The following is a 60,948-nucleotide window of genomic DNA, read 5'->3' as shown; positions in this document are numbered from 1 at the left end:
TTGTTGAGAAAAAGATTAGAAATTAATTAGAATTAATCTGAGATTTAAGTCATGCCAATTTAATTGATTTTAATGTCTTTGAACTTTGATTTTTGGGAGCAAAGATTGCAATTATACTGCTTGATCAAGAGGCATTTATTGAACATCTACTATTTGCCAGGTATTGTTCCAGGCTCCCACAAAAAGCTTAAAGGAGAATGATCCACAAATCTTAACGCCTATTAAAACATCCATGTGTTAGTTGACAAAGGAGTAATAGAAACAAAGGTGGTTTTCAGGTATGAGAACAATGAGTGCTCAGACATGAAATTTTCAAAGTAAAAAAGGAGAGTTGTGAGATTTAGAATGACCTCTAAAGAGAGTTGTTGAAAGAAGTGACAAAGGAAAAAGAATCAAAGGAGGGAATAGGGCAGCTCTTCTGTGGAAGAAGACGTCTTTCTACCATGTTCTAATTTGAATGCGTTGCAGGATGACAGTGAAGGTGTTTTCTAACCATTAAAGAAAAAAAAACTCACCATAAAATACTGTTGGGCCAATAATATAGTATGAGATATAGTATGAGAAATATAAGTATCTTTCTATGGAATGATGCAGAAAGAAACTCACATTAGCACATAATCTCTACACAGCACTGTATCTGTGTTCTCTTAGAACGAAAAAAGTTGACAATGTGGGCAAGTCCACGGGTGGTAGTTTCACTTGGAGGAGGAGCTTCCAAGTTGAGAATGGCAAACTGAACTGAGATTTACCACGTTGGTGCTCATAATGCCAACGGTAACGTCGCCCGAGGTGAAAGGGGTGTGCTGATGTTCTTCGGATACCAGTGCACAGTAGAACTTTATTAAAGAATAGGCATGGTCCCTCTGTTGCTATGAAAGACAGAGTCTGATATTACTTACTTTAATTATTGGCCCTAACACCTTTGCTATTCATATAAACATTCCATATTTATTAATACAAATAGTTTACAGGTAGACCCTCGATTGGCTAAAATAGCTTTTCATATCTAGAAGAGTAAACACTAAAAACAATCTGAAGCCTTAATTCAGAAGATGAGACGAGCAGAGGATAACCGAGGAGCAGGCAGAATTCTGGGAAGAGCCTCCTGAGGTAGCAGAAAGGCAAAGAGAAAAGGAGGAAATGAGGAAGGCGGGGAAGAAAAGGGATGTGGAGAGAGATGTAATTTCTCCTATTCATGAAGCTGTGTTGACAGCTCTTCCTAATCCCCTGCTCTCTTACAAGGCATTGCGTGTGAATGCAGAGTCCAGCAGAGATTTGGGGTTGCCAGGCTGCTCCAGCCGCTGTGGTCTCATCCTCTCCTCCACCTCCACAGTGGCACCCCACCCAGATTCCTTTCTTGTCAAACTTGTTTGCAGTCACCCAAGCCCTCTAGTCGATGACCTCTTGGTCAAACTGTCTGTTACCCAGGACACAAACAGATTGAGGGTGTCAGATAACATGGTAATTTGGTTGGGAGAAGAAAGTTTGAGCAAGCGCTGCAGGACCCTTTATAATACCACTTACCACAATCACCCATACTTTTCAAAGTAAATGCCCTTTCCTCACCTATGTTTCTCTGTGTCTAAGTCACTGGAGGTCAACTGAGTATGATTCATACCTCTTTTTAATTCATTTGCTTTGATGTATTAATTTCTCTCAGGAGGTAACTGGTAGGACATTTGAGTCAACTCTATTTTTCGTGGAGAAGTAGGGTAACACAAAGCTGAATGATTACCAACGTGGGCTGTATTGCTCTACGGGAATGACACTGAATATTGTGTGCACCGATGTCAGAGCAGTGACACCACATGAAGAGATGAACATGCTAGAACCATATCTTAAACTCAAAGCCATTTCTCCTGGAAATGATTAATGTCCAACCAAAACACATACACAGTACTCACCACAGGCTTGATGCCTGCTGAGTCTCAGAAAAACCTGGTTCCCAGCATGCTTCTGAGGCAACCCTCTTAACCCTGCCAGAAATTCTCATGATCACTATCTAGGCTGTGAAGGAGAAGCAATGGGCTCTGAAGAAGCTAAGATATGACTGTGAGAGTAACGGAATGATGCAGAGTTCATACCAGCCACCTACTCACACACCTAAATACAAAGATTTGGGTGAATGCTCTTACTAAACATTATGCTGCTTCAATGAACAGGTTATAGATAGAGTCCAAGTGGTGTTGGGTGGAGGGGTGTTATCTGTTTAAAATATATTTACTGAGGTTATTATGAGTCAGGCACTGTCTTTTGAGTAAAGCAGCCATTTTGCATAGAAATAAACCAATCTTCTTAAGAGGTACAAGAACTGTTCCGCTCCTTGTTTGGAAATTCCTGATGTAACATCACATCTTTCTCTGGTTTGCATCTACTTTGTCTTTTTTCTTGAATAGGGGAGAGAGGAAGGGAGGGTCAGACAGGGAGAAAGACAGAGATAGAGAAACAGATTCACCTTCCTATTCCGGGATTTGCTGAGCACCACGAGTTGCTGTTTCCTGATGAGGGCACGAGAACGCAGGGGGTGCACTGTCTCAAATCCTTTCTCCAGCTGTTACCTTTCTTAGGTTCTGTATACTTGCCTGGGCACCTGGGTCTAGCACATAAATCAGTGCTGAAGTATGATTTATAAACTTTCTGTTACTTATGCTTAAGGAATCAGGTCCGGGTGGAACGAAGCGGGACCCAGGATAACAGGGTGGGGTGCGACTGGGGCCAGGGCTTGCGCGCGGTCTCAGACCTGGGCTTGGCCAGGCCCAGCGCGCGTTGCACCTTCCACCGCGCGCCTCCCCTCCGGCTCCACTCCCTATGGACCCCACCCTAGCCCTGCCACCCGGGGCCCAGCCCGAGAGCCCACGCTAGCGGCGAATCCCGGGAGGCGACCGCTCAGCCTGGATTCTCGACCCTTCGGGCAGCGTCTCCCCCTAGAACTGCAGCTGTTCCCGCCAAGCTTTGTGAGAGACAAAGCTGTTCAGACCTTTCTGTGTACCTAAAAGGTGAAAGGAAAGGAGATTCACTCGCGTTAGAAGGCCTCGACCTCAGGCTACTTGAGGAGAAAGGCTGGTTCGATGACCACCATCCTTCCTGCCCCACCCGACCTAAGCAGCAGGCGGCCCAATGGTCCCTAGAAGTGGCTGCATTGGGTTTGGGAAATGGCCCGGACTGCTCTGGGTACAGAGCTCGTTATAGGGCCTCCTCCCCACCCCCCATTCCCCCCAAGCGGATAATGATTCATTTTTATATGTAACGTTTTACCCCGCTCTATAGCTCCGGCTAGTTAATGTTCAACCCCAGGGCTTCGCGAGGCAGCTCGCGGGAAGCAGGCAAGGATGACCCATTCAAGGTATATGGCCGCTCGGGAGTGAAGGCGCAGGAGGTCGACCGAGGGGAAGGGGCACCTGCGGTGGACTCCTCCGCCGAGGCCTCCCGAGGCGCACTCTGAGAGCGCCCGGAATCGGGCGGGACCGCGACCGGGGCCCAGCACGCGTCCCTGCAGGCTCAGCCTGGAGGCCGCGCCCCGCCGGACCCGACCGCCCACGAAGACACCGCCCAGGCCGAGCGCGGCGCGTGCGGGGGCGACGGGAGGGCGCGCGGGGGCGGTGCTTCGCCCCAGCCGGGCCCGAGGGCTTTCCCGGCGGCCCCAGCGACCGGGCTTGCGTGCTCGCCCGGGCTGCAGGCTGGGGCGCGGGCGGGAGGTGGGCGCGCGGCGACAGCTGCAGATTAGGTTCCGGTTTGGTTGTCCGGGGAACATGCCCACACCAGTGTTGACACCCGAGAGGGGTCTCCGGAGGTGCGTGGGTGGCCTCTGGGCCGCCGCTTCTCCAGGTGCCTCTGGAAATACGGTCAGGACAGTGTGAGGCCGCAGATCTTGCCACCACCCATCTCCCCAGGTCGCCGGCCAAAAGATGAACATTAAGATAAAGCAGCTGTTCTAGTCAACAGACTGCGACAGGACACGGCTGTGCCTGAGCCACGGTTCAGGCGGTCAGCGAGGCCCAAGGCGAAGGCGCCCTGCGGCACGTTTACGTAGAGCAGCGACACCTCGAGTCCTTCTAAGAGCTGGGCCAGGTGGCTCCGCGGAATCTACGGGTCCCAAAGAGCCTGGCCAGCTGTCCAGGCTGCCATCCCCCAGGGCTGGGCCGTTGACAGGCTGGCGAGTGCACCAGGAAACAAGGCTCCGAGCTGGGGAGGGCAGCTTCGCGCCAGGAGCTGCAGCCCAGCATTTGCAGGCGGATTTTTTTTTTTTTTCCCTCTCTCTCTCAGAGAAACAGACAAGACCCCGCCTCATCAGATAAGAGTGGCTCCTACTATGTCACAGATTTTAAACTGGGGTTGGAGGCGCTGAGGTCAGTAGATCCCTGTGAGTGAATATCACCCGCATCCCAGCACTCGCAGAAGGGCTGTATTTTATTTTATTTTGTTTGATATTATTTTCTAACAAAGTGACCTCGGGCTCTGGCAGGCAAAGCCCCTTCCTTGGCACAGGAGAATACCTTCAGGGTCTCCACCTATGTGCTCATCAGCCCCCCGGCCCCCAGGCCCGTACACAGCGAGGTGAATCAGAGAAACTAAATTAAACGCAGGCAGCCATGTGACGTGACACCGAAGGCCCTGCCAGTCCATCTGGGAGGACGGAGCCAATGCCATCAAGCTTCAGCTGGGTGCAGCAATCTTACCCCGATACCCGCCCACAGAAGTAGAGTTGGGGCTGTTGACACAAGCAGTACAGGGGAAAGCGTCCAAGAACTGGGTTGCCACTAGTCTGGGTTCCAATTCACATTCGATATGCTGCCTCATCGCCTTCTCGGAGAGAGCAGAGATGGTTCTAGGTCTCCTCTTCCTAGGGTGACGAGGGTAAAGGTTCTGCCCAGGACAGTGTGCGAGGGGGTCCCGCGATGCTGCAAACCGTCGGCACAGCAGAAAGGCTTTGCCACGTGTGAACGTAAGAGCATTGGTAGAAGGCATCAGGGGTACGTCAGGTTCCAGCAGCAGTGAGCCATTTACTAAGTCGATAGAAGTGGGTGGGGCAACTTTGGTGTGGATAAAGAAACCGGGCAGGGAGAAGATATGGGGAGAAAGAGACAGAGAGAGCTGGGGGAAGGACACCAGCATTTTTACAGGAAGAAGAGGAGATCTAGGTCTGGAAAGATCCATCAAAGTCAGGGACTGTAGACACACACCCTGCTCAGGAAGGGCCCAATGAGTCTGACCTTCTCTTAGCCTTTCTAGAAGAACAAAGAAATGCACCCCCCCCCAATCTTTATCATATATTCATTAAAAATTTTTCAAATGTTACAAAAAATGAATTTAGATGATTCTTTAAGCCATTCCTTGGCTGAGTAACTTAAGCCTCAAATTATCTCCTGTTTTCCACAACTGCCATTGAACTGTTAATGCATTGTTGTTACAAGAGGAATAGCAATGATTTTTTTAAAAAGATAATTAAGTAGAATTAAATATATCTTCAACGGGTTATTTTATTTCTCACAGGCCTTCTCTCATCCTCAAACAAAATCTAAAATCAACATTTATGTAAAATGCATAAAATACTCTGCACTGAAGTGAATGAAGTTATGCATCCCAAACAATAAATTCTGGTTTCTGTCTTTTCAGGTAAAAAGTCACCAATGATAAAGCCTTTCTTCTTGTGACGGTGGGCAAGGGTGATAAATAAACTTTTTAAGATTAGAGTAAAATTTCCCCGCTTTCCTCTGCTAAAATCTGAAAAGGTAAATTAGTTATGTGTTTACAATCAGGTTTCTACATAACCCATTGTTTTATTTTAAATCTCGTCCTCAATTATTTTCTCAAGCTCAGTTAAAATGCAATTGTCAGATTAATGAGCCTGCGGAGAAACGATAGTTAAATTTTTTTCTTTCTGAAAATCTGCTACAAGAACTTTTTTCTGTTTACTTGGAGACCTGTCTTCCTTCAGTCGGCCACGTTTCTTCTTTCCCCTGCGCTTAGATCAACTGCAGCCTGCCGGGTTTTATAAGTCAATCAATAGGGACTCTATATTTATAAAGCCCTCTGATCTGATTACACCAGCTCCCCACCCCCCGCGCCCCTTCTCTGTCTCTCTCTCTCTCTCTCAAAAAAAAAAAAAAAATTTTTAAATTGGGAGCCTGGGAGCCGGGGACTCCCTGCGTGGACTGTGGGCTGCGGGAGGCTGGGGAGCCCAGCGGCGGCGGCGAGGGCGCCCGTGGATTAGGATGTGGATTGCAGGACAGACCTTTGTTTGGACACATTCGCGACAGGGATTGGGAGGGAGGGAGGGGGAGGGTCATCCTCCGTCGAGATCGCGCCAGGTTTTTATAGACTCGTCTTAAAAGAGCTCGCCGCTCTTTACAGGGTTAATTTATGGGGCTTTCGAGGAATATCAGGACTTTTAAGATGCTTTTTATTTTTTCCCATTAAGTTTTTGTTGTTACACTCCTGCAAGGACTCCCGGGTTTCAGCACCTCGCAGGAAGAGGGTGGGAGTGGGGGGAAAAAAGTAAGGCCGGGAGGCGAAAGGAAGGATTTGCCTGCTAATCGAGCCGTCGCACTGCCTGGGCTGCCCAATATTTTTTTAAAATTAAATTTCTAATCAAGCTATGGACAGTAAAACTCAGATTTAGGAACTGAGAGGGAATTGGGGCAAACGTGGGCTCTATGCACCTTCCCCCAGGCCTTCACCAATGTGAAATCAGTAACAGAAGGACGAGTTGGGGGGCCTTAGAAATTTTGAAGAGGTTAAAAATCGAGGACAGCATGGAGAAAGGGTTAGAGGCACAGGTGGTGGTGGCGACGGGAGGAAAGCTCCTAACCACGACTAGTCTCGTGGGTTCCTGCCCAGGCCCCAGCCTCTGGACGCTCAGAGATGGCAGCGGAGGGCGGAGGCCAGCCGGGCCTGGGCTGCGGGCCGACCTCACGCTCGCCATCTTCGATCCCAAGCGGAGGAGTTTGGTGTTCATGCTATAGATTACCTACAGGTTCCTTTAAGCACTTTAATACACAACTAGCTCAGAAATCATTAAGAGACCTAGAGAAGGAGAAAAATTACCCTCACACTCACCGGTAATAAGTGTTGACATGCAGCAAAAATCGATTGAGTGGAACCGAGATGGTGGCAGTAGCGATGGCTGGAGGGGGAAAGTCGTGGGAGCGGGAGGGGCGAGGGGACCGACTCCACTGGCTTGGGAACTAGGCTTTCTCATTCGAAGAGAGAAGAAGGTGCAGAAAGAGGCGAGCGGGGGTGGCGTAAGGAGAAGGGAGGTGAAGAGGGTAATTCTTCCCTCTGGAAGTCCAGGGAAAGGAGCTGAGGTGCGAGAAAGGGCCTCTCAATCGTTCCGAGTCTCCGCCCCCTGCCCGCACCGAAGAGTGACAACTCTTCCCAGACCTCGAATTTTTATTTCCTGCAGATTGATTATTCCCCTGAGGTAGAGTTCTACTTCAGAAAGTACACTAGGCCGAGATCCACCTCCGGTACCCAGTGCTCCCGTCAGTCTAGAACCAGCAGGGAACCCAAATCCTTCCAGTGGGTCTCATTAGCGCTTCAGCCCCCGTCCCCAATCCCCTCTCCCAGTCCCCGCCGTCCCTCCCCCGCCGCCCCTCCCCCACACGAGGTGGAGGCTTGGGGCCGCCGGGACCGCTGGGCCCCGCGTCTCCAGAAGCCAAAGTCCGCCCTTGGGGACCGTTTTCCTCTCCAGTGCTCTCAAGTGAACAACAAGGACGGAGGTGACCCTCGTCCAAAGGGCTTTTATCTGCCCCTCACTGACGCGTGATCTCTCCTCGGAGCTTAAAAAGAGTTTCGAGGCAGAGCTTTAAAAGGAAAGAAAAGTTAATGTGCTTTGAGCACTCATCTTAAATCGAGGACATTATCTGCGATCTCTTTAAATGGCAGCAGCAGAACAAAAACAGTGTCTGAACTCCAAAAGCGTCTAGGTAAAGTTTCAGTCAGATAAAAGAAACCTAAGCGCAAAAACCACAGGTTTTCTCTGTTCCAGAAAACCGGCGGCGACTTTTCGCTCCAGGTTCTGCAGGGTGGTGTTTGTCCTCGCCCACTTGGGGAGTAGGGGGCGGCTATGGCTAGGACAGCAAGACCCCAGAACTCTATTCTCCCCCACCAACGCCACGCCCCCTCCAGCGCCACAGTGATTAATTCTTTGGGACTAAGTAGTATTTGCTACTATTTGTTACGAAATCAAGTTCCACATTTAAAAAAAAAAAAAAGCCGAAAACCATCGACAATGGAAGAGCGAGTGTTTAAAGATCTTTTAAACACTCACACCGACCTCATTCCGCATTTAGATGTCAAAGGATGGGAGGAAGGGCCAGTGCTGTAATTCATCTTGATTTGCTTCATTGTCCCGTAGTTTGCAAACTATAATCCTGTATAATTTCAGGAACAAGCAGGTTTAGAATTAATGGGTCAATATTATTTAAAACAAAACACGGGGAGCATGACCTTTGCTTCAACTACATATTGCTCGACAAGACTCAGGAAACTCCACTCTAACCTCTCAACCCCTGGGCTCTTTGAGCAACTAAAGGGCTGTAGTTATTAGAAACTGTCTTTGTTTCTTTTAATGTCTCAAAAGGATTTGGAAATAGTAATGCAATATAACATGAAGAATCTCTCTACTTAAGCATGAAAGATAAACGTGGAGGCCTAAATATTTTGAACTGGAGGTGTTTCCTTATAAACTTATTATACATTCCTCTTGAGAAAATGAATATAAACTCTACATGCATGCATACACACATACTTCTTCAGAACAATTTACTGGAGGTGCAGGTTCCCCTCCCCGCCCCCCCTCCCAGAAGTAAATGAGTGTGGATCCAAGCTGGCAAACTTTCTAAAGTTCTTTCTCCTTTCTTCTGTCTCTCTTATATTATTTGCTACCGATAATGGAATCCTCTGGGTTTAAGCCAAAGGAAAATCTGGGAGACAAGACCAGGCTTTGCAGCCCTTTTTTTTTTTTTTTTCTGGGAGTGCCTTTTATTTTTCCTTTTCTGTTTCTTATGACTATAATTTTTTTCAACCAAATTTGACTAAGTACTGCTGCCTCGTATCCTCGTATCTTTAACTAGTCAGGCACAGCGAACTGCTTTGTTTAGGAGGCAGTGACTGAGAAACCCTGGCTAGGCGACAGAGGAGGGCAGAAAGAATCCAGACCAATTTGTATGCAGTATATTTTACTCCCATGAAATAAAACACATTTTTTTTCATATTTGCTGAAAAGTAAAACAATATTGTACGAAATGTTATACACAGGGTAGGTTGTACATAGCAGTTTCAGAAACATCATTGCATCCACCAGAGAAACTATTCTAAAACTGATATTCACACTTTTTTTAATAATAATAATATGTTAGAAACATACAGTGTGGTATTTAGTATATACATTCCTTTGCTCGCAAGCGAAAAATCCTAATCGCTTCTGTATAACATGCTTTATTTTAAAGCCTAACCTTTAAAAACACTGTTGTGATATTACTAACAACTGCTTTTTATAAAATTAATTTGACATTTCGATATATATACATCCTTTCAGTCATTTTAATGTTAACAATGCTAAACTTAAAAAATAACAAGCTTATAGTAATGTTAAAATGTCATTATCCAGTCAAACATTTGTGTGTGTCCTTGCAACTGTTGGAAATACTTTCAGTGAAAGATGTCAGACATTGAGGAAATTCCTTTGAAATCAAAGGAGCTCCCTTTTCAATTCAGTGGTTTCCTTTTCTCTATTTCTTCTTTCTCTCCCTTTCTTTAGTGCCCACGACCTTCCATCGTAATTCCCAGTCTTTCAAGGGCAGAGTTGCCCCGTTCGGCACGGTCCTAGAATCCCCGCGCTCTGGGCGCGGCTCACACCGGCCGGTCCACGGCGTACTGGCAAGCACTCAGGTTGGACGCCGGGTTCTGCACGCTGGCGTAGCCGAAGCTGGAGTGCTGCTTTGCTTTCAGTCTCAGGCTGGCCAGGCTCGAGTTACACGTGTCCCTATAAACGTATGGAGGAGTTGGCGGCGCGTAAGGACAGGCGGGCGTCGGCACCGCGGAATTCAGCGACGGGCTGCTCAGGTTGTTCAAGTTATTCAGGCTGTTGAGGCTGGAGCCCGGGACACCGGTCACTGCTGAGGGCACCATGCTGGACGACATGCTCATGGACGAGATGGAGTTGGGTGGGGAGAACATGCTTTGGGATGACAGGGGGTTGACGTTCATAGAGTTGAAGAAAGGGAAGCTCTTGGTGGACAGGGAGGCCGATGTGAGGCCCTTGGCGGCCCAGTTGTTGTACGAATAGCCCGGGTACATGTCATCGTAGGGCTGCATGAGCCCGTTGAACTGCGGCCCAAAGCCGTTCTTGCACAGCTCGGCCTGTTGGTTGCGCTCCCGCTTTCTCCATTTGGCCCGGCGATTCTTGAACCAAACCTGGGGGTGGAGGGCAGGGAGCAAACAGATGCCACAGATCGGATAAGTAAAACCTCGATCCCAGAGAGCACAAGCGGCCGCCTTCTCTTTGACACACCCCCTCGCCGCCGTTTTCCCCAGCTCCGCACCTCTGAACGCCCTAAGCCGGAGCCGGAGCCCACACGCAGTCACTAGCCCGGAGTCCAGACCGAACGAGGGAGGCCCGGAGGCTCCAGCCTGCAAGCTAAGTCTCTGAACCGCGCCACAAAGCCCAGTTCAACGTCTGGCGTCTGGCGTCCAGTGGCGGCTTTTCCCCTAAACTAGGCCTTCCTCAGGGTCCAAAAAACACTTATTGCAAAAACACAAAACAAACAAAAAAACGCAGGCTTCCGCCCCAACCCTTCTTCGGCCACCTTGCAAACTTGCTTCCATTCCAAAGCCACAGACTCAGTGTAGAGGCCTAGGGGCTGAGAGGGCACCAGAGCCGGCTCTCTATCCCACACAGCCCCTCCCTCCCCCCTCGGATCTCCACGGCCGCCTCTCACTCAGGAGAACACGCGCCCCCCTTTAACAAACGCCGGGCCGAGACCCCCTTCTTCGCCTAACAAAATAACCAAGTCAAAAACAAAAGGCCACCTCACCGACAGCTCATTAAACTCCACGAGGTGGGCGCGTAAATCTCCGGGAACCCCAAACAGGTCGCTCTGCAGCCTCCCCCTCCCTTCGCTTCCCGTCTTCTCACCCTCCGCCCATCCCAGACCAGGCTCGCGCGCCCCGCACTGCTCCCGCTGGGCCCAGGCCGGTTTTGCTGGCGGCCACCCAGCCTGGCCAGCCCCCACCCGCGTCCGGTGGCCCCGTCGCAACCTCGCTCTCAATCCACATTGGGCTCGCCCGTCGCTCCAGACGGCGGCTTTTGTGTATTGGAGCGAGGCCTGGCCCGAGATTTCCGAGCTGACACCGGTGATGTTTCACATTACACATCTCAGCCCGGCCCAGCCGCCTAATCCGCTTTTTCCCCCTTTTCCTTTTCATTCTTGATTTCCTTTTTAGCCCCTTTCCTCTCTGCACCCGACTGCTATATAAAGCACGTCTCACTCCCACTTGACTGGACCAGCCGCGGGCCTGGAGGAGGCAGCAGGAGGGAGTGAGAGCGCCCAGCGCGGCGGCAGCAGGGGACTTGGGGGAAGGGAGGACCGAAGAGAAGCCAGAGGGGTGGGGGTGGGGGTGCTTTTCCAAGGGATTCCACAGAACCCACAGACAGTGTTTTTATTTTAACTACTTGCCATTTCTACCCTAGGCCGTCTAAACTTTGCCCAGGCGAGAGCAGTACGTGCGAGGCCCGTTCCCCTGTCGCGCTGGAGAACTAATGGAAGACTGACCTTGCGCAAAACCACGTCGGCCGGCCGGAGCGTTAGCTCCGCGCAGTTAAACTCAAACCATTTCCGACATCATCCTGGCCCTTCTCCCATCAGCATACCTTAATGCCACCCAGGGTGCCTTCGTTTCTTCTGCTCTGGGAGTGCATTTTGGTCTTATTCTTTTCATCATTATTGTTATACAATGTTTTCTTCTGCTTTCTCTGCTGAGGCTCTATTTTTCTATCCAGAGCATTTTGTTTTGTGTTGTTTTTTACAGCAAAGCCTCTGAATCCTGCCATGTGTATTTTCTGCTTCCAGAAGCTAACAATTTTGGAGTTTTCCACCAACCAGCATAAACCAGGATGTTGCTACTGGGTAGATGTTAAGTTCATTTTTGCTAATCCATAAAGTACAGATCTGCTACAAAGGTAAGCCTTTTCTTTGATAAAACTATTATAACTGGGAGGACGGGTGTAACAATCTGAGAAAAGATAAATAAACAAACCCGAAAAGTCTTTTTGTTTGTACTAGCAGAATAGTAGTTGTATATTAAAATGACTTCCGAAGACCGCAAAACCAGGGGATAGGGTGCGGGAGAGACCTGAATGGCCGAAGAACGACAAAAGACCTTGCAAGGAGGGTGAGACGAGAAAAGGCCGCGGCCAGGCCGGGCGCGAAAGTTTCCTAGGGTGGGACACCCCTTGCGTGTTTCTGGCCGATTTTCCTCGTTAAAGGCCTACAGGTTAGAGTCTGTTTTCGGTTCATGGCCTGAAAGGGATTTTACTAGCGCTCGGTTGGCGACTGCAAGCCGGGAACACAATGCCTTGTGCAGGGGAATGCCGCGCGGCCCAGTTTGGGAGGGCACTGGGTGGCGGGGTTGTGAGCCGGTGCCGCTCCAGGTCCCTGCGCCCGTCTGCGGCCGGCCTCGGAAGGGGGAGCTGTAACCTCGCGATTGGCGGCGCCGTGAGGCCTTCTGCCTTTGCAAAGGCACCCCACCCGCGCCCTCAGGGGCGGCGCTGCCTTTCGCCCTCCCTCCCCGTCTACACTGCCTGCAACTCTACAACGCGCTCCCGCCTAGCCCTCTTAGGCTCCGCGCAGGCTCCTACCCGGACTCGGGCCTCCGTGAGGTTGGTCCACACGGCGATTTCTTCGCGCGTGGACATGTCCGGGTAGCGGTTCCTCTGGAAAGTGGCCTCTAGTTCCTGCAGCTGCTGGCTGGTGAAGTGAGTCCGCTGCCGCCGCTGCCGCTTCTTCTTGGACGGGTCGTCGGCACCCACGTCCTCATTCTTTCCCTGCTGGCTCTTATCTTTCTCTGAAAACGAAACACACAAAGGTTCCCATCAGTATATCCACTGGCAACGCGGGAATTCCGACTGGACCCGGCGACACTAGCTGGAAAGAGCTGGGTGGCCGGCGGGGAGGAGTGTGTGAGCGGCGACTAGCACGGCGCGGAGCGCTGCGTCTGGGGGGGTGCAGACGTGGGTGTGGGTGTGCGCGCCCCATCTCCTCCCCTCCCCTGGCGCCGCACGTTTTATTTACATGTTTATCTCCCTGGGACGGCGGCGCATTCATTTTTATAGCCTGTGCTTTCAAGCGCAGTCAAACGCCTCTGCAGACACACCAAATCTCCCGGGACACCCACCCGTGCACATTGTACAGACCCCTCTCGAAGAAAGTTGAGCTTTCGATGCGGTTTCGGAAGGCTAGGAAAGTAGACTTTGGGATTCGGTCAGGCACCCAAGTTCCTCCGCCCTTTAGAAAGACCTCTTTTTTTCTTCTGAGACATAGTTTCAGAAATACTTTTCTAACAAGCGGAGCTTCTTGGGAGCCGAAAGCCGAGAGGAGAATAGGACCCGGGTGGGAGATGAGGAGCGGCCTCTGAACATTCTCGGACGGAGATGCTGGGATTTTTGTGACCCAATAAACAGAAGGGAGGCCGGGATCCGAATAGGGAGGCGGCGGGACGGCCCGCGCCGTTCGCGCCACTCCAGCCGGGCGGTGGAGGTAGAGCGAAAGGGACGGAAGTTCTTCGAGAAGCAGGCTGAACGACCACTCCCACCACGCCTCCCCAAGCCGGCTCTGACTTCCTTACGGGCGAGAAGGGTCCAGCGATGCGGGGCGGCTGGGCGGGGGGTACCACGGGGCCGCGCAGCGCCTTACCTGCGGCCTCGGGGCTGGAGGTGTCAGAGATGGTGTGCACCTCCAGCCTGTGCTTGGAGGAGTCCAGAGCGCGGGTCTGACCTGGAGCTAAGACCGAAGCCATAGCCAGCGGCTGGGGATGGTGACAGGAGGAGGACGAGGAGGCGGCCACCAGCTTGGTCCCTGCTGCTCCGTGCTCTAAGTGCAGCGGGCCTTTCATGCAGTTCATGGACGAAGGAGCGCGCCGCCCTACGAGTCCTGGGCCGCCGCCGCGTTGCGCTCTAGGCGCGGAGGTTCTCCGTGGTGGCAGCTGCGGGCAGAGCCAGGGAACACAACCACCCCCGCCGAGTCCTCCAGCCGAGCCGCCCCGTCTCCTTCGGAAGGCTCAAGTGAAAGGGTCCGGCAGCCGAAAATCAACGGGCAAATGCAGCCATTCAGATGCGGGCAGGAGGGCACAGCTCTGAGCGTCTTTGGGGAGCAGGCTTGAAAACTCCAAAGCGAAACGAGAGTGGGCAAAGACCCCTTTCTTCCCGTTCTCCCTCCCCCAAGTACCCCTCCAATAAGGAACGCTAACGCCGAGCGCGCTCTGCCCGCCCCCCGCGCGCAGCCCTGACAGCGGAGTGTCAAGAGTGACAGGGACAGGTAGCTGATATTGGATCCCCGTCACGGCGTCGGCGGCGGCGCGGGCCCCGGGTCGCACCCTCCGCAGCGCTCACACGCACACCGCCCAGGGGTTGTCGAGCTCGAGCCCGGCCTCGCCGCAACTCAGCTCCCGGCAACCGGGCCAGCGACGGACCGGCTCCGCGGCTCCGCGCTTCTCTGTTGGCCTAACATCTTAAAACCAGAGGCGGGCTTCCTGGTGCCGAGACGTCACTTGGCCAAGGCCCTCCCCAACTCTCCCGCCTCTGCCTCCTCCCAGACGCCTCGCAGGGCCGGAGTGACGTGGCTCCTCACCAATCAGGAGGCCCAGGGCCGCGGCGGAGGGACAGTACCGCCAGCACCTATCAGCTGTGCGGGGCCGAGCCAATACTTCGCTGAGCCCACTGAGTCTACACCCGCAGGCTCCAGCCGGGCCAAAGACTATCGGTTTTTTGTTTGGGCGGGGAGGTGGAAAGGATGAAGCTGGGAATAAAAGGCTTCGGTGAAAGAGCAGAAAGGTCGAGGGCTGGAAGGTATATGGATCAACAAGGCACCCCCCCCCCCCATCTTTTTGTGCCTCACTACATCCATTTCCAATCCAGAGGTGTTTTTCTCCCCCTGTATTGAAAGGAGACATGCTACTTAAAACCAGAAACATTAAAAACACCAACAAATCACCTCTCCAATTTTCCAAACAGCCTGTCAGGTGAATGCTGCGCTAATCTGAAGAAGCGTTATTTTAATTGCAAGAAAAGACAGAGCCCTGAGAAGCCAGGCTAATAAATTAGAAATCGAGAAGCAAATGGACCCGTCAAAAGAAAATTACCTTGACTTTAAACGAACAACTGTTTGGTGGTTCACTCTGGATTTATACAAGAATAAAAAGTCGCCTCAGATCACGTTCTCCGTAATGCTTATTAGTCCCCAGACAGAAAACACACAATAGAATAGAAACCCTAGCCCAGCATTTTCAAAATGCTGAAAGCTTATCCATTCTACTTAACGTTGATTAAGACACATATCCTAGATCTTTCAAATTCCTTGTACACTGTATTAAGCTCGTCCTAACCGAAGAGAGGCTAGCTTTAAATTCGACTCTCTTGTTTACTTTATTATCAATCAGGTTGAAATCCATAAAGCTTGTAGAATCAACAGCCTTGAGCTAATTATATATAAAATATGCTTTAATGAGTTTCCATACAATTAAGAATGTTGCCAAATAACTGATTTCAAGGATAATTTTAAAGTCATTTTCTTTTCCTAGGAAGCTCAAGGCTGTCTTAAATTGTTAAAATCCAAGCAGGCAGAGTCAGTAGGCTATGAACTAAGGGCAAAAGCTTAGGAGAACATTCAGCTGGGAAAAGCAAAGCCTTATTCATTTATACAAAACAAAGCGGGGGAGGGGGAACACCTTTGGGGACATTTAACTCTTTACAGCACTATTCCCAAAGAAGTTTAATTTCCAAAGAAAATGAAAAAAGAAATCTAAACATATTTAAAATAATTTTTGAAAGCCCTTTGTCCTCCAGCTTAGGTCAGCTGGAGAGCACAAACTAATCTCCCCTGGGTTCTGCACTGGCGATTGCTTTATTGTGGAGTTAGTGTTATCATCTCTGACTGTGTATTTGTTTGACATTACAGTCAATGATTTGCAACAAGAGTATGAGGTATCTTCAGAAAACTCCCCCCTTGTCCTTGTTCACAAGATTGTGAAACTTATTCAGTCTGGGACAGAGTGGATGAAACAGACTACAAAAATGTTTGCAACCTATGTGTCTCTCCTTTACCCTGCCCACCACGCCCCTCCAACTCTATCTGCAACTCCTCTCCCATTTTAAACGTGCTTGAGAGCAGTCGGAGTAACCAGAAGAGAGTTATTCTTTAGTTTCTCCTCACAAGTATCAACCCTCTTTAAGAAGAATTTAGCTACGACGGGAAACTTTCTTCATAGTAAACTTTAAATCAGCATTTCTGGTTTTAACCTTTTATCCTAGTTCACCCCATTCCAGGCATACACACACCTGCTCAGAGAACACATTCCCATGTGACATGTCTTCATTAGTGGAGGCTCATACATCCAGCTATATTAGGTCCTGCAATCTTATCGCTAAATTATACGTATTACACCAGCAGTCTGTTGGTAAAGAAGGTTAAATTAATTTACATTCTGTTCATTATCTGGTGCTTAAATGACGCATTTTATCCCTGAGATTTGGAAGAGAATCTCCTCAGACCCCACAGCGTTTCACCGAAGACAATGCTCTTACATTTGTAGTGGTTTTTAATCTGATAAGACTCTAATTTGCTTAAGTCTTTTAAATAAGGGTTTTAGATGTTTCCAGCCATTTTCTTATTGAATTTCCTCTAATTCCCCCAAGATCATAAAGTATATGTGTCAAGTAAATATTTCCTCCCATTGTACTGCCAGCCGATGACCTATAAGTCAATATGAATCTGGCTCTTTTCTACCCAGCGTGTTTACTAATCATATTCCAGTTTTGTCTTTTAAACCTCAGCAGAGCTGCAATCTCCACAGTACCACACCCCAAAGCCTCATTTCATGAAGGAGCGCTAACACATTAAAGGATGATTCTCCATCATAGCAAACATGCAGTTTTTTGGTCAAAGCTCAGAATGTTCTTCAAAACTCCTTACTTGAGAGAGCTGAGGAGCTCCATGGAACCATATGGATTTTTTGCCCATCTCTTATTAAACACGCAAAATTTTGGTCTGAGCTTGGGTGGCACTGCTTGACTAATAGACTTTTCATCAGGACAAATACATATTATGAAGGACCTAAACCAACCTCCAAAGTGACTGAAAAACCCAAGGCAAGTGACAGCTTCTCATAGTGCCAATACGTGGGAGATACTGAAAGTGCCAGTGATCTTCAGACTGCCTAAAAGCCTTAGGAGACAAGGAATCCAAAATTGTGTCAACTCATTCATTGCGAAGTCACGTGGAGAATAGCGACCATTATCTGGAGCACTCTGGTTAGAGTAAAAACACAATCATATATATGTATACCTATCGATCTATAGATATACACATATGTGCTATCGCGCCCCGCCCCCCACCTCAGCTCTCTAAACTACTGAACCAGTGTTTCTTTCCATTTTTCAGCCAGAGTTTCAACTCTCTCCTAATCAACGAATCACTTCATAAACTCTTGAATTTGGATAACACATTTCCCAGGCCCACTGAAGTTTACTCCATGGGTGGTAGGAGTAAACCGACAAGAAAAGTCTAGGTGAGGGGAAAGCAAGTGTATAGTCGGGAACCACTACATTTCAATGAAAATCGTGATTGTGGAGGGCAATCTTGGGGGATTTAGTTTACAAAAACTGTGTGAGTACACAGGTACAGGCAATATAGATAAGGAAGAAGTTGGAAGGGAAAAAAATCTTGTGTATTTTGGTTCAGCACTTCTCTCTCTCTCATACACACACACACACACACACACACACACACACACACACACACACCCCTTCTTTGACTGGTTCTAGAAATTTTCAATCCCATGAAACTCAGTGGGTAGCGGGAGATGCTGCACAGCATGTGCAGGGCGAGCACAGGAAGCCCAGTGCAGGTTAGGGTTTTCAAGTCCGAAGACACAAGGTATCATCTCAATTGGGTTTTCTTGCTTATTCTTTCAAAGGACGCTTGAGGAAGGAAATGTGTGACTTGGGGCTAGCTGATATTTGCCACCGATTACCAGTCTTAAGGTCTTATTTAATTTCACACTCTTTGGTGTTAGTTGCGCAAAGCCCCTCTGGCCATCGCGGTGAGACTGGTTGGGCTGCGCCGCCCTACTCTCAGTCGCGGAGGTCGGGGTAAGGACTGGCGTCCTATCAAGTGATCCACAGCTTTTGGGGAAAAAATGTGTCCTCAAAGCTCACCTGGAAGATGGCTCAATTAGAGGACTCCCTGTGTTGTCGGGCTATAGAGGAGTGGGAGCCTTGCCTGGTTCAGGCCAGCTCAAAGACGAGGCCCGCCCGGATTCCGCTCAGAGCCACGTGACAGGCTGAGTGTGCACACGGTGGTGTAAGGCGCAGAGGTCAGATGGAGACCTTGCACTCGGCCCAAGAAGTGGCCTTTCCTCCCCTCCTTCCTCTTCCTGACTTTTCTCTGCACACAAATGAAGCTGGAAAGTGTCCCCTCTCTACTTCCACCCTCAGCCCTGGCCAAAACCTAGAAATTAAAGGCTTTACTGTGGCTTTTTTTTTTCTCCTGAAACCTCATTCCTTAAATGGAATAAAAAGTGCTAGTTTGTTAAAAAAAAAAAAAAAAGTAGCTTCTTTTTGCATCAGAACTCTGTGGACGCACTGTGCAAATGGTCCCTATTTCTGTCCCCACATATTCAACAACTTGAGGTTTGGTATGACTAGATAAGAGAGTTCGGGTGGCAGGGGGAAAGGTACCCCCACACCCACCAGGGAAAAGGGGATCAAGGGATTAGAGAAGCCGGGAGCAGGGGGCTGCTGAAATTACTAAACTCAAATGCTATAAAAGCCTTTTTGCGTTAATGTTAGTGCTACAGGTTTATTTGGCGCTCATTTTATCTTGCAACACAACTAGTCATGGAAAAGTAAAATGAAGAGAATGGTACACATGTTTGTTGGGGGGAGAGAGCGATGGGAATAAGATAAATATCAGTATATCAATATCCAGGTCCAGAGAGGTGGCAGGGAACTAACTGAAGTCACTTAAAAAAACAAAACAACAATTGGATTAAAGCGCTCCTCACTCCTCTCTCCTTCTCCTTTCTTTATTTCTTCCTCTCCATATCGCGTTCGTCATCTCCCTTTTCTATTTCTCTTGCTCTCCCTTCTTTCTGTCTTCCCTCTCCCAGACATGCTGGTAGCTAACATTCAGCATTAGTTGTCATGGTGACCATAAATCACATAAATCCAAAAATACCCACCTATAATCTGAGATGAAGCTTTTATTTCCCTAGCGAAATAATATTTTAAAAGCTGTCAGCTGACAAAAAAAGGAACCTAGCTCATTGTAGTAACCCAAGTAATATATTACTTCTAAAGGTTTAAATTAAAATGTCAGCCTGTTAAAAACATGCCGGGAGAATCTTGGGCACCCTTTATGTCAGATCCTCACAATGAAGTTGACTCCATCACTCCTGATCACTCTTTAACACATAAACACAATTTTTCCTGCGCTCTCTCCTTCTATTAATTTATTCCCTCCCCTCCCAACTACCTTAGTCCTCACAGACTCTCTGCCTTGGGCTGTAAAAAAAAGGAGTCCCCAGTAGGACCAGGAAGGCTTTGTCTGAGCCTTTTGAGGAACTTGTATGTTGGTCTTGCTATCAGTCACTTCCTAAAATGAAAGATAAAAACTTTGAGGGAAAAGGGTGCAGTTCAGGACCACAATGAAGGTGACTTTCTAGGGGAGTTGAGAAGAAAGAAACGCAGAGAGCAGGACTGGTTGCGGGAAAGACGGAACAGTGGAGAGACTGAGCTGGGCAGGCCAGGCTTTGTGGTGAAGTCTAGCCCAGGAAAGGTATGGTATAGTCTTCCACTCCTGCCTTTTTCTTCTCAGAGGAAACTTTCCCATTCGGGGACTCTGGTGGTGGTGGGGCGCGGCGGTGGTGGGTGGCGGCCACAGTTGGGCCTTTTGTCTTCTACCTTGGGCTTGTTGTCTTTTGCCTATCTTTGGATTACAGGGTATTCGCATAGATGAAGAGCCATTAATTACCCATTCAGTCAATATTAGGAAGACCACAAAGCTTTTTACATAGGATTAAGAAGACATCAGATTGTTCCATTAGTATATTCCTGCTCACGAATAAGCTTTCGTTATACATTTCCTTTTCCCCCGAGCCGCTCTAACAACTGCTGCATATATTAACAGCGGGCGGTGCGGAGGAACAGCCCCACCAGCCTCACCAAACTTTGAGCGCGCACCCAGTCAGTAGCGAGGAACGCGACCTGTAAAGCCTGCCTCTGCCGGGCGGGGATCCGCAGGGATTGACTATCCTGGGACAACTGTTCCAAGTCCCCTGGTGAGGGTTGAGACACCAAAACCCCGCAAAACGGAGAGGCAGTTTCCGCCAATAAACTGATTTGGCGGGGTAATTGAAAAGAAAACAGAAATCTCCCCTCCCTACCCCGCTCCCCTTTCTCGTTGCTTCTTGTTTCACACCTCACGTGCCTTGGCAGGCCCCCGTCCCTGTCCCCGCGCCGCACTGCGAGTCCCCTACCCATCCACACACCCCTCTCTTTCTGACAGCGCTCAGGCCCCGAGCGCCGCCCCGCGCACCACGGTTCTGCGTTTTGCTGCCAAAGGTCTGGGCTGCTGTCGCTGGTGTCCTTGTTAGCATTAAAGTAGCTTCATAACGGCGGAGGGAACCAGGATTGTTTGTTTTCAGGGGGTACTTAGGGACCCACGTACTATGTGCTTGGCAAACATTTGCCGATTGAATGAACGAGGGGTCCGCTGCCACCGAAGCGGTGGGGTTATCCCGGGTCCTCTGAAGGAGACGGACGCCGAGCTGCTGCCCTGTGAGAGGGTGTGTGTCACGGCTAGGGCTCCGCACAGGGCCTTGGAGTCCTTTTCTCAAGGGAACGAAATTTTCGCACACTGAGACCTACCTGGGCGGAACACTTTCAGCCTAGTCATTTTGCCAAAGCTATTTAAAAATTTATGGCGTCGCTAAGGGAGGCCGGGCAAAGGTATCCGCACGGGGTCTGGTCGCGAGGCCAGGGGCCAGGACCAAGGGGCGGCAGCTCCGATTGATTTCAGCCCGGAATACAGAGCCACTGCCTCCAAACTTTAAGGTTACTGACACGGGAAGATCAGCTCATTTCCTTCTTGAAGGTCAAGCTCACCTTTCGAGTTCACGAGGAGGCTCCTTTAGAGACACTTAAAACAAGGAAAACCCAAGGACTTCTGCTGTAGGAAGACGTTCTCAGGGATCTCCGTTCCTTACTTCTTGGGGGTGGGGGGAGTACTGATCAACTTGCCAACTCTAACCGGTCCACCTGTCATGCCTAGCCACTCCGCTCGCCACCTCCTCTCTTAAAGCCCAGCCTTAGGGTCTCCAGCTGACCTCATGCTCCCTACTTTTTTGCAGTTCTAGCCAGGCTGTGTGCCACTCGGAGGAGTACCAAGGGGACCCGGGCTCGAAGGGAAGGAATGCAGGGCCAGGGCCTCCCAGAAGTTCACCCAGCTTATTCAGAACACGTTTTCAGTCTTCCATGAGGACATGGGGTTGTGGTGGGGAGCCGAGGGGAGTGCCGATAATAGAATACCCTGGCCCTTTTTGGAAATCACGGGTCATTGTAAACATTTATTTTTTTCTTTTCAAAAGCAAAGAACTTTTACAATGGAGAAAATCTGTTTCTTTTTTCTTTCTTTTTTTTTCAAAAGCAGGCTATGGCCAGGAGTTTGCTTATTACATAAGTTAAATTTACTTATATTCGGTAAAGTGAACGCTGGCAACCTTCCTGAAGAGGGTGTTATAACTTTTCTCATTCATTTTGTGTGTGTGTGTGTGTGTGTGTGTGTGTGTGTGTGTGTGGCATTTTGATCTACCAGAGTTCTAAAAGCCAATAAAAATCAAGATTTTCAGCATTTCTTCCTATCATATGCCTCTCCTTAATGGCATTAAACATGTTTGGGCAGCAATTTTCTTCTTTGACCCAAAAGGTAGAAAAGAGATCATTGGCAGTGTAGAGGAAGAGCCCTTTCATGTGCAGTAAAATAATCTGGGCCCGAAAGTAATGTTTTTTTTTTTCCTAGTTCTTTATTTATTATCGAAAGCGGACGAATGTCCAGGAGCACCTGCCAGCACTGTGACAAAAGCCCACAGGGCTCACCGGCTCGCGGGCTTCTTCCCCACCTCGGAGGCCCCCATCACACCCCAGGCCCTGTCTCCTTAGCTCACATGGAGGCCACCTGTCCTCAGAAACCATTCCTGGTGTCAAAAGAACCCTGGGTGAGGGTGGGGATAGGAGGAGAAATTTTGTGTCTCTCCAGTTCATATCCCAGCGAAATGTGTTAGCCTCGGCTGGGCGGCAGCCAGTCCACCCAGTGCGAAGTCAGACTGTGGAGAGCACCCCTAGTCTGGCTGGAGCCAGGGCTGAACCCACACAAAGCATTTTCCCCGGGAGTCTTCGCTGCTCTTGATTTTTAACCATATCCCAAACATACCCCGGTCTAATAATTTATTTTTACGACCGATTATCAAACAGAAGAAGAATTTAACACAATCTTAATGACAGAAATCACCCAACGTTATCTCTGCATGGCCCCATTTAACCCCATGGGGTTAATCCCGGACAAGTGAGCATTTAACTGGCCCAGCAGGAGGACTCCCGATATTGTGCAATGTCGAGGCCAGTCTACTCCGGACCACTTTAGACGTTTTATTTCAACAAGTGATGTTTTTCTCTCAGATTCACTGAGAAGCCCGAGTGCAGGGCTTTTGTTTTCTTCTTAGTAATATAGTTTGTTTATTTGGCGAGGGTGCCAATTCGCCCCCCTCCGGCACCCATTACATTTGTATCCTTACTCTTTAATCCGGAAAGAGGTGGTTAGAGGCCGGGGGCCGAGGGTCCGTGGGGGGTGAAGGTGCTTTATCGTCTCACATTATCAAAGGTCAACAACCTCCTAAGGCTAGGCACTTATTTATTAAGGAGCCTGGAAAACCCGGAGAATAGAGGAACAGTAAGTTTGAATTTTTCATGGATTCCAAGGGAAAGCTTGACTCCTCATCCGACACACACACACACACACACACACACACACACACACACACACACCCCTAAAGAACAAGTTTCAATTCAACAAAGACTTGTGCAACGGGTTGGAGACGTTTTAACTTTTACACAAGCCTGCAGACTATGAGCAGCAATGTCCCTTGACTCATCCAGAGTGAAACCAACCAAACAAAGACACCACCAAAACCCGAGGCCCTGCAACCAGCACAACAGGTAGGTTCGCGTCCACTGGGGCACACACTCCATTCCATCCTTGGCTACTGCGCACAAGTCGCTGCCCTCTGGCTCTACGGGCTATTGTCAGCCCCTCCATCACCCCGGCCACGCGAATCTTCGCCAACACAACCCTCGAGTGCTCGCCTCCCGCGGTAAACTCTGCACCCACAAACCTGGGCGGGGCACGGCTGAGAGCTGCCGGGGACGTGGTGGGCCCTTAGTGGTGCTGCACGCAGTGGGACGTGGCGAGCAACAGAGGTCGCTGTTGGACCACTTTTCCATGCCAGCTAGAGGCACCGAGGTGGGTTGGGGTGTGAGTAGATTAGGCTACTTGGAAAGAGCGAGAAAAAGCCAGTAGGAGAGGTGTGGGGTCTCAGGAGTGCAGTATGATCTGGGGAAAGGAATTAACGTCCCTGGGACGGCTGCTTCCCATCCCACCCAGAGGCCAAGTGTTTAAGTTCAAAGAGCAGGACTGCCCGTCTGGCGAGCTCGCCTGCGTGCGCCTCACGAGGCCCAGAGGCCCAGAGGCGGGTGCCCAGCGCACGGCCTGCACTTCGCTCCCGGCCTTACCATTGGCGCCAGGATGCTGCCGCGGGAAGAGCTTGCTGCTGGCCGCCTCTTTCCGGCTCTCGGGAGAGTCCGTGAACTCGACCTTTTTGATTTCGGAGTCTTTGGAGAAGAGGCATTCAACGGCCGCCGGCTGCACGCCTGGGCGGCGCGCACCCGCCCCACGTGCGGGGAGAGAGAGGCCCCCGGCCGCGGCGGAAAGCAGCGGGCATGGGAGGGGGCGGGGAGAGATGAGGGAAGACGGAGGAGAAAGAGGGACAAAGAGCAAAGATCCAGTTAGAAGGAAAAGCGGAGGGCACTCCGTCTCGCCTATTTTCTGGCCACCCGGCGCAGGGTGCGTCCTCTCTCCGCGCCACCCCGGCTGTCAGCGGCTCCGGAAAGGGAAGAGCAGGCCGGGGGCTTCGGGACGCGGCGAGCGTCTCCCTCCTTATCCACAACCCTACCATAGGAGAGGCTGCTGGCCCGCGGGCCCTTATTTCCTTCCTGCCCTGGCCAGCCCCTCGAAGAAGCGCCCCATGCCACGGTCTCACTGCGGGGCCGATGCCCCTTCGCCGCCCTCGCGTGGCGCAATCTCCCGTCGGGGGACCGGGAAGGACAAGCAATCTTACCTAATTGCACACACGCCGACACTAGTTTGCGGCAGTTGGTCTCCATTCCCCGTTGTCTGCAAAACAGAAGAGAAGAACGGCTGTGAGAAGCGGCGGTCCGCGGGCGCGCAGGGCTCAAAGGAGGCTCCCTGGGGGTCCCGCAACTTCGACATTCGCTAGTAAGCGTCTGCTCTGTGCTAGATTCTCGGACCTGACAACCACTGGCTGCCTGACTTCATCCCCACCCTGCCCCCGCCCGGGTGTGTGTCGGGGGATCTCTCTTCAGAGTCGCAGCGAATGGGCCCAAGGGTTTTTGGCCTGTAAAGCTACCGCGTTCTGGGCACCTGGGCTGTGTGAATCTACTCACAAGGTGTCTGTCAGGGGTTAAGAGCCCGTCTGAACACCAGGGCAACCTTAACAGAAATAATTTGGGTGGCGGGTGGAGAGGCCTTTTCTATTGGAAAGCTGTGTGCGAAGGCCACCATTCAGCATAGTGCTCGTCGGTTAGTTGGAACTCAGTAAACATTTGTAGAATGTCAGGGTCAATTTGTTCTTGTCCTAAACAGCAGTTGCCCTCAATTTTCTGTAATTCTGAACCGAACAGGGCTCTAAGGCTCTCTGCCTAGGGGTCTCCAGCAACGAGCCGGCTTTGGGCCTCTCATCCATCAGGAAGCCACTTTTCCATATTTAGCCACACTTCTCCCTGGAGATACTCAATCGGCCATTTAGGCCATTTATTCACCGTAAAGTATGATTTAAGATCGCAGACAAGGGAAACGGTGTGGCCTGAGTGAGACTAAGGGGAGCGGGGCGAACGTCCCCAGAGGGTGTACTGCCCGCCAAGGACGGAGAAATAGCTTTGAGAGAGCGACTCCCCCATTCTCCCCCCCCCCCTTCTCCTCCCAGGCAAACGAAACCTTTTTCAAATTTTCAACCACAACGTAGCGAGCCAAGCGTTTAACGCGCTCCCCCTTCTCCGCCACGGGCGACCCAGGAGAAGTGGGTGGTGAGGGGCTCTGTCGGGGTGGGTAGAAGAGCTGCTTTAAAGACAGAAGAAATGAAAGAAAGCCCTGGGCTCCCCAGGCCCGTTCGATCTCGGCGCCTGCCTTACTCCACGTAACGAGGGTACGCTGGCGGCAGGAAAGCCCACTGCGCTCGGGTCCAGGGCTGAGGGTGGGCCCGGGCGTTGCCAGGTTGGCGGAAGGGCAGAGGTGGGCAGGTAGCTGCGGGTCTGCCTCTGGCCTGAGTCGAATTTCCCTGCTCCTTGGCCTCTCCTAAAAGAAACCGGACCTGGGACCTCTGACCAAGGTCGCTGGCTAGAGTAGAGGCTGCCCCGAGCAGTGGCGTGGGGATCCAGGGCTGGGGACCGCCAAACATTTCTCCCACCCTCTCGTGAGGGCGCGGGTGGGGGCTTTGCCGATGCTTGCGGGCTCGGGGGCCCAGAAGTAGCAGTTTGGCGGCTCCAGATTTAGTGATTCTGCAGTAAAATCACAGGATTAGTCCCTGATTGAGATGTCTGTTCGTGAGATATTACAAAATTCATTATCACAGCTTTCTACTAACTCGATATGAAGTAACACAGATGGGATTTTATTAGTCCAGACTTCAAATGTTTACTTATGATAATTTCAGGGGAAATTTGCATGTCATCATCATTTTGATAATCTTTTTTTTTTTTTTTTTTAAATGTCTGAACTGGCTGCATTATTAGCGGATAGCCAGAGCATTGCAGATGGTAACTGCAAATATATATTTTTTACTTTTTTAAAAAATAATGAAATATACAAAAGAAAAAGATCGGGTCACTTGGTGTAAAGTCAGTCAATTATTACACATTCTCTCCCACTCCAAAGCTTCAGTTCTGAAGACCAAACAAAGTAATACAAAACAAATCTTCAAGAACTCTGCTCTAAGGATTGAAAAGAAGGTCAAGGCATGTTCCTTAGCTTACTCCTAGTGTCCTTGTGACTTGGGGATTTATTTAGCAGTCAAAATGAGCCCTGAGACCTGCATTTTTTTCTTTTTTTCTTTATATAATGACCAGGCCTACTAGATGAATAGGGTCTAAATAACTAGGGAAGATAATTAAAAAAAATTTTAAACTTTCCAATTCCTGTCTGCTGATCCTTAAACTTGCCCTGTCAAGACAAGTCTTACAAGACAAATTTGGCTGCAGGATTTAGGGACTGGCTTTGGTGGATCATTTCACAGATTAAGATGTGCAACTTTTCCTGATGGAAATTTCTCACCCAAAAGTTCATGTCCTGCTTGGAATGTATATGCCAGGCAATTTTTCTCTGGCCAACTTGAGTTTTTTATTGTGAGCATGCTAAAAGCACTATACAGCTAATGGAGCATATTGAACCACAGTGGCCAAGGTAGGCAGGCAAGCTATAAGAAATAAAACAATTTGCTTAAAAATAATTTCTGATGGTTGTCATAAAAAATGCAGAAAAAATATACTAACGATAATTCCAAATCCTTTCACATTTCTCCCCCTCTCTTTCGCTTTGATACCCTATAACAAAATCTTCAATGGAAATTTTAAAAATAAACAGCACAAGGACATATGTTTTAAATGAACTAAATTGGTGAGATTAGCCAGTAAATTAATTTGCAGTGGGTAATCATTTAAGGAAATTAAAATACTGCATAACACAGTCTTGTATTTTACCAGTTTAAGCTTTCTTCTAAACCAATTAATATTGATGCTTTAGGAACACTTGAAGACAAACATACTCAAGTTGAGGAACAATGCACCTGAATAATTTAAGTGTAGTTTTGCTGAGATTAAGTAAAACATTCTACAATGAAGTAACCATTTAATTTTTAGGGCAAGTTTGACTATTGAAACCTTGGATGATAATTTTATGTTACATCAACAAAAACTCCCCATCTATTTTGCTTAACTGCTTTGTTTCCTTGGCTTAATTGGTATTTGAATTTTAGATGAATTTTCTTCAAAACGGTATTAAAGTCATCTTTAATTCTTATTAATGGCTTTTAAAATTCCAGGTAATCTCTAAATTAGGTTAATTGATCATAAAATATTTTAGAATGTATGAATTCCCATGTTACTTTAATTCATAATAGTAAAAGATTTTTTCCATTTAGTTTAGTAAGACATAATACTTTCACAAAATAGAGTAAAAATCAGACTAACCTATGATGGTTTGATTTATAAATTGCTTAGAAAAGTAAAGTCATTAATTGAAATAAAAAGATTTAGAACCATTTTCTTTTTTTCTTACTGGACAGTTGGAAAATAACCCTCTCCTCAGCACCCATTTAAAATGTATCTCTTGAAGTGCAAGGCTGGCGTTGACTGGTGATCAATTTAAAGGATTTATAATCCGAAGTAATTGTGTGAGCATGGCATCCAGTCCTGGCTCCCAGGTAATTCGTTTGGGCCTGAGAGGTCACTAACTGCCAGTTAAGATGGAATCTTTTTTCCAATTGGTAACAATGGGAAGGGGGCTAATCTTCCAGTAGCTGAAACTTTGTACCCGGCCCTTTATCTTGAGAATGCTAATCCTCAGCCTAAGGATCTGTCCCTGCAGGGTTGGCACCGAGATTTAAGGGAAGGTACCTCCTTTTAAATGCCAGCCATGGTCTCACTTCCCACTAGACTTCAGCGCCCCATAGATCGTTAGTGTCTGTGACTGGGGACGAAAGGAACATGGCTTTGCAAGATTTGTTTGCCAACTGCGTTACCTCGAGGGGCAGTGGTGTTAGGGAGGAGGGAGGCAGCCCCGAGAGCTACAAATCACCTACAATGAAGATTCTCCAAAGTGGAACAAATTTCCAAATTCGCATTATCTCACATCCCTGCAGGACAGACGGCCTCCACTTACCGGCTACCGGGAGAGAGCTGTTGTCTCCGTGTCCCACCGCTTCCCGGGGAGATTTCCAGTGAGTCAGGCGCGGGCTTGACCGCAAGCCCCCGAAAGCCGGGCTAAGAGGATTGCGGGGCTCCCGAGAGTGCCAAGTTCCGAGGGAGTCCACCGGGGCGCGGGGGCCTCCGGAATCTAGCCGTCACTGGCAGTTTCTTTCTGCGCCGCTCCAGCTTTCTCGCTCGGTCTCGCACTCTCTCTCTCCTCCCTCGCTCTCATCCCTCTCTCTTCCCTCTGCTCCGATTCCGTGTGGGGAGTGACGTGACGTCAGCAGAGATTCCACCAAACTCCAGTGCACAGTGGCGGGCGGGCCGGCGGGCGGCCGAGCCGGGCTGCGCGGCGGGCGAGTAGGAGCCAGCACAGCGCTCGGGCGAGCGCGGGGGGAGAGAGCAGGGGCGCGGAGAAACGAGGCAGGGGAGGGAGGTGGATGCTGGCGGGCCAAGGAGTTGGGAGCCCGAGAAAGAGGCCGGGAGAGCGTAGGAAGGAGAAGGAACCTGGCAGGGCGCTTAGACAGGAGCAGACGAGCAGCAGGCGCACACACACCCACTGTGGAAAGAGCACAAGCAGGGAGGATGGGCGGGAGGAGGAGAAAAGGGAATCTGCGCCAAACTGGGAGCTCGAAGAAATCAGAGGGGGAGGGCCAGGGCGTCGGGGAGACAGAAAGGTACTCCTGGGAAGCAAACCGGGACGGATAGGGTGGGGGAAGGGACAAGGAGAGTGGCCCAAGACATGGAACAAAGGACCGTGTGCATGGGATTGCTTGGGACCAGGCGTGCGGGGTGTGAGTTTGAGTGTGCCTGTGTGTGACCTTCTTTCAGGCCTGCGTGGTTGAAGGACGAGGTCAAATAAACGAGGGATTGCGGGGCCTGGGGGTGGGGAGTGAAGGCCGGACAGGAGGCTGGAGTTAAGGTGGGCGGGGTGGGGATCAGATAGGACGACAGGAGAAATCTGGAAAAGTGGGTGAACGGGGACAACCAGGGACGAGTGAGCGAGACTAGTCAACCGGGGAAGGCCGGGAAGCTTGGCCCAGCACCGAGGGCCGGGACACAGTAGCCTGAGGTCAAGGCGAGGGACCAGGCACGCGGCACCCAGGGTCCGCGCGCAGGTGGGCAGGGCCGAGTACTGACCAGTGTCCACGAAGGGATTTCTCTGGACAAGGCTCGGGCGCTTATAGAGTTTAGAATTTCCTCTGCTGTACCTACACTCAGCAAGTTCACTCCAGGTCACGGATATCTCATTTTTTAAAATGACGAGGTTAAGGTTCCTGGCGCGCGCAGTATTAAATTGCACGGGACGGCGGTGGGGGTGGGCAAGGAAGCTCCCCTTAAATCCGCATTTGCTTCTAAAATTCGAAGAACATGTGAAGTTAGAGGGGCTATTTTACCCTAAAAGTGTGACTTACTTCTAAACTCTGATTTTCCAATTTTTTTGACTGGAGAAAGGGCATGTGTTTTGGTAGCAAGCAGGATTATGCTCTGTCCTGCCTTTGGGTGGAAGAACTATAAATAAGATTTGCCTGGATGACCAGGTGCGAAGGCTTCTGCCAGGCATATTGGACAAAGTTCATTCAATCTCAAGGGCGTCCTGTTAATGTATGTTTTTGGAAAGTGTCAGAAAACGGCCATAGCTTTTGGTTGGGCTTTCTCCCCAATATTAATTCCTGCATAGAAGCAAAACTCGGCCAGCCCTGTCATTAAGGAGCCCTCCCTTTTGACCCTCAATGGAGAATGAAGTTCCCCCTAAAAGTTACATTGCTCTTCCTAAATCAACATACCAATTCTCACAATTTTAGGACAATATAATGACTCATTGGACTAATGTGAGTGAAATATGTACATTAAGAAGGCCTGGTGTTTAAAATAACCCAGGTCACCACATAGGTGTGGGGCTTTCCTTGCATTTGGGGGCAGTCTGGAACATGTTATATATTTTCTTGAATTACTCCGTGTTTTTAATTCATTTGAGTTAGCAGTAAAAACAGGCAAACAAACTTGCCCAATTTGTTTTGAGTGCTAAATCCCTTCACTTTGAAATAGCTAACAGTCGACAGATGGACTCATTTTGTGGAAAGGGTTAGCCTCTTCACCACGAAGAAAACTGAGGAGAAATCTACATTTTAAAGCCATTTCTAACCTCCACATAACATCCGTGAAAACTCAAACTTTCTCTCTTTACTGGGTGAAGAGTCAAGGCAGTTTTATTTAAGGGAAGAGAAATGAGAGGAAAATGCACACGAGCTGCTTTTATTTTTATTTCCCCTCTGTCTCTGGGAATTTTTATTTCTCGTTTCTGAAATCTTGTTGAGGCAAGAAAATCAAATTTAATCAACAAGTCCTACAACTGAAATCTCAAGTCAGGACGTACCAGCAAACGTAGTGCAAGAGAGACCTTTTCATCTTTGCCTGTCGAGGATTTCTCCCACTCCCGAATTAATGTCCTCCCCAATTTTCTCCTTCATTTTATAGAGATAAAGAGACGCTGATAACAGAACGGACTCGCCTTCAATTGGTGGCGAGGATGGGAAATCTCACGGAAAGGTGGGAAAAGAGCGAGAAAATCAGAGACAGGAGGATTCAGAGACCCGGGGAGACGAGGGAGAGAGGAAAGGGCTGCGCTGGGGAGACGCGCCGATCTGCGCGTGCAGCCCCCTCCGTCTCTGGATTCAGAGGTTTGCACACAAGGGCTAGGATGAAGGGGATCCAGGAAGCTCACATCCCCTCGCCTCCATTCTGTCTGGAGTCTCGCCCGCCAGGGGCTGGTTAACCCCAGTCGGGCCGTCACAGACACCGCGCTGAGCTTTTGGGTCCTCGCCTCGCCTCGCCCAGCGCCAGTGCAGCTGAAGTGAGCAGCTGGTGGGAAATGCAAATGGCTCCTGGAGAAATAGCAGATACAGAATGATTCTCATTCCCTCCTCGAGTGTGTGGAAGGAGCCGGACATACGTTTCACGCTCCTAATCCTTCTTTTACATTTTTAGTCATACTCCTATTAAACAACTAATTAATGCCCAGAACCACCGGGGAATACATTAGGCATGCAGCGGAGAGGCAGGGTGCTGGGGGGGGGGGGGCTACAAATCACCCGGCTGATGTAAGACGTGGATTTCAGGTTTTTCCTTGTCTGAGCAGAACTGGGAGAATGGGCCTTGGTGATTGTATTTAGATTTCGATTACTCCAAATTAGAAGGGGGTGGAGGGAGTGTCTAAGCAAAGCAAGCCCTTTCTGCCCTGCAGATGTAAACAAGATTGCAGCATCAAAGGTACCAGCTCCTCAAGGGCCAGGTCGCCTGGACTGGGAGCAGGGGTGGGGAGATGCTGACCTTATGTATCTGTGAATTTCAAAGATGTTACCATTCGACATAAACAACTTGGGTCGGATCTCCTGGTAATCCTTGATGAGACTCGGTGAACTAGAATACCTTAAAAAGATTTCCGCAGATATATACATCCTTTTCACTTACATAAAATTTTGCACTGTGTCTAGAGATAATAACTTTCCAGTAAACCAGTGCACTGGACCATTCCCCCTAGCTGTTTCTTCTGTCTTTTCAGCTATATGATTTAATGTGTGGGGGACACAGGGAATTAAACATAGCTCCCCCCCATCCCCTAAAAATCAGCCCAGGAGGAGCGGTACTGGCTCAATGGGGTTCGAGAATTTTTAGTGAGATTCTGAATCATACTCCTCCCTCTAATATTTTGAAGCAAGTGACAGAACTATTAGAACAATATTGTGAAGCTCAGGGAGAACAAAATTTTCTAAATCAAGCGGGGCAAGACCTAGGACAAACATTGGGTCCTCCTGGCCAGCTCCCTCTCGCCCAGGAGTCAGGATTCGGGAAAGGTACAGTATTATTTTCAAGCCGGCGTGATGGGCTACGTGCTGCCATTTACTTTCTTCATTCTGGATTATGATCTCAACCCTGGCAGGCAATTTCCCCGGCTCCTTATCTGACAACAAGCGAGTATGTAAATACCAACGGCTAGAGATGTTTAACTGCTTCAAACATTATTGATTTGTTGGCTATTCTAAATTTTCTCCCCGGTCCAGATCTTGTTTCCAAATTTTCTGTCTGGGAGGTTTAATTCGCACCTCCGATGCTACAATACAATAATTGTTTTTTTTTTTTTTAAAGGCATTTAAGATGAACCAATTGATTTGCATATAAATTAAAATCACTATGTGTTGCCTATTCTGGTATCTTATAATCATTTCGAAATTAGTACTTAACCACTTGAGCTAAAAGAATATATAAATGTCTGTATTGACTTACTAATGAATTACCTAATTAAAACATCCCGGGGATGTTGGGCTCCTGAAAGATTGTTAAATCAAGACATATTAGGGAGGGATGAGTCTTGGAAGGGTAATAGGCCAATGCCTGGAACTCAGAACCGAGTTTGGGTGATCCTGAGCTTCAATTTTGGAGAACTGGTCCTTCTCTGTTGTTAATGATTTTGTGCTTGTTTGTAAATAAACGAGTGGAAGGAGCGCTGCGGTGGCCGCGGTCGCTCAGGCCCTTTGCTCTGGCAGAGACCTTCCAGCTCTAACCCCGAAGCGCTAAATTCTGGAGCAGCTGGGCCTGCGGGGAGGTGTGTGGCCGCGGCGGCCTGGCCAGTCTTCTTGTCTTCGGCTGCCTCGCGGGTTGGATGGGCGAGCGGCGATCGCGCGGTCTCCGCACGTTCTGAGAGCTGGAACTGGAGCCGACATTTAATAGATATGCTAACTGAGCACTTACCTTCGTCCTGAGAATAGGAATAAAAGGTAGCTCTTCTTAAGAGAGGCGGTGCAAAGGCACGCTAGGAGTTCAGAAAAGGCTGGCTGCGGGAAATCTGTAGCCTGGGGGCTCGCCAACATCCCCTTTCATTTCAAGCACTTATTGATTTGCTGTTGTCATCTTTGGCGACCCAGAAGGACACTTGAAAGAATTTCTGATAGGGCTCTGATCTGAGAAAGGAGGTGACCTGCCTAGGCTCTCACCAAATTTTTAATTACCGCATCAACTGCTTTTCTATTTATTTTTTTATTTTTTTTTTATCCTCCTCCACCCCACCTCCTTCCCCCATTGCAATTGAGTTTGTTTATTCTTAACTTATAAATTATTCAGAAACTTCCTTACCTCTCATTGGCTTCCCTTTTGCAGAGGTTTCCTGTAGGAATCCCTCACCCCTTCCCCTGGATCAACCTTATGTTGATCCCTCTGACCTTTGGCACATCTGGGCCTTCCGAAATCTCTCATTCTTTTTAGATTTGAGGATGCAAGGCCCCACCCTTTCCACTATGTACACACACTCAGAGATGTGAAGACCTACACGAACTACCCTCAAACTCAGGGGATCTTACAGATGTATCTTGAAATCTAAAATGCCTGCCTGATTTTTAACTTGGAGAGCCTTCTCCCTTGCCCATGCCTTTCTCAAAACAGTTGGAGCATGTGTGCAAATGTGCCTACAATGTCTCCAGCTTCATTCTTTACCAAACTGTAAGTAGAGAACTAAGGCAATGTATGGGTATACAGAATGCATCAGGAATCAATCCCCAGGTTCTGGATTTCTCAGTGAACTCTGGCTGTCATCTACAATGAGTCATTCCAATCAGGAGGCACACAGGAACCTGCACTGTGGGACAACAGGCACAGCAAAAACATTTCAGGGTTATTTCATTGAATGCAAATTATATTTCTGAGCTCTGTTTGTATCCATCTAGTTTTAGTATATACAGGATTAGACAGGAAAAATGTGACAACACAGTTATTGTTATTGGAGAGGAGAAATACCTTGGGCTCATCAGTGAAAAAAAAGATGCCCAAAAGTCTACAACTTTCAGTGGTTTAACTTGATTTATAATAGTGGGGATGAATCAGACACAAGGTGCTTTATATATTTTATGTACTTTGACCAATATAAGTTGCCATTAAAAGTAGCTATACACAATTTCTTTTAACTTCTGATAGCAACTTCAAAAAGTAAAGCCATAGAGATGCTCTGAACTAGGTTAACCCCTTGAATTGACCATTCGTGTAAGTTCGAGAGTTTAATTTTCTTGTAATTTTTTTTGGGGAGAGACAATCTGTGAGGGTTTGCAAGTCCTTACCAGAGCTGACATCATTGTTTGAGTCTACATTCATTACAGGCAAGTTTGATAACTGTGCTGATTTTAAAAAGGTCTTTCTGCTAGTAAAATCTTCATTTTTAAATAACAACCAAAAAAATTAATTTAATCTACAAAGTTCCCAGTTTTCACTTTCTTCAGAACTTCCATTTGAGTGGTTACAAGTAATAATAATTTGTATTATTGTATGTATTTCTTTTACTTTTGGGGGGCTAGTGGGTTGAATTCCACTATCACTATCACCACACATAAAACAAATTTAAAAGCTAAGCTCTCTCTTGAATGATAGTGGATACTTGGAATATTTCTGACTTATTCCACATCATCCTAAAGATGTACCTGATAAACTTTATTGGAATTTCTAGCAAGAGTTTGTAGCTACTAGAACAACTCTCTGGGAGAATAATCTCTCAAATGGGCTCTCAGTGTCTAGAGGAATGAACCTTGGAGCCATTAAGGAGGAATGGGACCTCGGAGGTGGTCAGCAACTCCAGCTGAAACAAGCTGGAGTTCAGTGAAGTGACTGGTGCAGTGGTCAGACTTCGGCCCTGGTTTCCCTTTAGTTGGAAAACCTATTTCCCCACTGTGGCATCCCAAAGCACTTGGAGTGTATGTCGATCCCCCTCACGGTTTTCCCCATGTGATTTCACAGAAAGTCTCTGGTTCAGTGATGTTCCGTGGTTGTAGCTCTCACACTTATTATCATAAGCTCAAGGTTTAGGTTTTGATGCCTTGAGGTGACGGCTGCTCTGTTAGCAAGCTGTAAAGTATAGAAGAAATGGAACAAGTGAGGATTCACCGCACTGCACATTGGGACATGTTTAAATGGCTTTGACTCTGTAAAAAGTATGGTGATGCTTCCAGCTCCCCCAGCTTTCTACTCTAAACTCCAAAGTTCCAAATGTTAACTGATACACCAAACTGATGATGAAGATAACTGGAAGGCCAGCATCCTCTGGGGGGAACAAATATAGACCCTTCCTGTGGAACGTTTCAAAAAAGAGAAAGAAAACACAGAGACAAGAAAAGCAAATTTGTTAACTGGGAGATGGAGAAAGTCAGATATGTTTTAAGTGCTAGAGAGAAGGATAGGAGCAATGATTGAATTAAAGAGAGTGGAAGAACTAATCTCTAGTATTTGCCCAGAAAAGAGAATGATAAATTTTGGGATATTTCTGAGCAGTAGGAAAATTAATGTGCAAATTGTTAGGTTGACCTGACCATAATGTAAGATCTCAGGAATCTAGTTTATAAAAACTTTCTCCTGAAATTTCCAAGGGAGAATAAAATGTCTAAATTGTGGTTTGAAAAGTTTTATCTTAGAATCAAAGAGAGATGCAAATAAGGACTGAGTAATAAGACAGCCATATTGTAGAAACATTCAAGTCGAGTGGGAAGTGAAACCCAGAAAAACCTTTTAGGAACCTGATTATTGTGCTAAACCATGCCAAGCTCAAAGGAGAAATGAGATTTTACTTATCATTACTTACTTCTGTCTAGTTTACCCTAATATCTCTATTACTATAGTAAAGTCATGTGAAATTATAAGTGGGATGACTTCTGTGCAGAAGAAGAAACATTGGGTGAGAAGTGCCAGGAGACAGATAAATGGGAAAGATAATGATCTCAAGGACACAGTGGATGGGGAGCAACATGGACCACATACTAGTTGCTGGTAGGAGAATGTTAGCCAGGAGAGAATGCCAGTGAGCCTTCTACGAGGTCCATCACAGCAGGCCAGTTACTGATCCCAAATGTTATTTTTAATTCAAGTTTGTCTCCGTGTTGAAATGATGCAAAACTGGTTTCATTTTGTTCTTTTCCAGAATGGATAGATAAATATGTGTATGTATGGCCTCCCATTTTTGTGAAGCACAGGAGAAGGAGAAATCAAAAAATCCAGTTTTCTGTGTTCTGGCAAAAAAATAATCTCTTATTTCTTTGTGCTGTGTGTAGAGCAAGGTAACTTGAGGAGTGGGCTCCATAAAAGAAAATGGTAGGTGGATTATTTCATGTCACAGAAATCCAGACTGTCTTTCCCAAATGGTATGGTATTTTTGACAGTAAAGTTTGAGGGCACACAGAGTCTTATTTTCCATCTCTATCTAGGGTCTCAGAGTCAGTATTTTTCTAAATGGAAAAGTGAAATTAGGATTCATAGAAAGTTAGAACTGGAAAGGATCTAGAGGGTGCCCCCTCTCCCAGCCTACGTGTAAATTACTCCCAGAAAGAGAGCTGGTTACCCCTGCCAGCAAAAAAACTCCGAAGGTCCCTTGGTAATGCATTGAGATGCTTCATGACTTCACAGATACATTATATTCAGTTTGTTGACTGAACTTCAATTACCGAAGAAAATGATGTCATGTCAAAGAGTTCCAATTAATAGAGGGCATTTCTTCCAGAGTCTTCTAAATATTTCATGTCTTTTACTCTAAAAAATTATACAAAAATATTATAAGGCTCATTGAACAGATGGAAACTGTGTTACAGAGACTTTAGAGAGCGCTAAGTATAAGCAGCATGACACTGGAAGAACTAAGTTAAAAACAATGTCGGAAAATTTTATGTTCAAGGCTTTTCTAGCAGATATGTCACGAGTTATTATCTTCCTGTCTAAGTAAAGTACATGTGTGATTGTAGCACTGTCTATTCTTCTGTTTGTCTGTCTACGGGTAGTTTATCTTTTAATCCATCAATTTATTTCCTTGCTAGGTTTCTAATACACCATAAGTTAACCAGTGTTGATAGAATTTCACCTTTACGATGAGTGCTACTTGAGCAGATTGATATGGTTGTCATATTTTTCAAATATCACATGTAACTAACAGTGCTGCTACTGTTTAAGTGCCATGATTTTGTGCTTTTTTGGAAATTGTTCACATGCCACACCTTATCTCATGGGGGGACCACCTTCATTTATTAGCACTTTTAATATTTATGTTGTCTCTTGGGAGGATGTTGATCATTTTGTTCATGTCACTCTAGAAGTTATAACAACTGCCTTTTGATTACTTATGTATTTTCTCACAGGTGTATTTAGTTTGTTTCCTAAGCCTGACTTCAAGAAATTGAAGTCACTGATTCACTGAAAAATGTTTAAATTTCCTGAAAGAAAACGTAGGAGTAATCCTGGAAGAAGTATGTTTTTTCATGCATTGTTCTTATCTAAGCATGAATGTTCTTCTTTCTATTAAGTTCATGTATTCTAAAATTTTTTTAAGACGTTCTTTTTCTTGAATGTAATTTATGAATCAAAAGCAATAGGATTCTTACAATTTTCTTTGTTGATATCTGCTTTCTTTATCCTCCCCTGTAGTATCTCCTCTTTCCTCTCAGAGATGTGTTCACTGAGAGCATTTTGTATCATCTTCTACAGGAGCAGTTGGGAATTGTACAGGTTAAAGCTGTATTTCCCACAGTCAATAACTCATCCCTCTTTTCCCAAAGCATTGCAATTCTACTTGCTTCTGATTTACAAAAATAAAGTAGGATCTATAAAAGTCCATAAAAATGAAAACAATGCTTTTCATTTTGAAATATTTGTTTATTATTTTCTTCTATTTTAGAAGGTACACAAATTGTATAGCCTTTCCTCATCTTCTACCCTCTTCGAATCCATAAGGGTAAATGAAATAGAGAGAAAAAAATCAAGAAAGAAAAGGAATGACTGAACTAAAAGGAGAAAAACACTGAGGCAAGATCTAGGACAGTGGTTCTATAAGATGATTCAATTCGGTATATTCACTTTGTTGCAATTTGTTAAACTGAGTTCTGAGTAATGGATATAATATATCTAGATTTTTAATGGGCATAAAGTGAGTTAAAAAAGAAAAACCAGATCTTTAAATTTTATGCAAATAATCACAGAAAAAGGAAAGAAAATAAAGATAGTTAAACTTGTGTGTTAGGATGCAGGGCCAGGGAAAGATGAGAGAATAAAGTAGAATGGTTTGCAGATTTACTTGAAGAGACTGCTTTTTGAATTTTGTTTCCTAGATTGAACTTAAATGGTATTACATTTTTAAATAGAAAATTTACTACCAAGTACAGGTGAGGGTAACTTCTTATCCTTCTCTGCTCATCTCCTCAATTATTTTGTTACAATCTTTTATATTGTAAGGAATACGTAATTTAGTTTAAATGTTGCTATCTTAGTATTTTCCTTTAAGCATATCATTTGGAGGTTTGAAAACACTTGGAAAGTACATTATTCTTACCAGAATTCTTTTTCTTCATATTTGACTTCCTACTTATAAAAGAGTACAAATAATCTGTCAAAAAACATTTAAAAGAGTGAAATGAGATCTTTCTATCTTACTTAGAAGTAAAATGACTGAACTTTATGATAATGTTTTGAGTCAGTTAATTTTTAGTTCTTTTTAATTAAAAAAGACAGTTTAAAATAGTCATATAATCATAAATATATTCTCTTTGTGTATACTTCTTTATTCTATGTATAAAGAAATAAATATATGTTTAAATATTCCCAATAGGAGGTCCATGTAAAGCATTATGATTTTAAATAGGCCACCCTGTATAAGTGTGCGTATAAATATTTATACACATATATACATACATTATATGTCAACATTTCCTGTAAGTCCTATCTGCTTATAATTTTGACAACAAAAACAAATAAAGGATAGAATAAATGATAAAATGAGAAAACTCTTTGACTCCTTTAGAGATCTCAGATATAAATTCTTTAAACATTTTCAATTTATTTATCAAAGAAATTGTCTCATTCCCTACTGAGCTCAAGTCCTTGTTTAAGATCTAGCCCAGGATTTAACTGCACACTTCATTCAGCATAGGATAATGCTCGAAATGTAAAAATAGTGCTTTCTATTTTTACAAATAATTCTCTGAAGTATTGATGAATTGGAAAAGAACAAGCAATCTAGTTCAGACTCTCTCTGCCTCACCCTTAATTTCTTCATTCATAGAGGTGATTTTCCTATAATAGTAATAGCTAGTTAGAATATATTTAATAAAGGATTGACTCTTAATTTAAAAGAGAGTAAAGTCCTCATGGTAAAATTCTTAGTAAGGGTTATGTGGAAGCCTTTTACTTTTCTTCCCCAAGAACACCTTAGCACAGTTACACATAATTAAAAAAATATGGCTTTACTTGAATTGAATCTTCTTCGGAATAATGTTGATGAGAGTTAATGAAAACCTCCTGTCTCAGGTCAATTCAAAGAAATAAATGAAATGGTCTTAGTATAAAGTGATATATTAAAATATTTTTAGCTGGCATATCATGTTCCACTTCCAATCACTAGATGGTTTTGGCCCTGGAAGGGTAAAAATAATCATTAAGCTAATTAAGCTATTATATTGACACTGTATTGAAAATATAACAAATTTAGAATTTATGAAGAATTTTATTTCTCCTTACAAATATGATGTTCCATATAAACATTAACTTATTCTGGATTATATTTAGCATCTTTTGCTACTTGTTTTTAAAATTTATTTATATGAAACTAGAAATCTGATTTGTTGTACTTTGTCATAATGAAGAGAAAACTCTTAAGTGATTTGTCTACAGCTTGTTAACTAGCTTATCTTATAAAAGGACAAAACAAAAACAAAAACACACCAGGTAAAGGAATGACAAGGTCTATTAGTGAAAGTCTAAATTAAAAAATATTCTAAAAGAAAGGCAGCTTTATTTTCTTTCAAGTCTACATATAGTAACCCGGTCAGGCTCCTAAGTGCTGCCTACTTGAATTAGTTGCGCTGCTCTAGTTCAATTTTTGAAATAGGGAAGAAATAAATAGGTAGACAAGCAGATAGAGGCAAATAAATGAATCTAATTGACAGTTATAGTTTTCTATAGTTTTCTTTTTTTTTATGAGAGGCAACCTTTGGTTGACCTCACAGATTGCAAGGACCTTGTCAGCTTACAATTCCTTATTTTTTATTTTATTTTATTTTATTTTTTATGCCTACACAGCACCTGGTCTTTCTAGGTAGTCTCACATTCAAGTGCTAACCAGGCTTGACCCTGCTTAGCTTCCAAGATCAGACGGAATCGAGCTTGTTCAGGGTAGCATGGCCTTAAACTATATTTTTATTTTCAAAGTAGTGTTAATAGTAATGCAGTGTTAAAATAAAAAACATCAAAATAAATCATATACTTCCATTTGCTGTTTAATCAAAAATTTAAAGATCTTAGTCAACAAGTTCTTTAATTTCACTGATAATCTTGAAAAATAAAGAATGAAGGTAATTATTTCCATGATTGAGATGAGAGACATAGAATTAGCTAAATTTCTAAATGATTATTTAGACTACATGAATGGTTTTCATTGAACAGAACATTTTGGAGGCCATATTTGGAATCTAAATATTATTTATCTTTGTGTTTCTATCAAAATTCCTTGATATCAATAATTGCTATTTATTGAATGGAAGAATAAATATACCAAACTGCCAAATTGTCCTTGTGATGAAAATAAATCAGAACTAAAAATGGCTTACTTGACAATTTTGATAATTATTTTATTAGACCGACCTGTAAATAGCCTAGTTCATTTTTGTATGCTTCACTCAAGTCAAATTGCCCATTGTGGCTCTATTATATGGGCTCACAAAAATGTCTTATCTATTGGTTAATGGGACAACCAAGCTCTTTATCAGGAAATAGTGTGAGACTCTTCTGTATTCATTTCTTTAAAGTTATTTAGCAGTTAAATAGTCCATAAACTCAGGTTAGATTAATGCTTCTCTTATTCTCAAGACAGAAGTAATAAGCTTTCATTTTCATATGTATGTGTTTTGGGTGATGATCATAACTCATATGTAATGAATGTTCGTTGGTACTATTATTGTCCCATTTTACAGATGAGAAAACTAAGACTTAAGGAGAGATAGTAACTTTTCCAAGTTATCACAAAAATGGACTGAGCAAACTATCACAAGCTGGGATGCAACTGAGGCCTGTCTGACTTGAGTTCAACAGCTCAAATTCACTTTTAACAGCCTTTGTTAGTGAGGAAGATACTTATTGTACATGTACTTTTTGGGAATTTCCTAATGGAAGCCATCGGAGTATTTTCTTGGATAAAGTTGTGAGGAGGGCATGGGCATGAAAAAAACCTATCAAATATTAAAGAAACACGTTATTTCAGAAAACATTCATTATATACCTTGACATTTTAGGGGCACAGGAAGTGGTCACAATAAAGTGTATGTGACAATGAAATAGACTTATTCTTAAGAATATGCACTGCTATTTTATTTAAATCATCTCTAGCAGCAGATTAGAATGAGATTTCAGCTTTCATCCTAGCTTTGATAAGAAACAGGGGAGTCTGTGTACGTTTGCATTCAGTCCTCGCATATGTTTCTAAAATGTCCAATGAAATCCCTGTCCTGAGTCCACTGATGAGGCCCAGTTTCATTTCAAGGGACTTCAGCATCAGCTTCTCTGCTCTCACCCCTGATCTCCTGTCAGCTTTTTGCTCCTATCTAATTCTACAATTAGAGACAAAATAGTTAAAACTCTGCTTCAGGTAACATTTTGGTATGAGTAATTTCAGCTTAACCTGTAAACAACTATAAACGACAAGTTCCTTGCCTGGAAGGGTTACCATCTAGAGGAAAAAGAAAAGTACAGGAAAGCCAGTAAAAAAGGAACTTCAAACACTTGACACTTTAGGGTCAGATCTGTTTACTTTCTCCTGGACAGGGAAAAAGAAGGAAACGACACACTAACATGAAGCTGCTTCTAAATGCCTACCATACCTTTTCCAGTTGGGTCCCCATCATTCCTCTATGAAAATTCTTATGGTTTTTCCATTTTTCACATGAACACTTGAGTTCTGGAAAGTTAAGTGACTTGTTAAAGATCTCAGAGAGTTGGGATCGATTTCAGAACCCATACACTTTCTTTTCCAACATAGTACAAAAACAGGTGTTCAGAGAGCCAAACAGGTAGCTCTGCTTCAGACTAGTTTTCTTCTTTCCTCTTCCTTCATCTTCTTCTTTTTGATAGGATAGACTTTGTATAAAACAGTTCAGTTTTAGGGGCTTGTTGGTTTGGCATCACTGAGAGAGTCTGGGGATTGTTTAAGTTAATGCAATGGCTTATTTATCGACATACAGAGGCCTCTTCCTTTTCCTGGCAAAAAAGAGGCATTCACAGTATTTGCTGCGTGAAAGACTAGCTGCGATAACATTACTTTTGTCTGTTTTCTGTGTGCATGCTGGGCTTTAAAACATGCCTGGAATTTTCTGTAGAGTCATAAGATGTTGAAGTTGGAAGAATACGCAAAGAACATCTAAGCAACCCCTTATTTACAGATAAAAAACTGAGGCCCTGAAAGGATAAATGTATGATTCGTGATCATGTTTGTGCTTATCAACCTTATTGGGGCAGGGACCTAAAGCTTTTTTTCTGGCATGCTTTTGAGAGCATCACTATGCATTCTCTTATTTTGGCATTTTTTTTTTAAATGAGATGAGAGTTTGGGATTCTAACACAGTGTACTATGCCATTAATTTCCCATTTTTCTAACTGTCTTTCTGATAGAGTATAGTAGATTGAATGGTGGTCTCCCAAAATTTATGTTCATATCCTGATCCCTGGAACCTGTGAATATCAATTTATTTGGACAAAGGGTCTTTACAGTTGTAATTAAGTTAAAGATCTTGAGCTGGACTATTTGGGTAGACCCTAAATCCAATGGCAAGTGTTTTTATAACAGGAAGAGGGAGATTTGAGACTGGTTGAAGAGGAGAGGACATATAGGAGAAGACGATGTCAATATGGAGGCAGAGATTAGAGTGGTGTGGCCACAAGCCAAAGAAGCCAAGGAATGCAGACAACTACCAGAAGCTGGAAAAGACAGGGAAGGATTCTCCAAGCGCCTCTGGAGATAGTACAGCCCTGCAAAAACCTTGATTTCTGACTTCTGGCCTCCGAAACTGTGAGAGAATACATTTCTGTTTTAAGCCACATAGTCTGTGATAATTTGTTATAGCAACTTCAAGAAACGAATCCATGGAGGATGGAGTGATATTATAGAACTTGTGTTACATATATAACATCATAGAACCGATGTCCCTTCTCTCATTCCTGACTTTGCACACTCTAAAGGATGGTGAGTGTCTGCTGGTGGGAGGGGATAGCTGAAGAACTTCAGGGATGGATGAGTGGTTTTGTTACAACCTAGACAGGCAATAATGACCTTTTGGCAAATGACAGGGATTCTCTATGAAAGTCTCCCAAAGAAAGACTTGGGAACATGAGGGCAAACAAAGAGAAGGGACGAGAGGGGGACTGGCCATTCCCTGTTTCGTGGTCACACTCTTTCAGTCCTTGGTGTCCTCGTACTCCTTCCGGGACATCCGTGAGCCCTTTTCTCCAAGTCACTTGCCCTGAGAATTCTTTTCCTCTTCTCATCCTTCTCCGAATTCTGTCCCATTTCCTCATTTCCTCAGCGTTATTTTTTTTTTTTTTATGGGCTAACTACCACCTCCCAATTAATATGTTGCAAGGAGATAAAGGCTGATTATTACTCATTGTTACCTTGTTTTAATAACATCTTTTGGAATTGAGCTTGGATCCATTAGCCCGAGGAGGGAAGCCAGTGAGGGTTTCATGCAGGATCTATACCAGCCTAAGGGGGAGACATTTTGGAAGGAGAGGAACATTCCTCTTGTCCTTGTCATATCTCATCAAGGCCCGCCTAGTTCACAAGCAGCACTGTGTGTAGGTATTTTCCTATAGCCCCCCATGTATTGGGAGAAGAAACTCTAAATATAGAAGAAAAGGAGCTCTTTCATCTAAGATGGACTATGTCATGAATTTCTATAAGTGATATAATGTTATTTTGCTTCTTGGTAAGCTTTCTATTTAGATATGATTTTCTTTTCTTTCATTCAATTACTTAACCTTTCTGTGCTTCAGTTTCCTCATCTTTAAAATAGAGATAATAATGATACTTCCCTCATAGGCTTATCGTGAGGATTAGATAAATCAATCCCAGTGAAGCTTTCAGAGCAGTTCCTGAAACATAGTGAGAACTCAATAACTGTTAGCTCTTATTGGTTACTAGAGAAAAATACCTCCTCCGATTTCTGGTCTCTGTGAGGAAGAATTACCCCTATGTATTTCCAACTTTTCGACCAATTCCTTACCCTTCCTGGTGATGTGTTTGCCTAGTGACAGCCATTATTCCAATTTCCTTGATTGTGGGAGGTATTCTATTAAAAGTTTTGAGCATGAGATTTTGTCTTTCTTTTGCATGCTCCACTGAGAAGAGCAGAGACAGGGATCTGGGTAAGCGTGTCTGCCTTGTGGTCCCAAACTTTCCCTAAGATAGATTGCTCTGAGGATCGAGCTGGGGAGTAAACAAGCCCATTTTGATTCTCACAGTAAGCTAAGTCCTTTATCATAGTTTGTATCAGTAATAGAGCTGATATTTTGTTCAGTAGCTGACTCTTTTGTCTTATTTTTTATTGGTTCAGAGCTCACACTGAGATCCCTCAAAAATACCAACATAGTTATCATTGTCAGGAAAAACATAAGGCAGGATGAAGAGCAGCTTGTTTGAAAAAAAAAATGTGTCTAAGTAAGTGCATCAGTGTTCCCAGTGTTTGAAGGCAGAAGGCAAGGCCAGGGACCCACACTCCCCTCTATTACCAGTCCACTCATAGAACCAATTTCCTCTTTTGTCTTTCTAAAACTTCCTAAGTTAATCAGCAATGAAAGAACATCTGAAGTCACTCTTTCTTCACACACTTGTGTTCCCCTGAAGAAGCCTTTAAGGATAGATCAACAACGCCACACTGCAAAATGAGAAAAATTGTGTAGTGAAGAGATCGTAAACAAAAGATTTTTATTCCTGAGTAAGCAAAATGAAAATTCAGCAAACAAATCAAAGAATCAAGATAAAGACCTAAAAGATGAAATGGGAACACAAACTATATAGCAAGGAACATAAAACAAAATCCTCTCAACACTCTGGCAATTACTCTGCTCCTGCAATGAGTCAGAGTGAGCAAAATACTCTTAGAGGAAAGGGATCATCATGCTTATAGAAATATCAACATCTCGCATCAAAATATTACTTTGTATTGCACAAAGTGCCTTCACATCTGTTTCCTTATATGATTTTTAAGTGAACTCTGTGATGTTTGTAGGGGATTATAAGAGATGTGAAAAAAAGGACTCTCTAGGAGGTAAAAACTTCAAGTGATGGGTATCTGAACCAATAATAAATGAAAATTCTCTTTCATCGCATAACCATTTCTACAATTTTTGGTAATGGCTGGAAAGATACTAAAGCTATTTTTCTTTTCTATCTTACTGTCTTGGGGACTGTGACTCTGCCTTTAAAATTATGGGATTGAAAAAAATCTTTCATTGTCTACCATTTTAAAAACACACGAATTCTTCCACCAGTGCCTGAATTTAGAAGTTTTATGGATTTTTTTAATGGAAGATTTGGATTTGTTAATTTTAATAGTGGCTCAGAATAACAAGATCGTCTGTCTACATAGATTCAAGGGTGTATTGAACAATGATTTCATTGATAAGGGGAAAAGATATATGACTAGGAACAGAAAAACTAAAGGCCTTGAATGAGTTAGCTGTGGATTTGATCATACACACAACCTTGTTTTCGGGATTTACATGAGCACCCTCAGAAGTGGGCCAATAAAGAAATGAACATGACATTTAAAGTACAGATATACATGTATTTTAGAAAGTAGCAGTCGATTCTTAACCTTGGTGGGACTTGCAGGGATCCATGTTGGTAAACGGATGTTAGTTACCATGTGCTGGAACTTCACCTATCAAGTTATTAAGACATGTTTTCCCCACTTATTATTTGGTAAACATCCTCCGTTTGCTTGCTCCTTAGGGCAAAATTCCAGAAGACACCATATTCTGTGGTTGTGGTTGGCAGTATCTGACAAGGAGTTCCTGAAGCTGTCCTTGAAAAAACCATCTGACAGTCTATCTCCCTACTACTGCTCAGGTCATTTTTCATTTCTGAATGTCTTTGTCTTAGCTTTTGGCTCACTCGTAGAGGGTTAGGGGCAACCCACTACTCCATCTGGCTTATTGAGACTTGTTTCCTATAAGCTTTATTTCCCAGAGCTGAGTTTCTTCCTCACTTTTTGCATCGATGTCATGGTCTTTGACTAACTGTGAAAATTACCATTATAGGAATTACTGAAGATCTCCTTCCATCAGCTCTGATGAAATGACCCCTGATCAGGTCCTATACTAGCCTTACGTTTTTGTTGCTGCTGAATGAATGTTCTTTTACCACGGTCAGAGGTGAAATGGGCTTTCCTGCTGAAGTGGAAGCTGCTGCTGTCCCCCCCCCCCCTTCCCCGCCCCCCCCACCATCTACTGTTTCTGTCATCTGAATTCAGTCTCCTGTTACTCAAACAATGCTCCTTTGCTTGTGTGGTTCCTTTCCTTCACGTCGCTTTTTATAGTAACTCCAATTACATATAGGGATATTACTTTAATAATAGATTAGAAATCAAAGGAATTGATTTTGATAAGACTGTTATAATGTTGAATAAAGGTAATAACTTTGTAACTGGTACATATAGAGACCAAATCAACAAATAGATAGCACTAAGGAAAAAAAGGGAGGGGCTATTTTAAAAGTATGTTTATTTCAGAGATTAGTCAGGTTGTATGCAGGCATCGATTCTTTATAGAACACAGAAATTAAGGATGTTCAATTCTTCAGAAAAATTATGGGAGATTATTTTTTTGTTGTTGTGGCAGAGACATTTAGGTATCTTTCAATATTATTTTCCACTTCTTCATCAGTACTAGAATTTTTGAATTTTAGCTGGGCAAATGGCTGCCAAGAATAAAAATATGATTCCAGCTTCTCTTACAGCTAGTTTTGTCATATGACTGAATCATGGCCAATGAAATGCAAGTGGTAGCAATGTGGAAAACTTCCATGAAGTTTTGTTAAAAGAAGAGGATGTAGTCTTATCTTTTTTACCTTGCAGGTGGCTGGGATCCAGAAGTGATGGCTGTATTAACATATTTCTACCTACTTGAGCTTTGCTTTGAGAAAAAAATAAAATTTCTTGTTTAAGCCACTGTTATTTTGAGATTTCTCTTATTTTCAGCCCATAATAATATTAACTATAAAGCTTACAAGGGCACAGTGAGTTGAATTGTGTCCCCCCCAAAAAAGGTATATCTACGTTCTAACCTCTAGTACATATGAATGTGACTTTATTTGAAAATAGGATTTTTGTAGATATAATTAAGGATCGTAAGATGAGATCATTTTGGATTTAGGTCAGTCCCTAAATGCAGTGATGTGTCCTTAGGACAGTAAAGAGAGGGGGACCTAAGACTCCCAGAGAGACATAGGGAAGAAGGTCAGGTAAAGACAGAGGCAGAGAGAGGAGCGATGCTGCCACAGGGCAAGGTAAGCCAGGGGCCACTGGAGGCCGCAAGAAGGAGCCTCCCCCAGAGTCTGCTGATGTGGCGAGAGAACACATTCCTGTCGGCTTTAAGCCGCAAATTTATAGTATTTGTTATAACAACCCTGGGAAATTAATACAAAGGGTAACACTTATTTTTTTTTAATGAACAAGTAAAAGATTCATCTAAGTCATAAAATGATAATTTAAGCACACACATGATGATTTCTTCTTGGGCACTGCGTTTATGCCAGGCTTGGAGTAAGTCATTAAAACCATTAATCTGTCATTTAAAAAGAAGTCATTTGTTTCCCAGAGCATATTAATCTTCTCCATAGGACCAATTCTATCAGCATATAAGAAATCAATTGCGCTTATATGTAGTTATAAGTTTCTCTTTGAAGATTCATCAACTGGCTAATGCTCATCAATGGAAATCAAATTAACAGCTTTTGCTTAAAATGATATTGCCTTTCCTGGGCAAATAGATGAAGTGTTTTACTCTCTCTTCAGAAGAAACTTAGGTTCTTTTTGTAGTAACAAAAAGCAACCATCAGGTTTGACAATAAAATAGAATGATTACAAACACCATTTATTAATTTTTCAGAATGACAAACACTACATTAAAAAGCAGTTAGTAAAAGAAACAGTACAGCCGAGTACTGATGGGCACTATAAGTATGTCGAGCTGATTTACCACTAGTGAGAATGAACCTTAATTGACAGTACTATGCGTGTGTGTAGAGGTGAGATTTGCAAATAAGCATTTTATTTTCATAAGCGCTTTATTAATTATTCCACCAACTAGAGATTCACTGGTTTGTGAACATTCCACTCTCAGAATGTCGCCTGGTGAGTTGAGGAGGACACTCATTCTCTTGGTAACTGCGATGGCTTGAATATTGTCACTCTCCCCCTTCTCTTCTCCCCACTTCTAAATACCCGAATGGCTTCCTGTTGTACTTAGAATATAATTCATATTTCTTAACATAACCTTAAGACCCTAATGATGTGACTCTTGCCTCTCAGCCTAGCTGTTCTGTCGCATCCCGTGTTGCCTTAAATAAGGGCGCCTTTCTTTTCAGCTCTGTGACGCATCTAACTCTGTCTCAGCAGTTCCCACATGCTGTCTCTCTGCCTGGAACATTCTTTCTCCAGCTCTTCATCTGGTGAACTCCCATTTGTTCTTCAAGTCGCAGCTTTTACGCAGTGCTCCCAGACAAGTTTTTACTTCATGGCACTTATCATAATTTGTAATATTTTGATTTGCTTTTTACGTTGTCTTCGTTTACCTGTTTAATGTTTGCTTTTTGTTCCATAGCCTCCCGAATGGGACTCTGGCTGTTCCTCAGTACTCTTTATCTTCCCTCTGAATGTGGCATGCTACCACCTAGGACATAAGCAGGCACTCAACAACTATTTGGTGAATGGATGAATTAAAACAACATTTTTAGTGAGGATACTTAAGGTACCATAATGGCTCAAAAGCAAATTTAGACTACCTAAGACATAAACGAAGTTATAATAAGGAAAATCCAAGTTGATGGTTTAAGAACAGTGTTTCTCAAAACTGGCCAGCCATTAAAATCACCTAAGAAGCTTTTATAAAATGATGATGTCCAGACTCCACTCCAGAAGTTCTGATTTATTAGGTCTGAGATGTGACCTGAACATTAGTATTTTTACAAATTCTGATGTAGCCAGGATGGAAAACCACTGGTGCAGGTTCTGGGTGATAACTAATAATAGGATGTAATCTTTTCCTCAGATATCTTCTTTCATTTTGTTGCTATTAATAATTTCATTCTGACTAAGTCTTATGAACAAAGATGGCAATGATTGGAAGGAAGGAATATAAAAATATAAATCCTAATATTTTGTAAGGTACCTTGGCATAAATATCTGCAGCATATTTTGCATGGTGAAATATAAAAAAGCTTTGCCATAAATTGGAATCGTATAGAGTAAACGATGTGACTTTTGGATTGAAAAAGAGTAACCTTTGTGACTGCTCTTACAACCCATGATGTGAACCTAAGTTGTGGGAAAACAAGAAAGTGTGTCAGAAAGGTCTACCTTATCTTTCGTTACTTATACAAGAAACTAATTTCAATTGGAAAAGGAATGTCCACATTTCTATCTTTCCATAAATAAAGCCTAAGGCATTCCTACACAGTAAGATGTTACTGTGCTGGAATTTCTTAGCTCTATCTACACAAATGTTCCTGAGGAACAAACACCATGGTTAGGGAGGAAATATGCTGTGCTGAGAGAGGAGCAGCTCGCCGTGCTGGAGAAATGCGAAAAATGAGGACTGTGCTATTGCTTTTAGGTGTTCCAGTTCTTTGCTTTGCAAAATCTTTAACACTTTATCTTATTTTGTAAATACATTTCTCCATAAGGTCACTGGAGGTTCTGCAAGATTTCATAAGGGGAGTAAAATCCCGATGTTTATATTATACTGTAACTACAAAATAAAATAATTGACAAATAAAGAAATTAAGACTTTTGGATGATGTTAGAAATCTAATGCTCTTTTTATTATCCTTATCATTTTAGTAGAGGTGAGACTTAGGATAGTGGTCTGAGATAATAAATTTTATAGGTAATTTCTCAAGAGCATTAGTTTTGATGAATTTATAACCAGATATGTTAGCAGAGTCATAATAACAGGGAATGTGATGAGGCAAAAGAAAATATTTGTGGTAAAACAAATTGATAAGCAAAGCTTTTAAGACTGAATGTTCTTGCTGCTAAGGTAGATCTAATTTAGTGTTTCTTTCTCAACATCAGGCATTTATATAAAAAAGGTACCTGAAATACTAAAATCTGAATATGTATTATTGAAGACAAAAATGTCTACTTCTGGGAAAAATGAAATGATAGTACAATGGGGCTGATAAATTGAAACTGACATAAACCAACAGTAAATGGGAGAAAATAAAGGAATTTTAGTGCCAGATGCATCTTCGACCGATACTACTGGTCCCATACCAGTTTCTTAAAAAGCCCCACCCACACCAAACTTGCCAACTGTTACTGAAAAACAAGTTTGGTACAAGAATGTTATATCTTATATACCAAAGGATAAAGATAATACTTATTTACTGACATTTATGAATAGTATAATCTTTAGAGAGCTTAAATTAAATGCTAAAGTTAATACTCTTTACATAATAGACCTCATTAGAATTTGGATGAGAGGACCCAAGACTAAAGCAAAGTCTTGGGCACTAAATTAATATTTTCTACAATTTCTTAAAAACGTATAACCTAAAAAAAGGGAAACAGAACTTTCCATAAGACACATCCCTTTAGGGCTTATTTTACATAGAAATTCCTTTTAGCAGCTATGTAAGAAAGGGACATATAAAGTAGACTTTTTCCATGCTGAAAACTATAGATATTCACAATTATTTGAATCCTTTTTTTTTCTGCATAGATCTTAAATTTTTTTTTTTTTTTTTTTTTTTTTTTTTACTGTTTATTATGATTCATCACTAATGTCATTTATAATTTAAGCCCTGGTAAGGCTTGGGTTCCAGAGTGCTGAGAAGGTAACTTGTAAGAGCTGGTACTTAGAGGTCATTAGCTGACAGGCAGAGGGAGTGAATGACCCTGAGGCCAGCATTCCCTTATGAAAATGTCCCAGTGCTGAGGACAGACGCTGGGCCTTCTATCCCCTGCTGAGCCATCCGTGGTCTGGGTGTCTGCTCAGGCCAGGTTTCCAAGAGCAGGGCCTGAGTGTGTGAGAGTAACCGGCCTGAGGTTGCAGGCTGTGAAGCTGGGACATTGGGGTTAAGGGTGGACCAGGAAGTAAAGCCTCCAGTTAAGAAAACTGGCAGAGAATGAAAACGGAGAGCTAGAGAGAATAGATGGGTGTGAATCAGGCAACTGGAAAAACTGAATGGGCAGGTTTGGGAGGTGGAGGCTTGGAGAATTTTGTTAGAGGATGTATGACTGTGGCTGAGCTTGCTTCAGACACTTAGGTCCCGTCAAGCAGTTTATACTCTGTGCTGGACAGCACAGTTCCTTCTGCTTCCTGACGTCTTTCTCTCTCTGTTAACCGAAAAAATTTGAAAGAGAAGGGTGTAGATGGTCAATCAAAAGAACAATCCCGGAGTAAGAATCTGCAACATGGCTCATCAACAGCCTATCGGGACGCTTGCATTGGGAGACCCTTTCAACTGTAGCAGAAAGAAAATATTTTGAGAAAAAAAAAAGAGAGAGAGAGAAAAGGTTTTCACATTCAAACTCTAAAGTTTGTGATTTGTATGTTCCCCTCCTCCCCACTGCCCAAGCTACTATACGCTCCTTTAAATGCTTGCTCTGAGGGAAGAACAACCAGTAGTTTGGTGGACCACGGCACTATCAGGTTAGGAGATGTGTGCCATGAGAGACGCAAGGCTGGCTTCCGGAATGTCAGTACAGCCGTGATGGTGACTGCCACCACAATGACCACTTTGGATGCTTGCCGATGCCAATGCTACTCTTAGGAACAGGGTCTTTTCTGCCAAAATATACCCCTACATTTAAAAATGTATGTATACTTAAGGGCATTTCATTTCAAAACAAAAATAGATGGTGGGAAGCCAGAAAGTTAAATGTTTTAGTAATTTGTTACGTCACCTGAAATTTGTTTCATTAATTTTTGAGTCATTTTAAGGCCTAGAGGATACAAGGATGGCCTTCCAAACATTCGACAGACTCTGTGGCATGGGCATTGGTTATGGGAAATGAATCCACTCCAGTGCTTGGAAGGGGGTGTGCAGGAGCTCCCTGCTCTGCTTAGCATTGGCTCTGCAGCTGCAGGATAGGATGGGGAGAGCAGGAGTGTGTGTGTGGGGTGGGGGTGGGGTGTGGGGTGGGGTGGGGGGGTTGTGGAGGAGCGGCAGGATCAGAGCATCCACTAACTAACCATCAATATAGAAGTATTTACATTTTGTATCCACAGGTTGGGCCCGGGAGCTGAGTATTAGTCCTGCCCATGGAAATGGCTTGTTTATCCTCAGCCTATGTTACTTTAATGACATCACTCAGCTCTTCAGAATTGCACTTATCTGTCTAGGTCCCCATTTCTTCAGCATGGGCTATTTTTGTTGGCTTCTGAATGATAAGTTTCCCCCACACGTTTTCCCCGAAAGCATTCGTATTAAGATATTCATTCAGAGAGTGTCCTGCAGATCTATATTTATTTATGGCTTGAGATTTGTCACATTGACTCCTTGTATTTGCAGAGAACTGAAACTCTAACATATCCAAATGTTTTGAGATCTTCAGATGATCGTTAGGAACCAAATATAAAAAAGGGACTTTTAAATTCAAATTCTTCTAACGGAGTCTAACTCCCCACAGAATGGCTGTGTGAGGAGCTGAGAGAGACCTAACTGCCAACATATGTTTTTGTTGAAATGTATTTGCTAATGTAAACAACTTATGCCTGCCTGTGGCACCCAAGATTGTCATGTGAGGCTTGCATGATACTTGGAGAATGCTGCTCTCACAAAGATTAATACATGTAAATCTGTAACTCATATTTCTGTGCTCACATGTGTCTCATGCAATTAAAGAGAAAGGGAACTCATTTCCATCAGGCCAGCACTCTGAACGTCAGCATTTAATCACTAGAAACAGAAGGGGGGGGGGAATCAATGAAACATAAGGGAAAAACTCAGAAAAAATATGAATTAAGTGATCATTTTTTTCTAGATCATTTAATTTAAATTTATTTGCTATAGTCCTTATTTTTCCTAATGTAAAGCATGTTTTTCAAGTGGCCTATCCTTTCTAATGTTATTAAATGAAATGGCTTAGGAGTTGTTTTGGATGTTTAACTAGATAGATCAGAGCTCTTTGGCTACATAAATATTCTAAGGCATTGGTTTTCAAACTCTAGCCTGTGCCAGAATCATCTGGGAGCTTCAGTAGATCTGGGTTGAGGCCTGAGAACTTGCATCTCTAACAAGTTCCCAGATAATGTTGCTGCTGCTGCTTTTGGTCTCCAGGCCCACGCTTCGAGAACCACTAACAGGCTGGGGTTATCAATCTCTGATGTACCTCAGAATCAATCACCTGGAGAGCTCTGAAGCAAAACTCAAGCTGAGGTTCCATCCCCAGAGTTTCTGATTTCATTAGTCTGTGGAGGGTCAAGGACTTGATAATGTTTAAAAGCTCTCCAGGTAAATCTAACATTCACCTGGTGCTGAGAAACACAGTCTAAAGATCAATCACGAATATGGACTTTGTTATTGTATAATTTTGGCAGAATATGAAATGATTTTGAATCCAGGAGTAAGTGTTGTATTCTGCATGTAACCAGCTAAACTTTTCTTGAGCAACTGTAAAATTTGATGGAAACCATACTTATTTGAAAAATATTAATATTAATATTACAATTAGCAGCCTCTTTAAAATAATGATAATTTCCCCCTTATTCAGGTATGGAAGAGAGAAGGGTTGAAATTGGAGTCTTAACTTCCTTTTTCACATGACTCGCTTCCACCTCACCCTCATCCCCCGTTTCTGAGCCTTCTTCCTTTCTCCAATCTTTTGTTCAAAGGTCAGTCGCTGGCTGACTGCTGGAGTTGTCCTTTAGAAGTGGTTTAAACAGAAAAAGCTCCAAGAATGGCCACAAGAGGGCTCAAGGGCACCCCCTGGAGGTGGAGTGATTTATTTTACAGGGCACCGGTCTGGGAGTCAAATGACCAGCGTTCAGATTCTTAATATTTTCTCAGTCTGACGGCTCCCGGATCTTCGGAAAATCAGTTAATCCTGTTAAACTTCACTTTTCTTAACCATAAAATAGGGATAACATTCACCTCTTGTGAATTTGTTTCAAGGATTAAATGAGACGGCAGGGATGGGACTTTGCTTTCCTTGCCGTCCACTGACATCGTAGCTCTTAGGTATGCCAGCATGCTGAAGGCACTTGATGAGTTTTGGTTAAATTAAAACAAACTTTGTAAACGGCAAAGTAGTCAATAAAGAGAGGAATTGCCCTGAGCGAACATGCTTTCTAGCCTCACGCTCCCTCTGCACTTCCCATGCACTTTGGCCTATATCCTTCTTTGGCCTATATTCAGCTGTACAGGCATAGAGCGTTTACAGTCAGACGATGAAAGCAAAAGTTGATATGAATCCCTTCTTTCTTGTAGAGGTAAACATCTGATTATTATCACGTTTCACTTCTAAAATGTTCTTTCGATAAACAATGCAAATATAGCCTTGCCGACACTATTCCTTTTCTAGAACTTCAGAGGTAATTCTTTCTTTCGGTTGAGAAAGAGCCAGCTGAAGATAGAAATTGAAGTCCTGGGTTCTATTTATTCCTAACAGTACTGTGGTACCTCATGCTTTATAAATAACCTTTATTGACTTAACTTTGGCACGCCTCAAGTTACTGATTATAATTATGCCAAAAGAACATCTTTCTTTCTTTTAATAATAATTTCTCTGTTTTGTTATAAACTTGGGCTGATACATTAGAATCAGTTTGACTGAATGAATTGGGATGGGAGTGGGGATGTCTCATTTGCTGAATTACATGATTGTAAGAATGGAAGTAAGCCAGATTTGGCTGTAAGAGCAATGGCCTTCACATGCTTGGCAAAGGGCATCATTTAATATTTCGGTTGAACCAGTTTACCATGGCATATAAAGTTCCTTGGTTAATAAGTGCTTGTATAATATTACCAGAGCCAAGAGGATGAACATATGCATATATGTGAAAAACAGGAAAAATCTTACTTATAAACTCTATTTGATGAAGTAGATTGTGTGTTGATGCCTTTATACAAAGCTGACACGTTGATTCAACTTCTTTATTTTTGCTGAAAAGTCAATATCACATGAGAAATAATTACATGATAGCTACTGAACTTTTTCACACAGTTTTTGGAAAGATAGAGCATTTCTATTATTATATAGATATTACTATGACTTTTTTTTTTCTGTGTTGATACAAATGAAACCCTCCAAAAATGACTTTGAAGGGAACACCAAGTTTACAAACTGATTAGAAAGTTCTAGCTTTCCCAAAGCAGGAAGTCTCAGAGGAAGCTCCTTTTTTCTACCCTCACCCCATGGTCTGGATTTCACAGGCAACAGCATTTTTGCTGTTGTAAACTTAGTCTTCAAATACAAACGGAGGTCCTGGGCTCCATTACTGTTGCTGGCCAGAAAACTAAAGTCAGTCTTATCTCTAAGTTTGTGAAATTCAGAAAAAACAGCTCTGTGGTGGCAGGGCTAGAATTTTATAGCCTGGGTAAGGAATGCCATTGAAGTTGTCAGACTCATAAACTTAAAATGTTTAGATCTTTTTGAGGGTAGGAGCATGGCGTGATGGTGGAAGAAAAGAACTCGTCTTAGGACAATGTTTTATTCCTACACATCTTCACGACTTCAGACAGATGTCATCCTGCCTCAGTTTCTCTGCCCGCATAATGAATTGTTGTGAGAATTAACATACCTTTGCTTAAGGTCTTAACTTAGAAGCCACTTGCTCTTGACAAGCCTTCTTTGAACCTCTGCTTTCTGGTTTGGTGCCTAATTCTTGAAAACCCATCCCCATGCCCTACCTGAAACTCTTTGCTTACTTACCGCACAGTTTTACATTTGCTTATTTACTTCTTTTTCTACGTCACCTTCTCTCTCCCCTCGGATTATAAACTTTGGTCTAAAACTGAATTTTCACTGTTATAACTGCAGTGCCTCGCCCTGTGTCTAGGTAGCGGGCAACTCAGTAAAAATTTTATGGACAGAATAAGGCAAAGAAGGAACAGATGTTATCCTTAGTGCCCAAAGACAAGTCTACATGATATAATTGTTGCAAGATTAATTTTTTTTGCATGTGTATGTAAGTATGAGTGGCAAGTGATATAGCCTTATTAACATGGCTCAAGAAGAAAAGAGAAGGTCATGTTGGTGAATGCTTTTTAACAGCCAAAATGATTCGTGAAGGTATGTACACTTGGCACACATTCACTGCCGGAGTGATAGGCAGGGCACAGCTGCTGTGGGAAGCTTTCTCCTTGCTGGACTGACCGCCTACACCCACAAAAGGAGGGAAACTCCCTCTGTTCTACATTAAGATAGGGACATACCACGTGACTGTGAAGCGACTAGACAACCCAGACTATGTTGTTAGTTATGCTAGCCAGTCAATAATGCTGACATTTATTGAGCATTTATTGTGTACACTTTTCTAAGTACTTACATGATGAATTAAATTAATCTTCAGAGTAGAGATGATTATGATTCCTATTTTAGAGTTGGTTTTTTTTTTTTTTAAAGGCACAAAGAAGTGCGTTAAATTACCTAAGTTCATATAATCAGAAAACAGAGGAGGCAGGAGGCTTCTAACCCAGGCAGTCAGGCTCCACCAGTGTGTAACTGTCCTGCAGTCTGCCTCTGGGGAGCAGGGCTGCCTGCAGTCTCAGCTAAGCAGCTCTGAGAGGAGGGCCAGTTGTTATGTCAGTCAGTCAAACAAGCAATCAGTCCATACTTTGGATTAGAGCCTGTGCTGCGGGAGTCATCAAAGCAGTGGATGTCAAGGCCCTGTCCTGAGAGCCTTGCAGTCAGTCATGCAAGTCAGGCACATTCTTAGAAATCATTTTAAGGCAGGGTATAATTACATGCTAATTTGCATGGCACAGTGAGTACCATTCATGCCCGGATACTGAGAATTGTTTCCGTCCTCCTGGGGGCCAGTTCTGGGGATAAAGGCATTCTGTGACCTGTATGTATCACTTACCTGAAATGATCCTAATGCTGACCACCTTAGGCATTGCTTCTTCTCTTTTGAGGAAAAAGGCAGGGTTGGCTCAACTGCTCCTGAAACAAAGAAGGATTTTTTATGTGACTGAGAAAAGGGTCAAAATGATAATAATACTGTAATCCTAATAACACCAACAATGAAAGCTTACAATTGTTGACCATGTATGTGCAACATACTGTTCTAGTAGGTATTTATTTATTACTCTCTATACATGTTTACTCATTTTCTCTTCATAATAACAGTAGGCATTGTTAGTATATATATTTTGCAAATGACAAAAATGTGGCCAAGAGAGATAAAACAACTTTGGTAGTAAAAGGCAAAGTTTGGGTTTTTATTTTTTTTGCCTTAACTGAGTGCCAGAGGCTGTTTCAAATGCTTTACATATATTAACATAATTCCCATAACATACCCATTTCACATTTGGGAAAACTGAGGCAGAACAAGATTAAGTAATTTGTTGAAAGCATACAACTAGTAGTTCTAACCAAGGTCTGTGTGATATGAAAGCCTGGTCTGGTCACCGTTTTGCTCTGCAGCCTCTGCTTGACTTTCTCTCATGACTTACCTAAGACTGCTTGGGTTTTGTTTTCTGAAAAATGACATTAATAACCATAATACCTATCTTACAGGATTAAGAGCCATGGCTTACATAAAGCATTACCACAAGGTCCAGCCCATTGTAAATGATCAATACATGTTAATTTGGAATGTTACCAGAATTTATGCATCTTTATTTACTTCGGAATCAGAATCTGTGTCAAACACTTATTTTTCACTTTATTAGTTGGATAGCTTGGGCAACGTACTTACCTTTTTCTGTACCATAGTGTCCTCCTCTGGAGAGAATAATAGTATACCCACCTCAGAGAATTGTTGTGAAATGAGACAGTCTATTTAAAGAGCAAAGCTATGGGGCAAGTGCTCAATTAATGTTCATCTCTATTACTAGGAGAAGCAAGGCCAGGGAGTCTGAAGGGACACAAAGAATGTTAACTATGGAAACTTGATGACATAAATGGCATGCCCAAGTGTAGGGGCGACCTGACCTCCTGCTATCACCTCCTTACAGTGCTGGAGAGCCCACACTCAGGAGCCAGGCAGCCCTGGGTTCTAGTATACACTTGGCGCGGCTCAGCAAATTATTTAATCACTCTAAGCCTACGATTCCTCATCTGTGCAATGGGGATAATATCACTGCCCTCACGAGGTTGTCAGGAGGATTAACTGAGATATCGTGTGTCATTCACTTGGCGCACTGCCTGGCAAATAATAAACTCCCAGTAAAAGGTAACTATCAGTGTTCCTAAAAGTTGTCATGGAGGGAGGGTAACATAGTCTTGTGACTTATGTGATTGTGTAACCATTTCTGACATGGGCTACTCCCATGCTCCTAAGGACTTTTATTATGAGGTTATGCCCTTTGCACTACATGCATGGCCATACGCGGCTTGGTTTTGTAGTCACAGGGTCAAGGGAACTTTAGAACTGGAAAAATAATTGGTAGAGTAGAACAAGATTATAGGGATCGATTTGAATCTTCCTTTTAATAAATTGGAAAAATAAGATCAAAAACCGATAAGGGACTTGCTCAAGATCAGATTGCTGAGTTCTGGTCCATAAGGTCAGAACCCATGTCTTTTGATTCTAACACTTAAAAATGTCGTTGAGGTTAACAAGCAAGTTTTCAAGTCATTTCCACTTCATATTGCTGTGGCGATATCATGTAAAAGGGTTACTATGTTAACTAAGGCATTGAGAAGAATCAGATTGAACTAGTTTTTATTTATGAATGATCCCCCAAAAGCAAGTTTTATGTGTACATGTGCTCCCTAAAAATTACAGTTCAAACACATTCAGATACATTCCTCAAAATATGTAAAAGACCATGAAATTTCCAAAACAAAAACAAAAATAAAAAAAAAATTCGATAAAAAAATAATTTCAAAGCAGTATGAGAGTCCAATTTGAATGCTATTTTTATCGGAAGAAAAAATGAAATATATCACTTAAAATTACATACTAAATGTTTTTACATGAGAAATCTGTATCTTACTTTCTATGTTCTTTTTTTTTTTAATTTATAAAGGTTTCATCAATTAGGTAAGTGATTCTTCTTATTTTCAAAATCATAATTCAAAAATGGAGAATTGAATAGATTATTAAGTTATCTGGATTAAAGAGGTATCAACTACCACATGATTGTTAAGTCTAAAATTTGTTTCTCTGTTTAAATAAATCTGTTTTTATACAAATATTATTAATATTTAGGCCACAAAGAGTGATATAGTATATTCCACAGTAAAAGGGCAAATAATGTGAGAAAAGATTAAAAAAATTGCATTTTAAAAGTTAACTCAAAATTGCAGCCGTAGTTTCCAATGTCTTGTTAGAGTAATCCTTTATGGTGTAAATATCATAACTGTTTATGCATGTTATACTCATAAACCTATGTTTAAAGGTAAAATCTGATAATTTGTACCATTTAGGATCATGTTTGACTGCAAAGAAAGAAAAAACGCTCTGAAGTAAAAGTGGCTTAACAACATAAAAATTGTTTTTTTTTTTCCTCTCAAATAAAACAAATGTAGATGCTGTCAATATAGAGCACAGCCCCAAAGTGCCATCGAAGCCCAGACTTTTATCATCCTGCCTTACCATCTGTCCGAAGACTGGTATCTATTTATCAAAATCTGTTTCTCTTCTTCTTCCATAGTAATATAATTAATTGTAGCTGAAATGTGGCTGTACAGTTAGGCACTGAATTTCCCAATCTCTCTTGTAACTGGATGGGGCCATGTGATGAAGCTCTTGCTGATGAAGTGTGTGGAGAAATGATGTTGGAAACTTCCTCCTCACTTACCTTAGAGGAAATCTCTGAATTTGGCCTTCTACTTCATTTCCTTCAGCTTCCTGGCCTTCTACTTCTTCATTTTGGCTTTGGTTGGATAGTAAGAACTAGAGTGGCCTTGGGAGCCACACAACAAAGATGACACCATGAGTCTGGGTCCTTGAATGACTTGGAGCAAAACTTCCCATGGTCTGGAATCCTCAATTTGACCCAGTGCACAAGAGAGAAGTAATCTGCTTTCCAAGTC

The 60,948-nt window shown here is 43.9% G+C and overlaps 1 protein-coding gene and 1 long non-coding RNA gene across 4 annotated transcripts; both read right to left on the bottom strand.

Moving 5' to 3' along the window:
* Positions 1 to 2,782: 2,782 nt before the first annotated feature.
* LOC118607847 lies at positions 2,783 to 3,435 on the bottom strand. The gene is made up of 2 exons (XR_004952880.1): positions 3,256 to 3,435; positions 2,783 to 2,989 (listed from the first exon to the last, which is right to left on the bottom strand). It is a non-coding gene; the product is annotated as an uncharacterized LOC118607847 (long non-coding RNA).
* A 5,727-nt stretch (positions 3,436 to 9,162) lies between these two features.
* On the bottom strand, positions 9,163 to 33,852 carry PITX2 (paired like homeodomain 2). 3 transcript variants are annotated; one of them, XM_016140818.2, is made up of 6 exons: positions 33,653 to 33,852; positions 28,497 to 29,877; positions 24,664 to 24,719; positions 24,059 to 24,196; positions 12,860 to 13,065; positions 9,163 to 10,416 (listed from the first exon to the last, which is right to left on the bottom strand). In XM_016140818.2, exons 3-6 carry the CDS (start codon positions 24,707 to 24,709, stop codon positions 9,853 to 9,855), a joined length of 954 nt encoding a protein of 317 aa, XP_015996304.1. In that variant the 5' UTR covers positions 24,710 to 24,719; positions 28,497 to 29,877; positions 33,653 to 33,852; the 3' UTR covers positions 9,163 to 9,852. The 3 variants fall into 3 exon arrangements, with proteins under 3 accessions (XP_015996304.1, XP_015996308.1, XP_015996303.1); XM_016140822.2 differs by lacking the exon at positions 24,059 to 24,196; XM_016140817.2 differs by lacking the exons at positions 24,059 to 24,196; positions 24,664 to 24,719; positions 28,497 to 29,877; positions 33,653 to 33,852 and adding an exon at positions 13,914 to 14,728.
* Positions 33,853 to 60,948: the final 27,096 nt, after the last annotated feature.

The sequence above is a fragment of the Rousettus aegyptiacus genome, unplaced genomic scaffold (genome assembly GCF_014176215.1).
Source record: "Rousettus aegyptiacus isolate mRouAeg1 unplaced genomic scaffold, mRouAeg1.p scaffold_m13_p_10, whole genome shotgun sequence".
NCBI lineage: Eukaryota > Metazoa > Chordata > Mammalia > Chiroptera > Pteropodidae > Rousettus > Rousettus aegyptiacus.
The sequence above is the reverse complement of the archived record's forward strand: the minus strand, read 5'-3'. Positions and strand labels throughout refer to the sequence as shown.

What these genes read in the sequence shown, in the direction of transcription:
- PITX2 (XM_016140817.2), bottom strand. Translation starts at nt 14,121, where the DNA reads ATGAACTGCATGAAAGGCCCGCTGCACTTAGAGCACGGAGCAGCAGGG. An exon ending in CTCCAGCCCCGAGGCCGCAG is followed by an intron (nt 13,066 to 13,913) that starts GTAAGGCGCTGC and finishes TTTCGTTTTCAG; the next exon opens with AGAAAGATAAGAGCCAGCAG. An exon ending in TCACGGAGGCCCGAGTCCGG is followed by an intron (nt 10,417 to 12,859) that starts GTAGGAGCCTGC and finishes CTCCACCCCCAG; the next exon opens with GTTTGGTTCAAGAATCGCCG.